At 41.4% G+C, this 69,518-nt stretch overlaps 1 protein-coding gene across 1 annotated transcript; it reads left to right on the forward strand.

The window, feature by feature from the left end:
• Nucleotides 1-16,925: 16,925 nt before the first annotated feature.
• PI15 (peptidase inhibitor 15) lies at nt 16,926-60,594 on the forward strand. The gene is made up of 6 exons (XM_033934373.1): nt 16,926-16,969; nt 17,578-17,904; nt 46,350-46,468; nt 52,861-52,993; nt 53,107-53,222; nt 58,222-60,594. Exons 2-6 carry the CDS (start codon nt 17,632-17,634, stop codon nt 58,355-58,357), a joined length of 777 nt encoding a protein of 258 aa, XP_033790264.1. The 5' UTR covers nt 16,926-16,969; nt 17,578-17,631; the 3' UTR covers nt 58,358-60,594.
• Nucleotides 60,595-69,518: the final 8,924 nt, after the last annotated feature.

Raw genomic sequence — 69,518 nt, forward strand, 5'->3', positions numbered from 1 at the left:
ACCTAGAAGCAGGAACTTTAGATCATTTGTTTTTTTATTGCCCATATATTATGAATTTCTGGAAATCAATTTGGGACCAAATTAATAATTTATTAGATAACCCAGTGGCATTATCCTATGATACTGTGATATTTGGTATAGAAATGAGAGCAAAAAGTCAGATTTCTGTGAACAACAATAAATTATTACTTATAATGACTGGTGTTGCCATTCAATAAATTACATATAATTGGAAGGATTGGAGAAGACTAAATTATAATTTTTGGTGGAACTCTTTATGTTATATCTATAAAATGGAAAGATTTATTGCAATACAGCGGGGTTATTTTAGGAAATTTCAGGATGTGTGGAAACCATTAACAAAATACTGTACGGATTAGTTGACATTGCTTCCCTTAAATTTATCAGTTTAATAGTGAAGGGGGGATATTTTATTATTACATACTAGCTGATGCCCCGGCGTTGCATGGGTATTTAATTATAGCAATAACACTGTAAATGGATTCAAATAAAGATACTTTATAGTGGTGAATTAAATTATTTTTTAACAGCTTTATAAAAAGTACAATATTCAAATTATAATGTGAAATATTTGACAAAATGAATACAATACAACTAACACAAAACTTGATTATAAACAACATTTTTAGTTTCACCTCCAGGAGCAAGAACATATAAATTCTTGGGTGAACCCACCCTTGAGCAAGCAACATAGAGTTGTCCATGGGATCTTAAATCCACTCCACAGTATATAATAGTCTGTCCCTGTGATTTGTTGATTGTGATAGAGAATGCAAGTCTCACTGGAATTTGCAATCTCTTAAACTGAAAAGGAAGATATGTTGGAATAAGTGGCATCCAAAAGTTTCAGTATTGATTTAAACAACTCAATATGTGGAAACTCAGGTTGAAAAGAAACTCCATGCAGTTTTTTTCCCGGTTCAGAATGGAACCTGTGTTCCTAGTTCAGCATATGTGAGTACTCATGTAATGTAATAACATTATGAACTGGGGTGCATGAAGGAAACAGTTACAAACACAGTTAGAACATAAAAAACTCTATATGTATGGTGTCCGTGGTAGAATAGAAACGATGTCCCTAGTGGTTATAGTGTCATAGAAAGTGTTTTATAGTTGGAATTACTGTGAGAATGGCAGCTTTTTACATCCTTTCCATTGACATGAATGGGTGAAATCTCATTTTCTGTTTGTAGTTCCGCCCACGTGTGCAGGTGGGCCGCGAGACCCCCAGAACATATCACCCCAGGTAGTGAGGGATCTGCATACCAAGTTTCGTTAAATTCAGTCAAGCCGTATTTGAAGTACTGTGAGAATGGCAGCTTTTTACAATTTTACCATTGACATGAATGGGTGAAATCTGATGTTCTGTTTGTAGCTCCGCCCACATGTGCAGGTGGGCCGCGAGACCCCCAGAACATATCACCCCAGGTAGTGAGGGATCAGCATACCAAGTTTTGTTCTAATAGGTCAAACCGTTTTTGAATAATTGTGAGAATGGCAGCTTTTTACATTTTTTCCATTGACATGAATGGGTGAAATCTGATGTTCTGTTTGTAGCTCCGCCCACGTGTGCAGGTGGGCCGTGAGACCCCCAGAACATATCACCCCAGGTAGTGGGAATTACTGTGAGAATGGCAGCTTTTTACAATTTTTCCATTGACATGAATGGGTGAAATCTGATTTTATGTTTGTAGCTCCGCCCACAGGTGCAGGTGGGCCGCGAGACCCCCAGAACATATCACCCCAGGTAGTGAGGGATCAGCATACCAAGTTTCGTTCAAATCGGTCAAGCCGTTTCTGAATTACTGTGAGAATGGCAGCTTTTTACATTTTTACCATTGACATGAATGGGTGAAATCTGATTTTATGTTTGTAGCTCCGCCCACATGAGCAGGTGGGCCGCGAGACCCCCAGAACATATCACCCCAGGTAGGTGGAATTACTGTGAGAATGGCAGCTTTTTACATTTTTTCCATTGACATGAATGGGTGAAATCTGATTTTCGGTTTGTAGCTCCGCCCACGTGTGCAGGTGGGCCGCGAGACCCCCAGAACATATCACCCCAGGTAGTGAGGGATCAGCATACCAAGTTTCGTTCTAATAGGTCAAGCCGTTTTTGAATAACTGTGAGAATGGCAGCTTTTTACATTTTTTCCATTGACATGAATGGGTGAAATCTGATGTTCTGTTTGTAGCTCCGCCCATGTGTGCAGGTGGGCCGCGAGACCCCCAGAACATATCACCCCAGGTAGTGGGAATTACTGTGAGAATGGCAGCTTTTTACAATTTTTCCATTGACATGAATGGGTGAAATCTGATTTTCGGTTTGTAGCTCCGCCCACATGTGCAGGTGGGCCGCGAGACCCCCAGAACATATCACCCCAGGTAGTGAGGGATCAGCATACCAAGTTTCGTTCTAATAGGTCAAGCCGTTTTTGAATAACTGTGAGAATGGCAGCTTTTTACATTTTTTCCATTGACATGAATGGGTGAAATCTGATGTTCTGTTTGTAGCTCCGCCCATGTGTGCAGGTGGGCCGCGAGACCCCCAGAACATATCACCCCAGGTAGTGGGAATTACTGTGAGAATGGCAGCTTTTTACAATTTTTCCATTGACATGAATGGGTGAAATCTGATTTTCTGTTTGTAGCTCCGCCCACGTGTGCAGGTAGGCCGCGAGACCCCCAGAACATATCACCCCAGGTAGTGAGGGATCGGCATACCAAGTTTAGTTCAAAGCTGTCAAGCCGGTTTTGAATTACTGTGAGAATGGCAGCTTTTTACATTTTTTCCATTGACATGAATGGGTGAAATCTGATGTTCTGTTTGTAGCTCCGCCCACATGTGCAGGTGGGCCGTGAGACCCCCAGAAAATATCACCCCAGGTAGTGAGGGATCGGCATACCAAGTTTCGTTCAAAGCGGTCAAGCCGGTTTTGAATTACTGTGAGAATGGCAGCTTTTTACATTTTTTCCATTGACATGAATGGGTGAAATCTAATGTTCTGTTTGTAGCTCCGCCCACGTGTGCAGGTGGTCTGTGAGACCCCCAGAACATATCACCCCAGGTAGTGGGAATTACTGTGAGAATGGCAGCTTTTTACAATTTTCCATTGACATGAATGGGTGAAATCTGATTTTCTGTTTGTAGCTCCGCCCACGTGTGCAGGTGGGCCGCGAGACCCCCAGAACATATCACTCCAGGTAGTGAGGAATCGGCATACCAAGTTTCGTTCAAAGCGGTCAAGCCGGTTTTGAATTACTGTGAGAATGGCAGCTTTTTACATTTTTTCCATTGACATGAATGGGTGAAATCTGATGTTCTGTTGTAGCTCCGCCCACGTGTGCAGGTGGGCCGCGAGACCCCCAGAACATATCACCCCAGGTAGTGAGGGATCTGCATACCAAGTTTCGTTCAAATCGGTCAAGCCGTTTTTGCGTGATCGCGGCACATACATACATACACACATACATACCTCCGATTTTATATATATAGATTTTGTAAGATAATGGAATATATGGTAGGAAAGGGGGAGGGATAAGAGTTTATGTAATTTTATGTAATGTACCAGTGATAGTTTTTAAAGTGATGTATTTATTGTTAATGTGATTGAACATATATAACACTTGTAATTTTGAAAATGAATAAAGAATTATAAAATAAAAGAGTTCATTCATAAATAATGAATCTAAATATACTAATACTTTTTTATATATGAGTATGTATGCAATTCAATGTTTTATTGCAAATCATTATTGCTAAAATATCTTCATTTAAATACATTAACCATATCATCAAATAAGAATAAAGTGTATAAAGTCCCAAAGTGAACTCCCCAAAGAAACGGAGAAAGGTAAGTGTAAAAAGTGCAAAGAATTTCATAAAAACCTTGAAGTTAAAATTGTAAATGAATGTCACTTGTTCTTTGGAGCCTCAGAATCGGCTCCGTGAGGAGGCAACTTTGCTGCAGCTCTCATAAATTATTTATTAATTATTATTTCATTATTATTTATTTCATTCCCAAAATATATAAAATGCTACTCTCTCCCCCCCCCCCCCAAGGGTGACCTATTGTTTGTAGTAGAGGATCTTTATTCCAACCATTGTCTCAGCTTCTGAACTCATACTTACAAGGGGAAGTCCAGCAATTTTCATCTTTAGATTCGGTGCTCCTAGTCACGCTCGATGTTGAAAGCAATAGAAGTAAGGACAGAAGGAGATAAACAAGATGATATTAAGGGTGGCAGAGGATAGGCACAGAAGAGGCTTGATCTCTAACACAGATGGCATAATTTAAATTGTTTTTCCATCCCATCTAAAAGTAGCATATGGATCATGGTACACTGATGTATCGTTCTTTTTATTCCTAGTGTCAGAAGAGTAGAGCTAATAATGCTGTTAGTCTTTAGTGATTTTCCATTTAACCACCTATTAATGTCCTAGTTAGAAGGCAGACTTTATGGAATTATTATATATCAGATAGATTCGTGGAACAGTCTCCTGGAAGAGGTAGTGAAGATGGAGACTGTGTCTGAATTCAAGAAAGCGTGTGATAGGCACATGGGATCTCTTAGAGAGAGGAAGAGATAATGGTTACTGCGGATGGGCCATTTGGCCTTTATCTGCCATCATGTTTTTATGTTTCTTTATTAATTTTCAATTTGAGAACAGTGCATTAAATATATACATACAATTAATGTCATAGACAGCACTTACAATCGATCAATGAATACAACAAAATATATTAACCCCCCACCCCCCCCCCCCCCCGGATGTGCAAATCAAATAAGAAATAAAGGCATAATCCAACTAATCAGAGTTTCTATGTTTCTTGATGTGCCATTTGCAAAAACTAATTCAATGTAGTATGTTAAATGTAGCTACCAACTGGTATAGAATGCACAAAATACTCTATTCATGTGAACTTACTTATAATTATTTGCTTATGTCATTCAATTCTAGATTGCAATATATTTTCTGTATCTATTTCTTGGCCTCATTCCACACTGCAGCATCATTTATCCCATATTTGATCTCTTGGAGCTTGAGGCGAAGAAACTCCTTTACAATATCAGTGTTGTCTCTATGGGAAGTCTATCACTTGCTGTGCTTTTCAGTTTATTTCATGAGGCAGTCAAAGCCATTGTTATATTTCCCTTTCTACAAAGCCAATTGTTATAAGAAATCATGGGGCCCTTGTATTAGTTGTATTAGGCACTAATAAGCATCTAATGCAGGATGAGCTAAAGCAGGGGTGTCCAACCTGAGGCCCATGGGACGCATGTGGCCCTGTGAAGTATTTTGTGTGGCCCCGGTCGAGAGCGATGCAGTGTTTTCCTTTGCTGCCCCCTGGGTGTTTACCGTCTTGCCAGCTCCCTCCTCTATCTTGCTGCAGCATTTGCTCGTTTATGCAGCCCCAGAAAAAAAATTTTCGGCCAATGCTGCCTAGGGAAGCCAAAAGGTTGGACACCCCTGAGCTAAAGCATTCTGACCCAGATTTTCAAAATAGTGTCCAAACCGGCCGGAGCCAGAAAAGACGGTGCCTGTTGCACATCACTCAAACTATGGCATCATTTTGAAAATTGCAGTCTGCTTCAAAGATAGGCACCGGAAATGTAGGCCAAGATTTTACAGGCCTATATTTCAAACACCTGTCTTCGATGTAGAATCATGGGTAGCTCTGCAGAATGTCAATCCCACTCATAAGCATGCCTCTTTTGATGTTCGGCGCCAGTAAGCATCTGCATAGATGTAATTTGGGTGCTTTTTTTTTTGTAGATGCCTCATGGCACCTATTTTTTTTTCTTAATTAGTTTTAATTGGCTTTTAACAGTGCCGTCAATTACTGCACTGTTAATGGCCAAATAAAACACTTAACTTAGGCACCATTCGGACACCGGCACCTTCCAAACAGGCCATTTTCAGAATATAAGCCTCTTAGTTTTACCATCTGCACAAGCTAATCGCATGATTTTTTTTCTGTCTTTTTTTTCAGGGGGTGTCAAGTGCAGTGGATGTGCTAATCACCTAGCACTCTTTCATTACTGCCACTCTAACTCTCTAACTGGTTGGTGCATCTATAATGCAAGAGCTCGTAAGGGGGAATTCATCAAGGGATGCTAACCAATTTATGCTGGCTTTTACAAAGGCACAATAGAGGTTTTTATTGTGGGCTGGCTAGGTAAATGATCCGATGTTCTTATTTTGAACCAATCAGGGCCTTAGGCCCCTCCCACTGCATCCCAAGATGCAATGGAAAGAGGAAGGCCTGTCATTCAGAGCACGCAGCCCTATAGTCAGCAGACAGTGGGCATGGAAAACCTTCCATACGCAGACAGGTTGGAAAGGCTGGGGCTTTTCTCCTTTGAAAAGCGGAGACTCAGAGAAGACATGATAGAGACTTTCAAGATCCTGAAAGGCATAGAAAAGGTAGAGAGGGACAGATTCTTCAGCCTATTGGGAACAACAAGAACAAGGGGGCACTTGGAGAAATTGAAAGGGGACAGGTTTAGAACCAATGCTAGGAAGTTCTTTTTTACTCAGAGGATGGTGGGCACCTGGCATGCGCTTCCGGAGGTTGTGATACGGGGTTTAAAGAAGGATTGGATAAATTCCTGAAGGATGCGGGGATTGAGGGATACAGACAGAGGTAGAGATGGGATTATGAAAGGGTATAGATAGAAACATAAAAATAAAGGGTTTTAGACAAGGATCACCTTACAGGTCATGGACCTGATGGGCCGCCACGGGAGTGGACTGCTGGGCGCAATGGACCTCTGGTCTGACCCAGCGGAGGCAACTTCTTATGTTCTTATGTTCCCTCCTGCTGATTTGTCATCTGAAGGTACGGGGGTTGTCGGATGGGGGGAGATGTCAGGGGATGTAGGGAGATGTCAGGGGATATAGGGAGATGTCAGGTAGATGTGGGGAGATATCAGATGATATCCTATTTGAGTGGTGGGAGGGTGTCGTGACCACTGGGGGAGTAAGGAAGGATCATATCTTAAACCCTCCAGTGATCTTCTTATCAGTTTGGGCACCTTTGGAGAACTTAGACCTGTTTTACACTTGTCTAAGTCCTGGCATGTAAGTTCCACCTAGGACATCCTGGGAAAGCTTTGATTATTGCTTCAGGATGTCCAGGCTGAAGCCCACCCGGTGCCTGCCCATAACACTGCCTAACATACCCCTTTGAGTTCTGGATGTGCTGTGGCTTAGAAGTGCTGCTGAAGTCCAAAAATTTGTTTTGATTATCAGCATTTGGATGTCCTTGCTATTAAGATGTCCAAGTGCCAACTTAGGCAGGTTTTTGGATGTTTTAAAGTTTTGTTTATGCCCCTCATAGTGACACTTAAGTCGAGGCATCCTCCGATGCCTAGCGATGCCTATCTGAAAAGTAGGTATGGTTAGGGGCAGAGGATATATGTGGTTGACTGGTGTTGCTAGGTGTTCAAGTTAGGTGCCAGTAAATTAGGCCAAGTAAAACCTAGCCTAATATACCTGTGCCTATCTCCAAGAATTGATTGTTAGTGCCCAATTATTAGCACTAATTGGCCATTAACCAATTAAATTGCAAGCACAACTTGGGCACATGCACAGATTTGCTCATGAATGCCTAAGATCTATTAAGCAATAATATATATTTATAACACAATTGTATATACACAGTGCTCCTAGCCAGTTAAATAATGTTTGGCTGGCTAACTGCTAATATACCATATTTTTCAGACCATAAGACGCACCAGACCATAAGATGCACCCACCTGTAGAGAAGGAAAAACCATGAAAAAAAAATTTGGTTCAGAATGTTTTTCTTCTTGGTTTTTCCTACTCTACACGTAGGTGCGTCTGGTGGTCTGGTGCGTCTGGTGCTGGGAAACCCAAAGCCCAAAGCCACCCAAAGCCTGCAGCTCAAAACCCAAAGCCCAAAGCTGCCCAAAGCCCGAAGCCGCCCAAAGCCCCCCTGGTACCTTTTTTAGTGGCAGTGGTCTAGAGCAGTCTCCTGGACGGCTGCCTTTGTCTTAGAAGAATGACGCACAATGCAGGAGCACAACCTTTGCACTTCCTGCCTGGTCCTACAACACTCTGTGATTTTTTTTTTTTTTAATAGGAGTGTGTAAATTCCCCTATAAAAACCTCCGGAACAGCGTTTCAGTTTTCTACCACTCTCTGGGTGAAGAACTTCCTTACGTTTGTATGGAATCTATCCACTTTTAACTTTAGAGAGTGCCCTCTCGTTCTCCTTACCTTAGAGAGGGTGAACAACCTGTCTTTCTCTACTAAGTCTATTCCCTTCATTATCTTGAATGTTTCGATCATGTCCCCTCTCAGTCTCCTCTTTTCAAGGAAGAAGAGACTCAGTTTCTCTAATCTCTCACTGTACGGCAACTCCTCCAGCCCCTTAATCATTGTAGTCGCTCTTCTCTGGACCCTTTCGAGTAGTACTGTGTCCTTCTTCATGAACAGTAACTAGTGCTGGACACAGTATTCCAGGCGAGGGCGAACCATGGCCTGGTACAGTGGCATGATAACCTTCTCCGATCTGTTTGTGATCCCTTTCTTAATCATTCCTAGTATTCTGTTCACCCTTTTTGTTGCCGCCGCACATTGCATGAACGGCTTAATTGACTGGTCGACCAATACTCCCAAGTATCTTTCTTTTGGGGGGGAGGACATCCAGTATTCGTGTATAAGATTTTTATTACCGACATGCATCACCTTACACTTTTCCACGTTAAACCTCATTTGCCATGTCGTAGCCCATTTCTCGAGCGTGAGAAAATAAGAGGAAGGAAAGTTGGTGGCACAGGGGGAGGGAAGGGATGAAAGTAACTTCAGGAAGGAAAAATGATGGTAAAAGAGAAGGAAAGAGGGAAGGGGACTTTTGCTGCAAGTTTTGCCTTCTACCGGATTTATGTACAAGCTAAAGGATGTGCAATATATTCAGTAATTTTTGTAAGCATTTTCAGGAATCATAACCATTTTGAGGAGTTTTTTATATGAGTATTTGGGACACAAAATTGAAATTTAAGATGGCTAGTTTTGTGATGTGTTTTGCCTAATCCTTATTTATCACATCAAGTTGTAGTCAACTATATTAAATCTATGCAGCAGCTCATATTTCTGTTTAGTACTAAGACTATTTTTCTCTATAGAACCTGCCAACGCAAAGACTAAATGACAAAAAGATAGATTTGAAGCGCATAGGACTGAAATTTATCTATTTTTCTTTGCAAACCTTCTAGCAGCTCTTGGGAAAACTGTCACATTTCTCCAGGGAGAACAGCTCATTATTTATTCTTGGTATCACATAAATAGAGCACGAGTAGTTTCACCATCTGAACTAAAATCAGAGGACCATCGTTCCAACAACTAAAGCTGGGAATGGAAAGAACCAGCAATACATTTTGGGATAAAGTTAAGTACAATTAATGCTATCAGGATTATTATCAACCTAACTAATATCAATCTAATGAAAAAAGAAAAATTAATTCATTTTGGGATTTCAAAAAAAAAATTAATAAATATTTTTGTAATTGTAGGGGGAGACATGAGACCTATGATAGCTCATGAAGTGGTTGTGTTGACAAGACTAGTTCTAAATCAAACAACTGTGGGCACTTGAGGTTATCGTACCCCAAAGCATCAATAATTAAAAATAAAATGTAAAAATAAATAACTTACCATGTTTACCATAGTTGAAGTGTGATGTGTCATTAACAGAATATTTGAAGAATAATATGATCACATGGTTTCATTTAAATCCAAACCATCCCATGTCATTCTTTAAAGAGAGAGGGAAGAATCAGAGTATGAATGGGCACAGCCACTGACCCTCAAGCCTTGCATTGAAGAATACTGGTGTAGAAGGACCGAGGTTGTGATAGACACTATAGAATGACAAGGTATGGTTCCCCGCAGTTATCCACAGGGACAGGGTTAGGGACAAATTCTGGCCCTGTGTCATTCTCTAAATCCAATTTCATAACATCTAAGGAGCCACTAACACAAAGAGGTAACCTATTTTGTAGCTATCTTTATGATTTGATTATATTTATTATTTTATGAGGCGGTGCTGAAAAGTTCTCAGCCCTTCCAATCAACTTCCTAAATTCTGAGCATTATTTTGCCAATGTAGCTGAAAAGAGTATTATCATATTTTGTTAAGTGCCAAACTGCAGAAATGAAATTCTATGATTTTGACATTGTTTCAGATCATTGATTGAGCCATATGCATGTCATTCTCTTCTTGGTTGGGATGAGAACCTTTTAGCATCCCCTGGTAAATTCCTGTTTTACAATATGGTCAATTGTGTTAATTATTATTCCTCTTGCTCCCCAATAAACTTAACTGGATAAGTTTGTCCAGTTAACTCTCCTGTATAGGCAGTCTGAATCCTCACTGGATAAATATCCACTGTAAAGTTATCTGAACAAAGTTGTCTGATTAAGGTAGTGCTAAATACTCCGACACTGCTCCAATGCTCATAAAATTCCTGTGAGCATCAGAGCATTGTCGGAGCATTTAGGGCCAGATTCTATAAAGGACGTCTAACTTTAGGTGTCCCCAAGTGGATGTCCGTCGACTTAGGCATCCAAATAAAGTGGATAATAAGTTCAGTTAATGACTTTAACAAGCATTAATTGGATGCGATTCTACAAATAGATGTCCACAATTTCATGGATGCCCACCGGAAAAAGGTCCCGGCTTTTACTATCTGGGAATGACGCCATCACTAGTGAGCAAAACATTCACCACCGACAACTGAATACTGACTCCATGAGTGTAATAATTTAAAAGATATACTGTATGTTCCTAAATTAAGTACCGTTCTTTTTGCTCTAAAAGACGCACCTGACCATATGACACACCTACGTGTAGAGGAGGAAAAACCAAGAAAAAAAAAATTGATTCAGGTGCGTCTGGTGATCTGGTGCAACTGGTGGTAGGCAGCCCGCAGCCCCTCCCCAAGTACCTATTTTTAATTGCCAGTGGTCCAGCGCCTCCAAGTCCTCTTCTCTTGCGGGCCTCTGTGATCTCCTGTCCTGCGTGTCTGTCATGGGCTCTGTCTCCTGTGGGTTCATGTGCAATGCTGTGCACGCGTGAGTAGTAGCAGCAGTTGAGAGATGAAGTCAGCCTAGGGGAGCCATGGCCACCGAGTCTTCTCAGCCTTGACCAGGGCTGATTATGCTGCTCAGAGCCCCGCCGCTTCCCCAGTGCAAACAGGTGGTGAGTCTGGAAGGAAAACAAAGTGCCGCGGAAAACACATGTTGCGTCACTTCATCTCCGTAGTGCCTGCATGCCTATGAACATGCCCCCTCTGTCTGCCCTCTACTAATTGGAAGGCGGGACACCATTGCGACCCGCCGCTGAGAAGGAAGGGATGGAGACGGCAGAGATGTGCACTGGACTGCCGGCAATTAAAGAAAGGTGCGGGGGGGGTTAAAAAAGGTGCGATGGGGGGGGGGGGGTATTCGCTCCATAAGGAGTACTGGACTGTCAGTACTTCGGGTTTAATACATAGTGCGGAATTACGAGAATGTCATTATCGCACTGTCTTGCGGGCCTATGCTTCCCAAAGTCAGGCTTACTATATGGGGTGTGTTGGTACTCAATTATGCACCCACTGCTCGGGGTAGGTTAACACTTACTTTCATGGTATTTGGAGCTGCGAGGGGACTCAGGCATTTTGGAAGGCGCTGGCCTCCTTTTTGCAGGGCTTGTTGAAAACACCTGTGCCTGTCTCAGTGAATTCTATGTTGTTTGCCCAATTCTCTTTCCTGTCTATGTATACTTCTTCTGACAAATTGTTTCTCAGTAAATGTTTTATTTTGGGGAAGAAATGTATTTTATGTTGCTGGCTTTCTCTTGAGCCCCCCTCCTTTTGGCACTGGAGGAATCGGCTTCACGAACTTATGGGCTGGGAGGCCAGAGACTTTGTTTAAACTTGGACTCCATATTTGAACATTTTGACCCCTGAAAGTCGTAGCCGCGTATTGAATAGGCTCCATTTGTGAATCCGTTCCTCTCGACACCATTGCTGTACCCTACTTGAGAGTTGTATGTTCATTGGGGGGGTGGGGTGGGATGGGGGGAGCTGGGGGGGGTTTCTTCTGTGAGGTGGGGGCGGTGTTCAATCGCGAGGGACATCAGAGTCCAGTCCTCCGCGGCTGTTGTTGGGTGACATTGTATACCATGTTTTACTATCGCAGTTGTGCTTTCTGTTGTTTTGCATAATAATAAAACAGATTTGAACATAAAGAAAGGTGCAGGGGGATTTAAAAAAAGGTGCGGGGGGGGGTATTCACTCCATAAGGAGCACTGGACTGCCGGTAATTAAAGAAAGGTGTGGGGGGGTTAAAAAAAGGTATGGGGGGTGTATGGGGGATATTCGCTCCATAAGACACACCCTTATTTCTACCTATTTTTTTGGAGGGGAAGTGCATCTTATAGAGCGATTACGGTAGTTAGTAACCTAGATCTGGCAAATAGAACATTTCCTAAATTTCCTAAAATGTGAGTGCTATGCTTACTTGGCCTTTCAATTTAGGTTATTCAAGCTAGGGAGATAGAACTCAAGGTCTGAAATTTTAAAAAAGAAAACATGAGCTCTTACATTTAGGGGGTAGTTATTGGCACGTGTTATACATGTTAAATGGCAATAAAATGTGTTATATTAGCACAAAGTATGATTTAAATACAGTGACTTAATATTCACACTGGCCTTATCTTCTATTGAATCTTTTCAGTAACAGAATAGCTGCTGCAAGAGATAATCTATCTGTTATAATGTCAGTGATATGTCTTCTGCATTGCTGCTTCATTAGCTAGACCGGTCTATGAATACATCTGAGGATGGGCCATTAAATCTGAAACAGATGTTTCCCTGGCTTTCTCTCCTCAATCTGTTTATGTTACTCATCACATCATAACTTCAGATTATATAGTGCATTTGCTAGCATTACCTTCATAACTTTCAATAGCCTATGGTTTTCAAGGTACGCACATCCTTTTGTGTAAGTGTACATTATAGGTAAAATACAACTATACATTTTAAAGGTGATATTTTTATGGGCAGCTGATAAGGGTAGTAGATTTGATTTTGAAAACTGCATGTGATCTATGTGCTCTATTTTACTTCCTTGACTTATACTCATCAGAAATGCTTCTTTTTAGTTACTCTGGAGGGGAGTAGGCAACAATTTTAAATCAGGGCAATCTATCTGGGAAAATATCTTTTGAGTATACTGTCAGCAGTGGTGTAGCGAGGTTAGGAGGCGCCTGGGCGGTGGTGCCCCTGCCCTCTTCTCCCCCCACCCCCTACTCCTTCCCCACCCCTACCGTGCAAGCCCCCCTTTCCTTCCCCTTACCTCTTTCACTTTGTTGGCGCGAGCAGCATCTCCAACCTGCTGTCCGCACTGACCTTGGCTTTCCCTCTGATGTCACTTCCTGGGAGGAGCAGTTGTAGTAGAGGAATTATGCTGATGATAATTAGATATTTTTGTTTTATCAGTGGCCAAAGTACCTGCAGGCCATAGCGGATTCATGAGGGATAAAGGGATCGTGAGATACTGAGGGGGGAGCTGGGATGTAACACAAGTATAGAAAGCTAACCAGGTAATGAGTATAGAAACCAACCAGGTCGTGCATGTGCAAGACCGGAGGGCTAGGACTTCGATAGGAAGGCAGGACTTAAATGAGAAACCAAGGTGGCAAGGGAGCCCCTTCTGGTGATTCAGACAGGTCGTGACCTGTTTGGGCCGCCGCGGGAGCGGACTGCTGGGCAGGATGGACCTATGGTCTGACCCGGCAGAGGCACTGCTTATGTTCTTATGTTCTTAAATGAGAGTCTAGCCACAGCATTCTGAATAATCTGCAATCTAGAAAAAATTTTTAATGCCTGCTAGATTGACAATGTTGCGATAGTCCAGGTAACTCAGCACCAGAAATTGAACCAATAATTAGCTGGTTTAAACCAATTAGGCCAGATTCTGTAATTTGCACCTAAAAAAGATAGGTGCTTAACGTTAGTTGTCTATTGCATAGCATTCACCCTTAGGCACCCATTATAGAATCATACTTAGCAGTGCCTAAAAAATTAGAGGGCAAATTCTATAATAAACGCCCAAAAGGTAGGCGCCATAATAAGCACTGTTCATCGCGATTCAAGTAAAATTGAGTGCTGTTTAATGAATCACGCTGAGTCGCACCTATTGTGGAGGCACCCAACTAGATAGACGCCTATCTAAATTAACAAACAGTTAAGCTTTTTAATCAGCACTAAAGTTTGTAGAGATCTGGAATGAACTTCCTGACTCCATTAGGCTTTTAGGCTAGCTGCAATTATTTCGTAAATTCCTGAAAACTTTGTTGTTCTCGCAATTTTTAAATGGTTTAACTACAGTCTCAACAAAATGATAATATTATAGTTATTTTTCTTATGTACTTTAGTTTTTAATTAGTTCTTCCTTCTCCTATATACTCTATTCTTAATTATATGTGAACCGAGTCGAGCTCCACTGGGAGATGACCCAGTATATAAACCAAAGATTAGATTAGATTAAATGAAACATAGGTGCCTATCACGAAAGAGCGATTCTGTAATAAGGCGCCACTAAAAATGTAGGCAGCCTTCAAAAAAATAGGTGCTATGTATGTTAAGCATGGGCGTGGTTTCATGTTAGGCACCTTATTGCAGAAACGCTTCTCTAAAGCGTGCCTAAGCACTCAAATGGGTGCCTAAGCTATAGGTGTGTCACCTCCAAAATAGGGGCCGCTTAGCGTGATTTACTAAACAGCACCCAATTTTACTTGAATCGCGCTGAACGGTGCCTACTGCAGTGCCTAACTTTTGGGTGCTTCTTATAGAATTTTTCCCTAGGTGGCTAACATTAGTGGGTTTAGTAGGCCAGAGTTTTAAAGGCCTACATTAGAGGCACCTAAGTCCTTTAGAGCAGTGTTCTTCAACCACCGGTCCACAGAAATTTCCTGCCGGTCCACAGGACCAGCACGTGCATCAGGCCCAAAACAGTGTTCTTCAACCGCCGGTCCATGGTGCAATCGATGCGGCGTTATCTTCGAGCCAGCTCCCTTTTCCTAACTGATTCAGTACACAAAGCCACGGGCAGTGGCTCCGACGGGCATCCTGCGCCTGAACCGGAAGCCTTCTCTCTGATGTTGCAACGTCAGAAGGAAGGCTTCCAGATGAGGCACGGGACGTGCAAGGTGCAATTAATACTATTATGGGGGCGGGGTCTGGGGTGGAGATTGGGTAGAAATGGGGGGGGTCCACAGAATAATGCTTTTATTTCTGCCGGTCCATAGGTGTAAAAAGGTTGAAAAACACTGCTTTAGAGAATCACGCCTAGCGGCGCCTAAATCTTTCTCCACCCTTAAACATGCCTACTTTGTTGTTAGGTGCAGCTAGGCATCATGCCTATTTTTTGCTAAATCATGCCTAAGAAAATAGGCACCTATCTCCCAATTAAATGTTATTATTTTTTTTAATTATGAGCTTGTTAAAGCTCATTATTGAGGCCTACTTATTAATTAAAGCCCTCTTTTACTAAGCTGCTATACTGTATTGGTTTCTACTGTGGCCTAAGGTGCTAAACAGTCCAACACAGCTCTGCCACTCATAGGAATTTTCTGAGTGACGGAGCAGCATCGGAGCATTTAGTGCTCCAGGCCATGGTAGAAACCTCTACCATAGCTTAGTAAAAGATGTGTGTGTGGTGGGGGAGGGGGGATTTAGGCACAACTTTAGGTGCCTCTTATAGAATTTCTCCGGTAATGATTTTTGGCACATTTATCCAATCAGGTTCCTTTTTTTCTTGCCATTAATAAGACAACTCCAAACAATCCAAAATACAGCTCTGAGACTCATCTACTCATTGAAAAAACATGACCACATCACTGAAGCCTTCATCAACTCACTTTGGCTTCCAATCCAAGAAAGAATCCAATTCAAATTCTACTGCATACTATTTAAAACCCTACACAGAGACAGTCCATCATATTTGAACAATCACCTTATCCAAGCACCCACTACCAGACACAGAAAAACGCACTCCCCATTCATACCCCCCCCCAATCAAGGAAGTAAAAAGAACAAAACTACACGACGGCCTCCTAGCCACTCGAGCCGCAAGGCTGGACAACCAGATCTCCAACCTTCTGATGACCACCCCAGACTATAGGACGTTCAGAAAAGAAATAAAAACTACACTTTTCAAGAAATTCCTGAAGCAGCAATAACACCACGACCTCTTAGCAACTCTAAAACTGACATTTGATCTACCCATTACTACACTAATAATAACAAAAGAATCTCCACTATGACCACCTATTAACTCTCTTACAAACCACCTCACCCTCAACAACCCGCAAAATGTTTATAAGATCTACAATCTACCTCTCTAGCTAATCATTGTAACTCTGTTCTTTTTAAATTAACCTTTTGTAATCCGCCTTGAACCGCAAGGTAATGGCGGAATAGAAATCCCTAATGTAATGTAATGTAATGTAATATTACAGGGCTGAACCTAAATACGAGAGTTAAATGTACAAATAAAGTGTCACTACTCAGGAATCACTAACATAGTATTAAGAAAATAAAATGAAGACATTATTCAGAAAAAGAATGCACTAGGGAAAAAGACTGTGAAAAACGGAGGGCAGCAAGCTGTTTTTACTCTTTTCAAATATATGAGCTAGGTGTAGAGGACTCCCAATCGTTATGTGTAACTCCTCCTCTGTTATTTTGGCTAGGAAAAGATCCCTGGAAAGACTGCCCTTTCTGAACTGTTACAAGCTGTAACATATAAAAGCTGTTAGCACCAACAGTCTGTGTGCTAGAAGGGTTTTATTCTTAGAGAGTTTATGACCAGATACATCTACCACATCACACACAAAAAAAAGACAACTTTCTCTGGTGCTACAACAAGGTAGGTTATAATAACCTTCTAGATGCTTTAGGATTAAGGCACATTTTATTGAAATCAGACTACAGTCTGGTTATATGGGTTTAAACCACCTGTATTCTTTGCCTTTCTTTTTCATGCACATCATTATGCTACACAATAAAGCGTGAACCAAAATCTAGCCATGACATTAATTCCACTTCTGCTCTAGAGACAGAAGATTCAGTAATGCTGTAGCTGTTCTTTGATGCCAGTGAGATTCTGCTGCATAAAATAGAATTATTCTCAGTGCTAAGAAATGTTATACTTGCTTTGCACTTTTGCTGATCTTGGCCGTTTTGCAAGTTTTAAGAGGCTGAAGCAAATGTACATTGCAGATGATGTTGTGCAGGAAAAATAATGTGACATTAAGAAGTGTAGGGAATTAGGAAAGACATATTTGACCTTGGCAGCATCCAAACTGCAAATTCTTCTGTTTAAATATGCAGATAGAGCCCTGATTCAACAAGGTCTGCTCCCATAGAGATAGAAAAAAAAGAAATTTTTTAGAGAAAATGCCAGACTGTAGTTTGTTCCCAAATTACTGTTCTGTTGTGTAGAATCGCTTCACCTGCCGTATTTTTCTTCCACAGATCTACAGTATATTGAAGCAATATAAATATAAGGTCTCTCAAAGCCCTTCAAAAATGGCAAAACTCTCTGCAGTCACGTGTGCCGTCTTATTTTCCCTCTTCTATGAAACAAGCTCAGTGGTGCTAATTAATTCCTCTGATACTTTCCTGCCAACCAGTAATTTCACTGATATTGAACCAACATTAAGAAATCGTCTAGACTCTACAGTTGTCCCAAAAGCAAGGAAAAAAAGATATATTTCCCAAACTGACATGATTACCATCCTTAATTATCACAATCAAGTAAGAGGCAAAGTCTTTCCACCGGCTGCCAACATGGAGTATATGGTGAGGGGAATACAACTTTAAAAACATTGTTCTTTCGTAGGATTTCCAAAATGTCAATCCTTTAGATGCCTTTCCTAATGAAACTCTAATTCAAGTCAATGAATTTTAATGATAGGTTTTCTAATTTGTCAGGATATTTTAGAATAAATGCAAAGATACATTTGATATGAATAAGTTAAATATCAATAATTACATTATAACTGCCATTGATAATGTTTATAATATTAAGGATTTCTTATCACTGAAACAGTTTGGAGTCTTCTATAGGTCAGAGATCTATAGAATCCTGCATTTTAGACACAGATTGTTGAAATGATGCTCTGCGATACTCAACCTCTGTTAATAGATCTGTCTTTGATAGATAATTGAGAGTACTGGATACCTTGTGCTGCAGTTCTCGAGAGCATCGCCAATTTCATTATAGCAATAATTTATAGTTTCAGTCAGTAAACAAAGCAGAAGTAAGACCAAAAGAAGACTGTACTGTATACAGGTGACAATAGGATCTCATTTATATCAGTTGACATTAATCATATTTCCACTTTAATTCTTGTATCATACTCACTTCAGAAAGCATCATGGCTTTGATTGGGTTCATTCATTTGTCAGGGTAATCAGACGATCATATCTCATCTTTTGGTATTATGTTAAAATGGTGAGATGGAGTGTCATCTGCAATGACATAGGGAAACAGCGACATTTTGGGCTCCTTTTACAAAGGTGCGCTAGCATTTTTAGCGCATGTACCGGATTAGGGCGCGCTAGCCGAAAAACTACCACCTGCTCAAGAAGAGGCGGTAGTGGCTAGCGCAAGTGGCATTTTACCGTGTGCTATTCCACGCATTAAGGCCCTAACGCACCTTCGTAAAAGGAGCCACTTGTGTTTGGGGTTTTTTCATTTGCTGATAGTAGCATGCACTCCTAGCACTCTTAACAATGATCCCATAAAGACAAAATGGCAAGAAAACCTGAAAAAATGAAAATTTCCAGAAATGACATAGGCAATGATATGAAACAAAATTTTTACAGCTGTTCATCCCTACTCATTCTTTGCTTAAAGGGAATACTGTATCAATATGACACTGTGGTGCTTATTTTAAATGCTCTATTCTTGTTTTGAATGTCTAAAAACTGGCGTTTAGATATCCTTATTGCATGGGTGTTCAAAGAGATTTTACAAAGCCAGAATATGGACATTTAAAACCATTGTACAGCCATATGGCAAGGGGAAATGATCTGGGCGTGTTTTGGGTGGGACTAGGAATGATGAATGTCCAGCTCCAGTTGCAGAAGGCAAAGGATATCCATGTTCAAAAAGTTGGACGTCCATATTTAAACCTGGTACTTGACTTACCCAGGTTACAGACAGGCGCTCCAGTTGAGGAATTCTTAACTGAATTTAGTAAGGGAAGTCACAATCGATATTTTCATGTCTCTGGAGGGCTCACAGTTTTTAAAAAAATTACAAAAGCTGCAGTGAGACTCAAGCTGGTAACTTCTGGATTTTCATCCTGGTCCATAACAGGATGCTTTAACCCTTAGGCTATTCCTTTACATGGCACACCTTGTGACCATTTTCTAAAATGGCTATTCCTCTGATGCCAATCCAATGAAAGGTAAGGGAGATGTCTAGTCAACCAATAAGAAGATCTTCTCATTGGTTGACTAGACATCTCCCATGCTTTTCATTAGATTCTCTGTATCTCAAGGTGAGGTGTTCTTCTCCTTTGTGCCTGCTTGTGTTCCTCTACTGCAACATAGACATCCATGTCACTTGTTTTGTCCTGTTCATATTTTGGGTATTTCAGTTTGTAAAATGGAGGTTTATGCTGAACGTAGGACAGAACTTGGGCAACAATTATCTTGTATTTTAGAACAGGTTGAATTTCAACAGATGCTGTCCAAAAATGCATGAGATGTGGACATCCATATTCTGAGCTGAACATCCTTTCTAAAAGTCTACTCCAAACATTCCTATGCTAGAAATATTAAGCAGTTGTTTTTGTTATTGTCTTTGGGACTAATTTTCAAAAAAGATAGACGTCCAAAAGGCAGCATAAACTAGCACTTGGACATCTTGTTAGTCAAAACGTCAAAGTGGGCATGTTTGAAACTGACTTTCTAGATGTTTTCTGGTTGTTTTGTCTCCAGTGTGTCTAAATCCTAAGGTGTGTATTAGAGGCATGTTTTGGGTGGGATTAGGGGGGGGCTTAGGACTTGGGCATTTTACAGTGATAATCAAACATGTTTCAAAACATCCAGGGCACAATTTGGGTGTTTTGGGCTAGACCTATTTTTAAAACAAATATGGGCCAAAAGGGTACCCAAACTGACCAGATGACCACTGCAGGGATGAAAATATGGCCCCCCACACACACTCCCCCAGTGATCACTGACCCTCTCCCACTCCCCAAATATCTGCACCTAACAGTACATATCTGTCTACCTATCAGCTGCAGATACAATGGCCAGTCCTAGTAGAAATGCAAGCAGGTATCATGAGTAACTTGATGGGCAGTACAGTGGACTGCAGAGAAGGGAACTCAGGCTCATGTGCCACCCTAACTAGTACACTTGTTATGGAAACTGTTAGCCCGTCAAAAACCCTCTGTACTGCCATATAGGTAACACCTGCAGGCATAAGGGCTATTGGGGTGCAATAGGTTTTGGGGATATGGTGAGATGTGTACCTGGTACCCTTAATGTGAAGTTCATAGCAGTGCCCCCTAGGGTGCCCACAGCTCTGCTGGCATGTCTATGTGGCCAGTCCATTAAAAATACTGGCCCCTCCTATATACAAATGGTTTGTTTTGGAAGTTTTTAATTTGGATTTTTTTAATTTTTTTTTCCGATAATGATAAAATAAATTAAATGTCTAGTTGGACAGAATATCTAGCTGGGCCATTTTCAACCCCCCCCCCCCCCCCCCCCCCCCCCCATCAAAAAAAAAAAAAAATCTTACAGGTTCAGAAATGGACATTTTCACCACTTTTTTCTCGAAATGTCCAATCAAAAATGCCCCTTTATGTGGTTTGTATATCCTTTGTTTTTAAAATACTTTATCAAATAATTTGTCATTTAGGCAACAGTGGAGTGAATTTGGCATATGGTCACTGTGGCAAGCACCCAAAAGCCTAGTTTGGCAGGTACAAAAAGATTTCAAGGAATAGACTTTAAGGAGTTGATTCTATAAACAGCACCTAACGCAGCAGGTGTCTGCCATGTGCCACTCACAGATAAGCGCCATTTACAGATTTGTGGTTAGCATGCACCCTAGGCAACGGAAATGGAGGCCAGAGTTTTACAGACTTACATTTCCAGCACCTATAATCCTTGTAGATTTGCCAAAGTTCAGCACAGCTCCTCTACAGTCACACCTATGGACTTCAGCATCAGTTGGGGCCACTAGGCGCCATGAACTCAGGCACTGGTCTTCTTGGAGGATGCCTAGCAACACTTAATTTTTTTAATGATTTTTAATGGTGCAATCAATTATCACTCCACTTAAAACACTTCAGCCAGGATTCTCAAAAACCTGCATTAAAAAACGACGGTCTGCTAAAGCAGCCATTTTGATAGTGAATAAAAAAAAAAGCGAGGCATTCTTAAAAAATTGCACATGCAAATCATGTCAGTGGACAACAGTGAAGATTCGCTAAATTTGCATGTGCCCATCACTGGTGATAGCGAAGGGCACATGCACAGAAAAAATACCGTCAAGAAAAAAAACACCCCACAACAACAGCGGGAGAGATGCCCACACTCTCCCGCTGCCAAGAAATCCTGGCTGCCGCCCCCCCTCCCCCCTCCACAGCGGGAGAGATGCCCACACTCTACTGCTGCCAAGAAATCCTGGCGGTGCACCCCACCGCAGCGGGTGAGATGCCTACACTCTTCCGCTGCCAAGAAATCCCGGTTGCGCACCCCACCCTACCCCTACTCCAGGAAATTGTCCAAACCTGTTTTTAGCAATAGCTAACAATTTTAACATGATTCTGTCCCATGCTTCACTCTCCGTCAGTATTTTGATGCTTGCTACACCGGAAAGGTCAAGGACAGGAAAAAATAGAAAGGTTAGCTAAAGTCAAATTCAAGGCTTCTTTTCATGACAAAATTTGTTTTCTAAGAGTTACTTCTGATTCTGTATAAATAAACCATGGCATCTGTGAAAGAGATGAGAGCCCAACTTCACATTACCTTTGGCTGATGTTATTTGGAAATTTTCCATATAATTTGCTCCAAGCATAGTCACTCTGAGATTCAGCCAGAAAGCAGCATAAGAGAATTTCTGTATCCTTTATAACTCAGTTTTCTACTCTGCATATTTTGCTGAGTAATGTATAGTATATACATATAGCAAAGAGAATTAGTCACAAGAAGGCTGTATTGAAAACCAAGTTTACTTAGCTCCAAGCAGTTCCAAAAGCACGGAATAACTGAAATTCTTTGTGCGGTTCACTACATATATTTATATGTCTTTTTGACATTAAGGGCTCCTGTTACTAAGGTGCGCTAGCGTTTTTAGTGCACGCACAAGATTAGCGCACGCTATAGAGCACGCGCTAGCTGAAAAATTATTCACTGCTTAAAAGGAGGCAGTAGCAGCTAGCGCGCCTTTGTAAAAGGAGCCCTTAATTGCATGTGAGTTTAGGGGTGTGAATGGTTTTTCTCCCCATTTGGGTTTGGGAGTTTTTTTTACTTCCTGGCCCTCTCTGTTTAGCGGCCAATGATAAGAGAAAGGACTCTTTTTTTGAGCGGCTGTTCAATAGAGTAATATCCTTATGGATTTTGATGCCAATTGGTAAATTGAATTAAAATATTTTATATAATTTACCGGACATAGACATTTTATAGATACATATTTTTGGGTTAGGTGACCAGGTTGCCAATTCTAGAAGGGAGTCTTTTTGGCTAGTCCTGGATTTCTGCCAATCTCATCCCGGTGCATTATGTGACCTGGAGCACTCGTTCTGGGCTCCTTTGGGAGGACGGGATAAATAAATAAATAAATAAATATAATCATGGACTACAAATACTACATTGCTTTAGGATGTAATTTTAAAACCAGGACTGGCCAAAAAGTCTCCCTTCTGGAATGAGTAACCCAGTCACCCTATGTATAGTGACTTTTGGGGCATGTGAGAAAAGGACAAATTGTGACATAAAAGCTCTCATAAATAGTAATTATCCTCTTCATAATATTTATTTTGGGCCAGGAGAAACATTATATCTACACATCACTATACTCATGTGGAGGAAATTAGTATAGAGATTTAGGGTTAGAGCAGGAACTCGTGTTAATGATTACAGAAAGGTGACTCTGCTTTGTTATAGCAACCTCGAGATTCATTATGGCAGCTCTGAGCATGAGAACAGGTTGAGGAGGCAGGGCTAGGGACAAGGCTAGGGTGGAATGGGGCGTGACTTGGGTGAAATGGGGTGGGGTTGGGTGGGCTTGGGTGGGTCTGGGGGTGGAGCCATGGCTCCAGATTTTAGAGTAGTAACATCTGGTAACCCTATATCAGTGGTTCAAAAACCTGTCCTGGGGGACCCCCAGCCAGTCAGGTTTTCAAGATATCCCTAATGAATATGCATGAGAGAGATTTGCATATAATGGAAGTGACAGGTATGCAAATCTCTCTCATGCATATTAATTAGGGATATCTTGAAAACCTGACTGGCTGGGGGTCCCCCAGGACAAGTTTGGGAACCACTGCCCTATATAAACGGTGTCTTAATTGGTAGGCGCCTAGGAAAATGGCACCTACCAAACGTCATTCAAAGTTAGAAGCTGTTTATAGAATGGCACCTAGCGGAGCCTAAATCAAGTTAGTTGCCACTAGGTGTCTGCAACTTAGGCACTAGTATATTAGGCCAGGGTTTTCTTGATCTAAAATACTGGTGCCTAAAGTAGGTGGCTACTGGCGCTTAACAATCCACGCCCATATTCTACCCCTAACCATGCTCACTTTACAGGTAGGCACAAGTAGGCCTCAGTGTCCAGTAGATGCATTGCAAGTCGCGCCAAATGCAGCAGCTAGAGCAGACGTGGGCAACTCCGGTCCTTGAGGGCTGGAATCCAATCGGGTTTTCAGGATTTCCCCAATGAATATGCATGAGACGTATTTGCGTGCACTGCTTTCAATGCATATTCATTGGGGAAATCCTGAAAACCCGACTGGATTCCGGCCCTCGAGGACCAGAGTTGCCCATGTCTGAGCTAGAGTGCTTGGAGGTTTCTCTCATAGAGAACAGTGGCGCCTTTGCCGGCTAAGTTGCATTGGTTGCCAGAAGCTTGGAGAATTCAGTTCAAGATACTGGTGCTAGTGTTTAAAGCAGGGCTGCCCAAGTCCGGTCTTTGAGATCTACTGGCAGGCCAGGATTTCAGAATATCCACAATGAATATGCATAAGAGAGATCTGCATACCAAGAAGCCAGTGCAGGCAAATCTTTCTCATGCATATTCATTGTGGATATACTGAAAACCTGGCCTGCCAGTAGATCTCGAGGACCAGACTTGGGCAGCCCTGGTTTAAAGCCTTGCGGCAGGAATTGCCAAAAGGCTATGGGTACCTTGATTGCCCTGTATGTATCTTCTCACTTGTTCAGGTTTGGATTAGAGAATGACATGGTGGCTGTTATCCGTGGCTAGTCGCGGGTAGCCACGGATAACCCACCGAAACGGTGAGGGGGGGAAAAAGTGCTCACTGTGGGTACAGGAACAAGGCCACTGTGGAGCGGTGAATGGCCTTGTCCCCGCAGTTAAGGGAAGGAACGTGCGTGGTCACCAATTGCGCGTGGCCTCCCCCTCCCTCCTTCCTACCTTCCCAAATCTATCTATCTCCCTCCCTCCCCCTTACCTTCACAGTGCGTTTTGATTAACTTTCACAAAGCCGTTGAAGTCCTCAAGCAGTAGCGTGCGTGTGTGGGCAGAAGCTTCTCCTCTGATGCAACTGAGGCTTGTATGGATGCTGCGGGTATGGGGACGGGGCGGGGGCAGTGTTCGTGGGGACGGGACATGATCAGTGGTGACGGGGACAGTGGTCGTGGGGACAGGGAGGTGATAGTGACGGTGGTTGCAGGGACGGGGCTGTGATGGGGTCAAATTTTTTCCCCGTGTCTTTCTCTAGTCTGGATCTCAGCACTTGTTAGAAGTACCTTCTTTATAATCTTTTACAAAGGTGACAATTCACGCACGAGGTTTTAGTGTTACATGTCCATGATTGTGGAAAATGATAAAAGGGATGGAGCGACTTCCCTATGAGAAAAGGCTAAAGTGACTAGGGCTCTTCAGTCTGGAGAAGAGATGGCTCAGGAGTAAATGATCGAGGTCTATAAAATTCTGAGTGCAGTGGATATGAATCGCTTGTTTACTCTTTCCAAAAATATTAGGACTATGGGACATGTGATGAATATACTAAGTAGTAGATTTAAAACAAACTGGAGAAAATATTTTTTCACACAATATGTAATTAAACTCTGGAATTCATTGCCAGAGAATGTGGTGAAATCAGTTAGTGAGTAGATCAGTCTGAGGACTGTGTTTTGAACGGCCTGTACTATTTTTGATTAAATATACCATATAAAGAATATTTAAGATTTTCAAGAGATAAGTCAAATTCATTACCGATGAAGAGGCTGGCTTTGAATATACTCATAAAATACTGGATATGAGAGTTATGAGTGAGGTCAATTCTATTAGACCTCTGTGCACTAGTTTCTGTGGGGCACTTGAAGATAAATAATCTGTTTTAATAGCCACAAGTTAATGGCAAAATTAGTACATGGCCATTAATACAAAAAAATAGGAAATTCTTCCATTCAACCCCAGCGGTATACAGTACATGGCCTTAGTGCACAGGAAAGACCCACATAACGGTATGCCAAGGCTTCTTTTTACTGCTGTTTAGTAAACTAAACTAAACCTTAAGGGGCTCATAATCGAAAGAGAAAAACGTACAAAAACCGGCCTAAGTCAGCACTTGGACGAACATTTCTCAAAAACGTCCAAGCGCCGATAATAAAATCGGAATTTGGACGTATTTAAAAATGACCTAGGCCTTCATAGTGCCGCTCAACATCCAAAGCTAAATAGGGCATTTTGGGAGGCGTGTTGAAGGCAGGAGTTGGGCGGGACATGGGCTGGCTTAGACTTAGTCGTACAGCATGTAAAACCGAAAGTTTAACAACATAGCTTAGACGGAACTTGGACGTTGTGACTTAGACCATGTAAAACATGGTCTAAGTCACAAAAACCCACCTAAACTCACCAAATAAGCACTTCAAACACATAACACAGACCCTCACACACTACCCCAGTGATCACCAACACCCCCCCCCCCCATAAAACTTTATTCACAACTTTAAATTTCAGCCTCCAGACTATCATCACCTGGCCACCTGGCATAGGAAAGCCTAGTCGTCCAGCCCAGAGGCAGCTAAAGTCATCTTGGGGGTGGGTTAGGGACCCATAGAAAGGAGGACCCATGCCCATAAGCCCCTGTAATCACTGCATTGATACTGAAACATGTGCACTCCCCTATACACCCCCAAAACCCTTTTTTACTGGCATATAAGTGGCTCCTGAAGTCATAAGGGCTATTGGGGTGGTAGATAAGTGGGTCAAGGGATTCTGGAGGTGGTTTGTGGGCTTACCGTGACCTATAAGGGAGCTGTAGTGAGGAGAAGCCATGGCACCCTTTTTGTGAAGTTCACACCAGTGCCCTGTAAGGTACCCCACTATTTAGGTGGCATGTCTGGGTGTTCAATCCATCACTTTGAAGACCCCTCCCACGTCCAACAGGGCTTGTTCTAGGCGTTTTGGACTTGGACGGAAAGTTGGACAGAAATGTGGTATAAAGATGGCGATTTAACAGCTTGGACGATCAGATCGGCAGGATGTATAATTAGACGATTTTCAAAAATAAAAAAAAGTTGGGCGTCTCTTTCAAAAATGTGTCTTAGGCTCTTTTTAACTTTGAACGACTTGCGAGATGGACGTAAGCGGACTTAGACGTCCCTTTCGATTATGCCCCTCCATGTTTATATACCACATTCTCTACATGACTATAGAGCTCGGCACGGTTTACAAGAGCTTAATAAAGGAAAAGAATAACACATTGAGTTTGGTGGATTGAGTATAGGGGGGGGAGGAGAGCGTTACGTTTTTGTGAAAAGCCTAGTTTTCAGGTGCTTACGGAATAGTTGGAAGGAGACCTGATTCCGCAGTGGGGTAGTAAGGTTATTCTAAAGCCCTGTGATTCTGAAGAAGAGAGATTTTCCCAATTTTTCCGCATAGAGGATACCTTTTAGTGAGGGGAAGATTGCAAGGAACATCAATGGGCTTTATACCCTGTCTTCCATGTTGCTTAGACTGCTGCTTTAGTGATTTGGAAGATGTCATAGGAGACATCCAGGAGTTATTTCTCTGTTCATCTCCACATTTCTGTTTTGACTGGTGGAATTAAAGGCAGCCTTTCTGAAACTGCTATGCAAACTCTTCTGTGTTTGCCCAGGAAAATTGTAAATGTTATAATAAGAACAGTATAACTCCCTGGAAAAGAGTTTATAACACTCCTACTCTTGACTAGCACAGACAGAAAGAATATGAGCCAAGTCTCAAATTTAGGTTTCCAACCTGGACCCGCATAGTACTACTAAGTTGTTCTTATTGCCATAGTTACAGTACATAGTAACGTAGCAACATAGTAAATGATGGCAGATAAAAGACCTGCACAGTTCATCCAGTGTTCCCAACAACAGATCCTGATCTGTCTTTGCCTTTTGCTGGACACAGACCATAGAAGTCTGCCTGGTACTGGACTTTATTCACAACTACTGGAGAGCACCTCTCCTGGATATCACAGCATATCAGCAATGCTAATTTTGCCATTAACTTGTGGCTATTAAAACAGATTATTTATCTTCAAGTGTCCCACAGAAATGAGTACATAGAGGTCTAATAGGACTGACCTTAGCGGCTTCACTCATAATTCTAATATCCAGTATTTTATGAGTATATTCAAAGCCAGCCTCATCATCGGTAATGAATTTCATTTATCTCTTGAAAATCTTAAATATTCTTTATATGGCATGTTTAATTAAAAATAGTACTCATCTCAAAAGATCTTCAGGGGCTCTGACATGAATCCATGTTTTGCTTAATTCTGTTTCAAGGAGCTTCCCCTAAAAAGCACCCTGAGATTAAAACATTTTTTCAAACACAAGATTTCATCTAAAAAACTATAACTATATATTAACCAATCTAGGCACCCCAACATCCTTCTGATCATTCTTCAAAGATGGCATTGTCGTCTACAACTTTCTTTATATTCATCAAATTATGTGCCATTTCTCAACAATTGCAGAGTTCATTCATGCATACAGAAACTCAGATCTTGAGATGAGTACTATTTTTTTTATTAAATATGCCATATAAAGAATGTTTAAGATTTTCAAGAGATTATGTTGAATGTTTGAATGAGATCGTTCTTGTGCATTTGTTCACATTAAATTTTAATCACCAAGCATTAGACTATTATTCTAATCTTTGTAGATCATTTCTCATGTTATCCATTCCCTCTGGGGTATCCATGCTGTTGCAAATCTTCATGTTGTCCACAAAAAGGCAAAACGTTTCCTTCTAATCCTTGATATTCTTTTGACCACATAGCCACCTCCTCTCTCCTTGGTCTGCCAACTTCACTATTATTTTTGAGAATACAGATCCAAGAAGGACTTTCTCCATTGGGAGAGCTCATGAGTGAAAGGGGAAGAAGGAACAGGACAGAACAACGTTCCAAAATAAACTTTTGGCTCTGTTTCATGCGATATGAGAGAATCATGACATCATTAGATGTGTCTCCATTCTGAGCAGCTGACCTAGGGAAACTAAGACCATATATTTTGTTTACTTTTTTTAACCTTAATTTTAAAAAATATTTTAATGTATTTTTTTTGTGCTGGCTTTATTAGGCATATACACTTATATTCAGTTCTTTCTCCAGGATTCAGTTTCAATGAGGATGCTGATAAAATAGAAAGAGAGTGAGTAAAGATGAGTTACAAATCAAATGACAGCTATAATCTAGTTGATCTGAAGAAAGCATGTTATCCTGTTTTAGTAGAAGGGAAGGGGCATTTTCAATATGATTCCTAAATCCAATTTTGGATGTTTCGGGGAAAATGTCCAAAACTCCAGTAGAGCAACTGGCCATTTTCAAAACAGAAAAACATCCAACTTTTTACTTCAAAAATGGCCATTTACTAGATGTTTTTGAGCTCAGTGCATCTATCTTTTTGGATTTTTTTTTTTTTTAATTGTCCAAGGGAAAAATACTCAAAAACAAAACATCAATATGTATGAGGGGGCCAGAATTCTTAGTACACTGGCCACACAGACATTCCTGCAGAGCAGAGGGGCACCCTAAGGGGCACTGCAGTAGACTTCACATAAAAGGTTCCAGGTACACATCTCACTATTATTCCCTTACAGTGTATGGGGAGTCATCCAAAATCTACCAAAAACTTACTGTACCCAACTGTTTGCCATAACAATAGCCCTTTTGCTTACTGGTATCACCTATATGTAGGCACAGTAGGTTTTGGGTGGCTTTTGGGAAGCCCATATGTTCCACCACAAGTGTACTAGTTTGAGTGAGATATGGGACTAGGTTTCCATCTCTATAGCCCACTGTACAGACGCCTATTGTAGGTTACTCCAGGGACCTGCTTGCTGCTCAAATAGTATAGGCCATTATATCTGAAACTGTCATACAGGCTGGTATGTACTGTTTCTTTCACATTGATCTCCAACATTGATATAAAAGAAGGTCCAGCATCACAACAACCAGACACAGACAATCAGGCACACTATTTTCAAGAAAAAATAAGAACCTTGAGGACATCATTCAGACACGACCCAAAGGACAATGCAGATCTATATCCAGCCAAATATAATGAGAACGAAGGGATTCCAGCTGACAAATGCTGGTCAAAATTCACCTCAGTCAATACACAAGAGATCTTAAGCTGACTGAATAGAATATCGCCAAAACATTGTAACTTAGATATATGCCCAGCTAGCCTGTTAACTCATGTCCCCCACCACCACACAGACACACACACACACACTAATTTTCTGCTATGCTACGGACATACCTAGTAAATGCATTTTTAAAAAACAGATTATATTCCAAAACAATATCAGCTATAGCATTAACACCCATACTTAAAACCACAAACCGTGGCCTGTCTAAAGTAGAAAATTTCAGTCCGGTAGCAGGGATTCCATGGCCTGCTAAACTAATAGAATTCTGTAAGTATGTAACTAGCTAAATTCATAGACCAAACAGATGGATTCCACAAATCACAACATGGATTCAGGCCAAGGCATATTACTGAATCCCTATTTCTTGAACTAACTAAAGTAAGATATCAACTCAGCAAAAGCATGCAATCTATACTGCTACAATTTGACTTCTCAGCAGCTTTTGATGCAGTGGACCACTCATTCTTTCTTCTCAAATTAAATGAACTTGGAGTACAGGGTGTGGTACTACAGTGGTTTTCACAGTTCTTAAAAAACAGAACTATGAAGTTTAGAAAGAAATTCCAGCATTGGAAGGCCAACTGTGGTGTCCCACAAGGCTCGCCACTGTCACCTGAGTTGCTTAACATCTATCTGAGAGCTCTGGGAAATAATCTTCCCTCGACCCAGGATCACATCCTCTCTTACACAGATGATATCTTCATTCTTTGTATACCTATAGAATCCTTTGATAACACCCTAAATTATTTGAAAAATACTATTGATGACCTACCGTATTTTTTGCTCCATAAGACGCACCTGACCTTAAGATGCACCCTAGATTTAGAGGAGGAAAACAAGAAAAAAAACATTCTGAACCAAATTCTGTACTAATATATACCAGGCTCTGCACCTAGCCCCCCTCACTCCCTGCCAGGCTCTGCTCCCTGTCCCACCTCCCTGCCAGACTCTTTACCCTGTCACCCCTCCCCTCCCTGTCTAACACCAGCTCTGGCAGGAATTTCAAATCTGACATATTGTAATTACAAAACAGAAAATAAAATCATTTTTTCTACCTTTTGTTGTCTGGTAATTATTCAAATTATGTTGTAGTCCCAGGCTCTGGTTGTCTTCTGATAACTCGTTTGCCAGGGTCTCCTTCTTTCTTCTTCCCTTCCTTCCCTCCATCCAGGCAGCTGAAGACAGGCACCTCCCCCAGTGGTCTGAGACAGGAGGCAGGAGAGGGCCAGAGGCCAAGAAGGGCCCAACAGCCGAAAACAACTATCTAGGAAGAAGGCAGGTCATGAAGAAAGCAGGCCCTGATGTCAGCATCAATCCAATCATGACACTCAGGCAGGCCCCGCTGACACCAATCAACTGCACAACCATCTCCAGATGCAGCGCAGCTCCACCAATGTAAAAAGGAACTGCGTCGAAATCGGAGCCCCATATGGCTGTGTCGCAACCATCAACATCCATTCACATTTCCTCCCCCCAGGGCCTGAAGAAATCGACGGAGACTGGATGGAAACCTTTGAAGTTGGCAGAGGCGAACAGGATCACTATACCTTCTCCTCCTGCCTCAACTATGCCACAAAACGCATCTGACTTGAGATCCATTCAAGGAAAAAAACAGCCTCAACAGTCAAGGAAGGTTGTTGCGGACCAAGCTTCAGCCTCGCGATCCTCCCCAACTCTGCCCTGTACCAGACTCTCAGAAGACTTACGTCTGCCTAAACAGCCTTCTCTGCTGCCTCTAAACAGCTCTGCCACCACCGTAGCACATTCCCTCTGCCGTGATCCAGCCCCTCCTCTGACGTATGGGACCGTGGCAGAGGGAACGTGCTATGGTGGTGGCAAAGCTCCGATTTCAACATGGCTCCTTTTAACATTGGCGGAGCTGCGCTGCACCTGATGGAGGGAGGAAAGGAATGGCGGGCCCCTGAGCCTTGATTTAAAGGTACCGGGGGGTGGGATTGGTTGGTTATATTTGCTCCATAAGACGCACCCTTATTTCCACCCACTTTCTTGGGGGGGAAAAGTGTGTCTTATGGAGTGAAAAATACAGTTAAGTGCATGGATGAAAAAAAACTTCCTCGAACTAAACAAATCAAAGACAAGAATATTATGGTTCAGAGATGATAGCTCTCTACATAGCACAGAACTAGAGCTGTCCACAGGCGAGAGATTAAAGATAGAAAATTCCTCCAAAGTACTGGAAATTATACTAGACTCGAACTTAACCTTCCACATACATATCACCTCACTAGTGAAAAAAATTATTCAAGGACAATAAGACCAGTCCTAACCCAGGCTAGTTTCAGGACAGTAGCACAATCTGTCCTAATACCATACTTGGACTATTGTAACTCATTATATTGTGGCATTACAGAAAAAGAATACAAGACACTACAACTATTACAAAACACTGCCACCAGACTAATTTTCAGAATCAATCAGTACAAAAGGGTAAGTAGAAAATAACACAGGGAAAAAAATGTGTCCCTATTTACACCCCGTCCCTGCAAAATTGGTTTCTGTCCCCACCCCATCCTTGTGAGCTTGGTCCCTGTCCCGGTGAGCACAGACCCTGTCTCCCCTCCATCCCCACAAGCTTGGTCCCTGTCCCCGCCCCATCCCCGCAAACCATCTGATCCCATCTGCACAAGCCTTGAATAGTTTTACACTAAACTTATTTTATTAAAGTATAAAAAGAAACAATATTCTGTACAATTGTTATTTTATAAATCAGAGTTCTGGCTGCCGAACTAGAGGAGGAGATGTTCAGCTGGCAGGGCTTTGTTTATCAATACAGCTACAATACTACTTTATCCTAAAGCAAAAAGAAAAGAAATATAAATTTTTTTTCTACCTTTGTTGTCTGGTTTTTGCTTTCCTCATCTTCTCGTCATTCTCTTCCTTCCATCCACCGTCTCCTTCTTTCTGCCTCTTCTATATGGCATCTACTCTATTTCTATGCCAGAAACAGTTTGCCTCTCCCTTCCATCTCTCCCTCCCCCCCCCCCTCCCATTAATCAGGCACCCATCTTCTTCCCTCTGCTTTTCCCATGGTCTGGCATCTCTGTCTTCTTCCCTCCCATCTCTCACTCCCTCCCCAGGTGATTTTTAGCATCTTTCTCCTTTCCTCCCTTCAGATCTGGTATCTGTCTTCTCCTTCCCCAATGCACTATCTCTCTCTCTCCTCTCCTTTTCCCTTCCTTTTCTTTTCTGCTCTTCCTTCTCAATTAGGTTTTTTTTACCTCATGTCTACTTTCTTACTTTCTGGTCCTCAATTTCCCTTTCACTGTATCTACCTACAGCTTGCCACCTCTTTCCCTCATCGCTTCCAGTATCTCACTAACTCTATCCTCTTCTCCCAATCCAGCATGTGCCCTTTTTTCTTTATCCCCTCCTTCCATCCAGTATGTGCTTTCTCTCTCATCTCCACTTCCTTCCAGTCTGCTCCCCTCGCTATACTCTCACATCCAATCTCTGTTGACCTCTCCCCTCCCATCTAGCGTCTGCTCCCCTTTCTCTCCTCCCTACTTCCTTCTAGCTTCTGATCCCTCTTTCCACTTTCAGTGTCTGCTCCCCTCTCTCTCCTCCTCACTTCCCTTCAGCATCTGTTCCCATCTCTCATTCCCCCCTTCCATCCAGCATCTGCTCTCCTCTCTCTCCTCCTCACTTCCCTTTAGCATCTGTTCCCCTTTTTCCTCTTCTCCCCACTTGCATCCAGTGTCTGCTCCCCTCCTCATTTCCCTTCAGCGTCTGTTCCCCTCTCCCCTCCCCCCTCTCTCCACTTCCCTTCAGTACCTCTCAACTTCTTTCCCTCATTAGGCCATCTCCCTCCCCCTCACCTTCGTGGGTGTTTTTCAGAGATTTCTCTTTCTGAGGTGTCTGGACACAGCAACGTTCTCACAAGTCCCGCGTGACTGCCCCCAAACTTCTCTGATGCACCTGAGCAGCTCGTGTCAGAGGAGAGGTTTTGGGGCAGTCATGCTGGAATTGTGTAAAAGGTTACTACGTCCAGGCACCTCAGAAAGAGAAAACTCTGAAAATGCCTGCGAAGGTGAGGAGAAGGGAGGGAGATGGCTTGATGAGGGGAAGAAATGCCCGCTTGTTTGTATTTTTCTTTTGCCGCTATTGATCAGGATGGAGCGAGTGTTGTGATCATGAGGATGGCTACTGACCGGGAGGGTTGGGAAAGAAAGCAATGCGGCAGATACTTTACTGCGGGGACAAAGCCATTCACTGCTCCATGGAGCGACGAATGGCCTTGTCCCCATACCCACAGCAACCAGGTCTTTTTTCCTCCCCCTTCCTGCAGGTTACCTGTGGTTACCCGTGGCTATCCCCGGGTAACAGTCTACAGGATAAGAGCTTACATAATAGAGGTAAGTACATAATATCCTTATACATCCTCTCTTTTGAAAACTTCACCTCAGAATGTTTTCAACCTCTCCATATTTAGCCTATTTAGATCCTTGCTTCAAATTTACTTCAGACAACAGAAATAGCTTGATTCTTTCTCTACTATTCAAAGTAGCTCAACTACTGTGATTAACTTTTTATTGGTTGTGTTAAGGCAGTATTTAAATCCAGACTCAAAGCCTATTTGTACTTTGCTGATTGTCCAGCTCTCTTCTGTGTAAACTGCCTAGAAATCATTTGATTGTGGTGGTATAGAAGAATAAGGTTATGTTATGTTATATGTTATGTTATGTGTCATTCTGTAAGGGCAAGTCCACTATTAGAACAACTGCACTGTCTGCCGATGAAAAAGTGAATACAAGATAGCCTGCATGGTTCATAAAGTGATCTATGGAGAAAATTTGAAAGGACTCACCACTTATATTAAAGTCCCACACTACTTCTTCAATTCACGAGTATTGCAACACTTCAAACTAACCTTTTCGTCAGCTCAACTTGTTTGGTTGAAGAAGATGTTGGGGCTACCTTTGAATACCAAGGACCCCTTATCTGGAACAAACTACCAACATGCCTAAGACAACCCACTACTTACCTTGACTTCCAGAAAAAAAACTTAAGACATATCTCTTTTCCCTGTAGCCATTCCCCTACCCATCACCTTCTCCCCCTAACAAACACAATTGAGCTTAAATATGTAACTTCAAGAACTTGATCTTACCCTTATTGTAAACCACTTAGATTCCTTGTAGAGAATTGCAGTATATTAGACACTGTATTGTATTGAATGTTTGAGGGGTGGGAGGGGGATCAGTGACCACTGGGGGAGTACAAAGGGCTATGCCTTAATCCCTCCAGTGGTCATCTGGACACCTTTTGGCACTTCTTTATTTTGAAATAGATCTAGCCTTAAATGTCCAATTTTTGCTTGGACATTTTTTACAATGTTCCATTATTGCAGAAAAACATCCAAATTATAAGTCTGCCCTAGTCCTATTCAAACATGCCCCAACACACACCCTTGAGATTTAGATGAACTGCATAGAAAACCATCTAAAAATGGGTTTCAAAAATAGTAATTTGGGCGTTTTGTCAGCAAAACATCCATCTGCTGCTTTGTGCCAATTTTGGGATATTTCTTTTTTTTTTTTTTTTTAAATGAGCCCCTTAACCTGTTTACCAGTTACTGAGTAAAGTTTTAAATCTAATTGCCATTTTCAACGAGTGGGCATGGGTTCTGTAATGCTCCATGGTTTACAGATAACTTGTAAGAACATAAGAACTGTTGCTGCTGGGTCAGACCAGTTGTCCATCCTGCCCAGCAGTCCGCTCACGTGGCGGCCCCCAGGTCAAAGTCCAGTGCTCTAAATGAGTCCAGCCTCACCTGCGCACGTTCCAGTTCAGCAGGAACCTGTCCAATTTTGTCTTGAATCCCTGGAGGGTGTTTTCCCCTATAACAGACTCCGGAAGAGAATTCCAGTTGTCTACCATGCTGTGGGTGAAGAAGAACTTCCTTATGTTTGTAGGGAATCTATCCCCTTTCAGCTTTAGAGAGTGCCTTCTTGTTCTCCCTACCTTGAAGAGGGTGAACAATCTGTCTTTATCTACTAAGTCTATTCCCTTCAGTATCTTGAATGTTTCAATCATGTCCCCTCTCAGTCTCCACTTTTCAAGGGAGAAGAGACCCAGTTTCTCCAATCTCTCACTGTATGGCAACTCTTCCAGCCCCTTAATCATTTTAGTCTCTCTTTTCTGGACCTTTTCGAGAAGTACCTTGTCCTTCTTCATGTATGGTGACCAGTGCTGGACGCAGTATTCCAGGTAAAGGCGCACCATAGCCCAGTACAGCGGCATGATAATCTTCTCCAATGTGTTTGTGATCTTTTTATCATTCCTAGCATTCTGTTCACCCTTTTCACCGCCACTGCACATTGTGCGGACAGTTTCATCGACTTGTCGATCAGAACTCCCAAGTCTCTTTCCTGGGAGGTCTCTCCAAGTACCGCCCCAGACATCCTGTATTTGTGCATGAGATTTTGTTACCAACATGCATCACTTTATACTTATCCACGTTGAACCTCATTTGCCATGTCGATGCCCATTTCTCAAGCTTGATTATGTCAAGTTGCAGATCTTCGCAATCCTCCTGTGCCTTCACTACTCTGAATAACTTTGCATCGTCCGCAAATTTAATCACCTCACTTGTCGTACCAATGTCCCCACTGGTGACGCTCTTCCAGTTCTAGTATTGTGATTAGAAAAACAAAAATTATATTAGAACATGCCTGGTGAAAAAATTCTTTATCTTGAGAATAAAATTAATTTTTCTTTAGAGATATTAATCAATTTCAGGTTTTCATATTGTCAATGAAAATACATTATTTTAATCAAAAGATTTTATCAGCACCTGTAAGTATATAAAATTTATTTGCCTTACTGAAGAGACTGACCTCTCTCATAGGCCTGTCATTTCATCTGATAATGGTAGAACTTCCATGCAACAGTTCTGCTTTTTGCAGTTAGATATTGAATAGTATTAACTTTTGATTCAACCCCATTACCCTCTTTACAAGAAAGATGGTATAAAATGGAAGAATTATGCCATTTTCTCATTATAAGGAGTTCAAGATGTGCACTTGAATAAGTCTTCATTTCCTTTAAACCCATGTTTAATAATTGTATTGAAGTCTTTCAAAGTTGAAATCACTGGGCCTTTATCAGTGTTGCTGATTAAGGACTAGATTCACTAAACAGTCTGATTGTGTTCCGACCAGTTTGCGATCGTTCCCCGATCCCAACCCGATTCACTAACCTTCCGCCCAATTCAATCTGCCCATGCAAATTACATTACATTACATTAGTGACTTCTATTCCGCTCGTACCTTGCAGTTCTAGGCAGATTACAAAGAAGCTAACTGGACATTTCCAGGAAAATTACAGTTTAGGAATTAGGATTACAAAGAAGATAACTGGACATTTCCATGAGATTTGCAATTTAAGGGAGCTGTATACGTGGTTGATACTTTGCAGAGAGAAAATTACAAGAGAGGGTGTGACTTTGAGGGGGGATTTACAAGGGAGGGGAAAGGACAAGGGGAAGAGTTAAGATATCTGGATAAATCTTTTGAATAGCAGGGTCGGCATGCAAAGTAGGAATGGCCTCGATTCACTAAAGAGAACATAAGAAAATAAGAATTGCCACTGCTGGGTCAGACCAGTGGTCCCTCGTGCCCAGCAGTCCGCTCACACGGCAGCCCTTAGGTCAAAGACCAGTGCTCTAACTGAGACTAGCCTTGCCTGCGACTGCTGAGGACCAGTCGCTCAAGTCCTTGCCGACTGTCCTGCTCTATGCTGCTTTGGAATCCCAGACCTGCAGCCCTGAAACCATAAAAATAAAACATTTCCCTTGTGCAAAAAAGCTCTCTGCCGCCCTGCTCTCAGCTCTCTGCTGCCTTGCCTCTCTGCGAGCTCAGGTTTTTAACCCGCGGGTTAAAAGCAGGGCTGCACTACGCTTTGTTCCAGTCTGATTTTGTTTTTGTTCCAGTCTGATTTAAGGGCTAGATTCACATTCTCATGGGGCCAGCATGAGCTTTGCAAACACATGCGTGGATTGCATCTCCAGGTATTGAGGATGGTCTGCGTATGCATCTGGATCGCTCTGCAGCGATCCGTGGAATCGCTTGTGGGCATGTGTCCGATCAGATCGCCCATGGATTTCCCCCCAAAAAGAGTTTAGTGAATCTAGCCCTAAGTCATTTTCAGGTGGTTTTGTCTTATATCCCTTAAAAAGAGCTGTTGTTAGGCTTTTACTCAAAGATGTGAAGTTGGACTCACAGCTACCAGGCAAATATTTATTTATGTTAAAAACATATAAGCAAGTTCCAAATGATCATACACAATCTCCTGTTACCATTCCTTACTAAGATCTTTTAAAAATTAGGTGTGTGTCAATTGAAACATTTTATTAAGGTCAATGGAAATATGTGTTAAGCAATTCAGCCTTATCTTTATCCGCTTCTGCATATTTCTCCCCTTCACCTTTGAGTCTCACAATGCCACTTTTGCACTTTTTCCTATCACTAATATATCTAAGAAATGTCCCACCATTCCCCAAGGTTTACCGGGTCAGCTATTTTTTTCTTCCATTTACATCTTTACTTTCCTGATCACTCGACCACCCTTTCAACTTTTCCAGTTATTTTTGCCTGTCTTCCTCTTTCTGTGGTTTTTTGTAGTTTATAAAAGATAACTTCTTTTTCTTTACCTTCTCAGCTACTACTTTTGAGAACCAAAGTGGTCTTATGTTCCTCTTACTTATACTCACCTGGGGGCTTTGATCACCCACCCCCAACAATTCTAGTATAAAGCCGTCTTCAGTGGGTTAGCCGTCTTTGATAGATGCATACCATCCTTGCTCAGCAGTCCTTGGAAAATCATCCCATGCAAGATGTGGAAAACTGCACACACTCATTTAATTAATTTCTCTGAATGTGTCTAAAATAAGTTTAATTTTTTTCATTAGTTGTTACTTCTAGTGACAAGCTTCTTTTCAAATTCACTTTTTCCTTGCTTTATCTTTTTTTTTTTTCTATTTTTCCCATTTGGATCTACTTTCCATTGTTTGAAAAATGTTCTTTTTTGGCTATAATAGACTCTTTCACCTCATGTTTTATCCATTCCAGCAATCATTTGGCCTTCCTTCAGCCTTTTTTAATGCACTGAATATATTGAGCTTGGGCTTCCAAGATGATATTTTTAAAAAGCATTCAGGACTGGTATAAACTCTTAACCTTTTGCAGCTGCTCCTTATTTTTAATTTTTTTATATTCCTTCATTTTATCATAGTCTCACTTATGAAAGTTAAATGTTGTTTTCCTTCCAATTATTAAGTCGAATTTGATCACATTATGACCAGTTTTGCCAAGTGGCCAGACTACTGTTACCTCTCACATCAAATCCTGCATTGCACTAAGGACCAGGTTAAAATAACTTCTCATTAATTCCTGAGTCAGCTGCTTCATGAAACAGTCATTCATTTCATCTGGAAACTTTCCCTTTCTAGCATGCCTTGACATGACATTTTTTGTGGTGTTAGATGATATCTTGCTGAACAATGCAAATTCAAGAACATTTTTATTTTTTAGAATATTGAGAATATAAGGTTTGAGAAAGATTTGTGAGTTTATGACATTGTTACATCATGCCAAATACATTATCCATATGCATATTATATTATCAGAATTGTTAAAATGCTTAGGGCCAAATTCTATAAATGTTGTCCCGATTGTAGGTGGCGGTAGGTGTTGTGCGACTGTCTAACCCTGAAGGACCACCAGGCCAATCGGGTTTTCAGGTTAGCCCTAATGAATATGCATGGCGCAGATTTGCATGCCTCTCACTTCCATTATATGCAAATCTCTCTCATGTATATTCATTAGGGCTAGCCTGAAAACCCGATTGGCCTGGTGGTCCTTTAGGACAGGGTTGGGAATCACTGGTCTAACCAGTCATCGGGATACACATTTTTTTTCTTTTTTAAAAATCCCTGAAGCAGGTTGCCTACATTGTAGGCATTTTCGGGAGCCTAGGGAGATGCGTAGGGCCATGTAAACTCACCCATCTGAAAACTTGGCTATTTTCAAAGTTGTAATTTCCGCTCCTCTCCATACTATTCCAAATCCACATTGTATTTGTTCTCTTTTCTAATTTTGTAAACCGTGCCGAGCTCTACTGTTATAGAGAAGATGCGGTATATAAGCCTAAGGTTTAGTTTAGTTTATTTCAGATGGTTTTACCAGCAGTTACAGTGCAATCAACTCTTCCACTCCAGATCCCATAGTCGTAGAAATGATCATACTGACCTAAGAGGCTGTAATCACTTGTACTGTTTCATTCCTTGCTGGTACTGCTTCTTCTGATGCATCAAAGGCAGATGGAACTTTGCTCTCAGCATCCACAGGGATTTACCCCTCCACCATCGAACCTGAATTACCTTCTATGGCATCTCAATCGACTCTACTTCCATGATGCTGAGGCAATCCAGAAACAAGGCAGGGGAATGCTGGTTCAACACAACATTTTCCTCCATGCTGGGACTCTTCCCCACCTCAACTGCAGAGACCCCCCAGTTCAGGTGCTAGCTTTACAAAGGCAACAATCAACATTTAGAATATTGTGTACAATTCTGGATGCCACACCATCCAAGAAGACATGCACAGGATGGAGTCGGTCCAGAAAGGCTACAAAAAACGATTGTTGTTTTTTGTCATAAGTGTATGAGGATAGACTTAAAGATCTCAAAATGCATGCTTTGGAGGAAAGTTGGGAGAGGAGAAATATGATAGAACGTTTACATGGCATAAATGCGCATGAGGCAAGTCTCTTTCATTTGAATTGAAGCTCCATAATGAAAGGGCATAGAATGAAGTTAAGAGGTGATAGGCTCAGGAGCAATCTAAGAAAATACATTTTTTTTACAGAAAGGGTGGTATATGTGTGGAATACTCTCCTAATAGAGGTGGTGGAGATAAAGACTGTCTGAATTAAAGAAAATGTGAGACAGACACCTGGGATCTTTTAGAGAGAGGAGATAGTGATTGCTATTCATGGGCATTTGGTCTTTATCTACCATCGTGTTTCTATGTTTCTTCAAAGGTTCCAGGAGGCAAGCAGTGCTAGCTCCTGATTTTCCCTTTCTGTTTAGGCATAATGGAAAGGGAAAATACTTGGACAAAAATGTAACCTTACTCAAGAGCTGCTAACCTGAGCATCCTGCCATATCGCCAGCTGGGATTTGTTGGCATATAGATGACACGCCCCCTCATCAAGTCTTTTCTCATACATCTTTTGGTGCAAACTCCATACCATTTTTGTCACCTTCCTCCAAACTGCTTCAAATCTTTTGATGTCCTTAGTGATATAGCCTCCAAAACTGAACCATAGAAACTTGATGGCAGATAAAGGCCAAATAGCCCAGCCACAGCATCCACTATTTCCTCACCAATTGCTTGTACAAAGGCATCAACATTTCTTTTCTTCTGCTGGTTATGTCTCTCTCTGTACATCCTAGCATTGTTCTGGCTATAGCCTCCAGCTTGTCATGTTGTTTCATCACCTTGAGAGCTTCAGCAATTGGACTGGAGGTCAGAATCAGGGCAGAGTACCATTTTGCCTCAGGTTTTCAGAGAGAAAAGGATCCTAAGTTTGTTCCAGTGCATCAGCAAAAAAATTGTTTATGCTGAAGTGGAGATAGTATTAAAAATACAAGAGAGAAATCATCCAAAGAAATATATGTGTTAGATGGAGGCAAAAATGTGTTTTACAGTTTTTGGGGGGTTTCTGTTTGCCTGCTGGTAAGTTTACTTGAATTTAATTAGACATTTATATTCCAACTTTCTGCTTCTTTCAGTGGATTTGAGGTAGATTATAGGCTGTACCAGAATATCATTCCAGTAGTAGTAGAAATACCTAACATACCTCCCTCCTTTACTAACGCATAGCGCGGGTTTTAGCGCCATCAGCAGAAGTAACTGCTCCGACGCTCACAGGAATTCTGAGTGTCGAAGCAGCTACTGCCGCTGCTAAAACCCGCGCTACGCATTGGTAAAGGAGGGGGATAGGGACTCTTTTACCAAGCGACAGTAAGCACTAACATGTGCTTAGTGCCGCTTAAAATGTTGGTCTCAATGTGCACCAACCACGCACGTTTAAGGTTGGAGAGAAGGTAAAGCACAGGATTAGCATGGGATTAGGATTAGGTGGCATTAAGGGTTCACGTGTCAATGGTCATGTGTTAATTTTGAAATTAGTGCATAGCCATTAATGGGAAACACCAAACTGTGACCATTTCAGAGTTAGAACATAAGAACATAAGCAATGCCTCCGCTGGGTCAGACCTAAGGTCCATCGTGCCCAGCAGTCCGCTCACGTGGCGGCCCAACAGGTCCAGGACCTGTGAAGTAATCCTCTATCTATACCCTTCTATCCCCTTTTCCAGCAGGAAATTGTCCAATCCTTTCTTGAATCCCAGTACCGTACTCTGCCCTATTACGCAATCTGGAAGCGCATTCCAGGTGTCCACCACAAGTTGGGTAAAGAAGAACTTCCTAGCATTCGTTTTGAATCTGTCCCCTTTCAACTTTTCCAAATGCCCTCTTGTTCTTTTATTATTTGAAAGTTTGAAGAATCTGTCCCTCTCTCTACTCTCTCTATGCCCTTCATGATCTTGTAAGTCTCTATCATATCCCCCCCTAAGTCTCCTCTTCTCCAGGGAAAAGAGTCCCAGTTTCTCCAATCTCTCAGCGTATGAAAGGTTTTCCATCCCTTTTATCAGACGTGTCGCTCTCCTCTGAACCCTCTCAAGTAATGCCATATCCTTCTTAAGGTACAGCGACCAATATTGGACGCAGTACTCCAGATGTGGACGCACCATCGCCCGATACAACAGCAGGATAACTTCTTTTGTTCTGGTAGTAATACCCTTCTTGATTATACCTAGCATTCTATTTGCTCTCTTAGCGGCTGCTGCACACTGTGCCGTCGGCTTCATTGTCATGTCCACCATTACTCCCAAGCCCCTTTCTTGGGTACTCTCATTTAATAAGATCCCTCCCATCGTGTAGTTGTACCTCAGGTTTCTGCTTTCCACATGTAATACTTTAATAGTTGCGCAAAAAAAGTGGCCTCAGCACACAGGAAACCCACATGCTAAAAATAGCACAGCTTTCTGATAGGGCCCCATAGACAGGGCTTTTTTCTGACGTTCTTGGGGGTACTGAGTACTAGAACCTTTTCCATTACCTGCTCAAAGTGAACCATTGTCCCCAAGTAAAAATGAAAGAGCTCAGGCTCTATATACTTTCTCAACCACCTCTACCAGGAGACTATTCCATGCATCTGTCACCCTTTCTGTAAAAAATTATTTCCTGAGGTTATACCTGAACCTATCTCCTCTTAACCTCATTCTATGCCCTCTCACTCTGGAGTTTCCTTTCAATTGAAAGAGACTCACCTTGTGAGTATTTATTGCCACATAGGTATTTAAAAATCTCTATCATATTTCACCTCTCCAGCCTTTCCTCCAAAGTATACATATTGAGATCTTTAAGTCTTATGCCTTATGCCTTATGACATAGACCAGTGGTTCTTAAACCTGTCCTCAGGGACCCTGTGCCAGTTGGGTTTTCAAGATATTCCTAGTGAATATGCAGAAGGCAGATTTGCATGCCTGTCACCTCTATTATATGCAATTCATTAGAAATATCTTTAAAACTTGAGTGGCTGGGTGTCACACAGGACAGGATAAAGAACCACTGCATAGACCACCGATCATTTTATTAGCCTTCCTCTGGACCGACTCCATCCTGTTTAAATCGTTTTGAAGGTGCAGCCAGTCTTATACAGGGGCATCAATATCTTCTTTTTCCTACTGGCCATATCTCTCCCTATACACCTAAGCATCCTTCCACTGTGACTTTCATCATCTCTTTTTCAACCTGTTGATCATCTTAAGATCATCACATACTATTATACCCAAGCCCCACTCCTCTTTCATGTACAAAAGTTCTTCATTCCCTAAACTGTTCCATTCTCTCGGGCTTTTTGCAGCCCAAATGGATGACATAGCATTTCTTGGCTTTAAATCTTAGCTCAAATACTTAACTCGGGTGTAGATTCTTAACCCGGCCTATTGAAAATTGGACAATTTTTAAATCTTAGCTGCCAAATTTCATACCATTCCTAAAGCTTCACTAGGTCCTTCCTCATGTTATCCACACCATCGGGGCTATCTACTCTGATGCAGACTTTGGTGTCATCCACAAAGAGGCAAATCTTACCAGATAGCCCTTCACAATATCATTTACAAAAATATTAAAAAGAACAGGCCCAAGAACTGAAACTTGAGTCCTAAGAACATAAGAATAGCCTTACTGGGTCAGACCAATGGTCCATCAAGCCCAGTAGCCCGTCCTCACGGTGGCCAATTCATGTCACTAGTACCTGGCCAAAACCCAAGGTATAGCAATATTCCATGCTACCAATACAGGACAAGCAGTAGCTTCCCCTATGTCTTTCTCAATAACAGACTATGGACTTTTCCTCCAGGAACTTGTCCAAACCTTTCTTAAAACCAGCTATGCTATCCGCTCTTACCACAGCCTCTGGCAACACGTTCCTCCTATTGGTTTTAAGAGTATTTCCCTATAACTTCATCGAGTGTCCCCTAGTCTTTGTAATTTTTGATGGAGTGAAAAATTGATCCACTTGTACCTCTTCTACTCCACTCAGGATTTTGTAGACTTGAATCATATCTCCCCTGAGCCATCTCTTTTCCAAGCTGAAGAACCATAACCGTTTTAGTCTTTCCTCATATGAGAGGAGGTCCATCCCCTTTTCTATCCCCTTTACTATCGTGGTCACTCTTCTTTGAATCTTTTCTAGTGCCACTATATCTTTCATGAAATAAGGAGACCAGAATTGAATGCAATACTCCAAATGAGGTTACACCATGGAGTGATACGGGGCATTATGACATTATGACATTGTTAACCATCCTTTTTAAAATAATTCCAAGCATCCAAGCATTTTTTGGCTGCTGCCACACATTGGGCAGAAGGTTTCATCATATTGTGTATGATGATACCCAGATCCTTTTCTTGGGCGCTAACCCCCAAGGTGGACCCTAGCATCCGGTAACTTTTATTCAGATTATTCTTCCCAATGTGCATCACTTTGCATTTGTCACACCACTGGTAACATTCCTTTCCTCAGAGCGATCTCCATTGACCACTACCCTCTGTCACCTTCCATTCAACCTCTGTCACATTGGAGCCCATACCAAGGGCATTCAGTTTATTAATTAGACACTTGTGTGGAGCACTATCAAAGGCTTTGCTATAATCTAAATACACATCTAGCACTCTCCCTTTATCCAGTTCAGTAGCCCTTCTTAGTTTTCCCAAAAATAAATGTTATTATTTTTCCTTAAAATTATTATGGTTCCTGTAATTTCTGTTAATAATCCATGTATTAATTATTCTCACTGCAGTATTTGTAGAATAAGAAAATCATATCAGTGGTATTCTGAACTGATATAGATGGGAATGTTTCTCTTTTATTACTTAGGGTGTAATGCTTTATTTTAAGGGTGGGAGCTTTTGGGGGAAACTGTCCTTTGTTGACGTAGTTTGTTCCAATTTTTGTCTTTAGATTGTTTTTTTGGGAGGGAGGGGAGAGATTTTTTGCTTTTATTATACAGTACACTGCTAGATTAACTTTTTTGGCTTTTAGGCTCCAGATTCAGTTGAATAAACTTGTAAACAGAAAAATGAATCATCACCCAGAATGGTTTCATGTGTATAACAAGGTTCAGATAATGCTCACCACAAAGATGTGAAACTGGCTCAGTTTATTGACAAAGCTGCTGCCTCTGTGTTACAGTTCACTAGTACACCAGAGAGTGTTACAACTATTAAATGTCAAAGGGTATAGTGCTATTCTATTATCTGAATTGTATAACGCAGGAATGCTGTCTTGTGAAATGGGAAGAAAGTGAGTACTATGATTCTGATATCGTATTTTTATAATATTTTGCTTTTATGACATGCATTGTTTTACTGCTATGGTTATAGCAAGACCCATTTGATTGTGTGAAAGACAAGGAGAGAAGGGCCTGACTTCATGATGGTGATATATTACTAGCTTAGTACAGTATAGTGAAAGCTTATTTTGATGTAATGGTCTTAATCTATGATATGTGCTGTCCGTTTGAATACTATGTATGTTTCTATGGAAACCATTTAGATGTAAGTGGTCTACAAATTTTATAAATAAATGAACTTGTTCCTAATGAAATTAACCTTTCAGCTTAATAGTAGAATGACTAACTGGAAGGTAGCTTTCAAATGTTAAAAGAAGGACTTGCCAGTTTGTTCTGAGCTCTGTTACTATGTTCATTGCATTGTTCCTGAAGACCTTTATTTAATTACAGGCCTGGGATGAAACACTTGCCAAGTCAGCAGAGGCTTGGGCTGCTGCATGTATTTGGGATCATGGACCTTCCTACTTACTGAGCTTTTTGGGACAGAACCTCTCAGTACGGACTGGAAGGTATGCATTTGAGGTAAAAACTCATTTGGCACGCTCAAGGTTTATTTGCTAATTTCTGATATTTTAATAGGGTGATGTAATTGTTGCTGTCAACCACAGGGAGGCAGAAGAGAAGTAATTTCTGAAAAAAAGGCAATGGAATTCATATTTATAAACTCATTCCCAGTTTGGACTAGACCTGTTATGAGGCTTCTCATATGACAAAGCTTTTGAGTGACTAAAGCCTTGAGTGAATTCTTTCAAGAAGGTGATAAATAAATCCTTATTAATTAATTTTAGAAAGAGGAATGAGGCTTATCTTTTTTCACTCAGGCTTTTGCAGGAAAGATGTCATAGCTGCTGAGCGATGCGATTGTGAGGCTCATTTTCAAAACTGAAAAACGTCCAAAATGTGGCATAAAGGGGCAGGTGGTCATTTTTCACACCAAACCCTTTCAACTCGCTATTTTCAAAATCCATTTTCAAGATCAGGGTTGTTTAATGTAAATTCTCAAGGGCCGCAATCCAGTTTGGTTTTCAGGACTTCCCCAATGAATTTGCACGAGATCTGTTTGCATGCACTTCTTCCATTGTCTGCAAATAGATCTCATGCATATTCATTTGGGAAGTCTTGAAATCCCTACCTGGCGAGGGTCGACCTGGCAAGGTTGGATTTCTATGGCAGTTGTCTGCAGTGGGTCAAAATCTGAAGGGGGCATGTTGGAGGCATGATTTGGGAGGGACTAGGGCGGGCTTCTGATTTGGACATTTTTCTGCCATAAACAAACATTTTAGAAAAAGAACAGCACAATTTGGACGTTTGGGGCTAGACCTGTTTTAATAATAAATGTGTAACATAAAAGTGCCCAAACTAACCAGATGACCACTGGAGGTATGAAGGCATGACCCCCCCCACACACACATTCCCACAGCGGTCACTGACCTCCTCCCACCCCCAAAGATGTGAATGAAATCATACTTACCTGCCTATATGATAGCTTCAAGTTTTATGTCCAGTTCTAGTAGAACAGTAAGCAAGTTCCTGGAGTACAGTAGTGAGTGATGCAGTGGACTTTAGAGATGGGAACCCAGGCCCATATCCCACTCTAACTATTACACTTATGGTGGATTATGTGAGCCTTCCAAAATAAACTCAAATCCTACTGTATCTACATATAGTTGATACCTGTAGGCATAAGGGCTATTGATGTGGTGTACAGTTGGCTCCAGTAGGTTTTGGATCAGTTTTGGAGGGCTCACCATATATTATAAAGGGGTTATGGTGAGATGTGTTCCTGGGCATTGTTATGTGAATTCACTGTAGTGCCCCCTAAGATGCCCAATTGCTGTGCTGGAATGTCTGTGTGGCCAGTCTACTAAGAATGCTGGTTCCTTTTACATCTGAATGGCTTTTTTTTGTGCATTTTTCTTTTTGACATGTTTCTTACAAAAATGGTTCAAAAGAAGGGATGCACAGGACAAGCGTATCTGAGAAATAGCCGTTTTTGAAACAAAAATATTTGTTTTTCTGTTTTGAAACTGTCATGTTCACTGCTAGATTTTTATGTGTGTTCTCACGAGAATTTGCGGGAGCCAGTCAGGAAGCTGCTCAGCATCAGCAACAGCGCCAAAGCTCATTCCTGCTTGGTGCCGCTCAGCGGCTGAAGAAACCCGATCTTGCAGCAGCCACCACTGACTGGGTTAGCAGCGGGGCAGGAGCATGGAAAGCTCCCTCCTTCCCACTGTACCTCTGGACCACTAGGGATCAGCAGAAGAGGTACAAGGATAGTGCAGGGAGGGGGGACAGGGTGCAGATCCAGGGAGGGAGGGGGGATGGGTGCAAAGTCTGACAAGGGCGGGAAGTAAGAGGGCTGGGTGCAGTGCCTGACAGGGAAAGGAGGGAGGGAGGGAAGAAGGGTGGGTGCAGTGCCTGGCAGGAAAGGGAGGGAGGGCTGTGTACAGAGCATAGCAGGGAGGGAGTTGGGTTCAATGCCTGACAGGGGAGGGAGGGAAAGGGGCTGGGTACTGTGCCTGACAGGGAGGGGAGGGAAGGAAGGAAGGAGGCTGGGTGCAGAGCTTGACAGGGCAGGGAACTTAAATATTAAGCCACCCGACTTATATTCGAGACAACCATTTTTCCTCATTTTGGGAGGGAAATGAGGGTCCTGACTTATATTCGGATCGACATATATTCGAGTATATACGGTACTTTTTCATGCCAAAGAAAGGCTCAGAAGATTGGAGGTATGGAGGGGCATATTCAAAAGATATAGCTAAGTCCATTTTGGGCCTAAGTCGATAGTCGCACAAAGTTGGACATGGAAAAAGTCTATTTTCGAGAAATATGTCCAAAATATTTTTTTTTTCAAAAATTGTCTAACTGTATGTCCAGCCATTTGATCGTCTAGACCGCTAAGTCATCTATCTTTATGCCCCATTTTCGGCCAAAAATTCATCCAAGTCAAAAATGGCTAGAATAAGACCTTTTGGACATGGGAGGGGCTAGCAAAGTGATGGACTGGACACCCAGACATGGCAACAGAGTAGTGGAGCATGTTACAGGGCACTGCTGTGAACTTCACAAAAAGGATGCCACATAAACATCTCACCAGAACTCCCTTATAGGTCATGGTGAGCCCCCCAAACATCTACTATACCCACCTGTCTACAACCCCAATAGTCCTTATGTTTGCAGGTGGCACCTATATGGCAGTACAATAGGGTTTTGGGAGGTGCACATTTCACCATGAATGCAATGGTTAGAGTGGCTTATGGGCCCGGGTCCTCCTTTCTATAGTTCACTAGCCCACCCCGCAGACTATTTAAGCCACTTCTGTTCTGCTCTACTAGGCTTTCCTATGCCAGGTGCTGATGTTCTGGAGGCAGATATTTATGTTTTTATTCCAATTTTTATAGCATTGTGAGGGGGTCAGTGGTCACTGGGGCAGCTTGTGGGGTTCTGTACTTTGTTCCTGCAGTGCTTACCTGGTCACTTTGGATACCTTCTGGGCACTTAAACCTGTTTTTACATGGCCTAAGTCACAACGTCCAAGTTCTGTCTAGGCAATCTCATTAAACTTTTGGTTATTCTTGCAGTACGACTTAGTTTAGATCAGCCCAGGTCACACCCAAATCCCGCCCTCACCACTCCTCCTAAAATGCCCCTTTCAGCTCTGGGCGTACAGCAGCACAGAAAAGGCCTAAGTTGTTTTTAGATACGTCTAAAACCCATTTCGATTATCAGCACTTGAACGACTTGTCTTTTATATCATCCAAGTGTCGATTTAGGCGGGATTTTAGGCATATTTCCATTTCGATTATGAGCCCCTTATTCTGGATCTTCAGCATGTGAATGCAGCTCTCAAGGGTCCAAGCTTTCGAATGGAGGCCGTGCACTGTCATTGCAACAGTGGCCCAGGAGAGTTTCTTGCCTCTCTAGATCTCACGGAGGTGTGTTATTTGTGCAGAGCTGTCTCCGTTGCTTGATATGTGTCACACAGCAACATCACAAGGCTTTTCTGCAATTAAAGCCACGTGTTCTTTCATTAGGAGCTGCATTTTTTTTTTTAAAGATCACCTGTGAATATTTCTGATAGAAAAATATGTTTTCTTCCATTTAAGCCAGTTGGAACAATCCATTTGGAACTTAATCCATTTGGAACTTACTCCTGGATTGTTTTAAAAGGAGACAAAGTAAAATAATTTGTCTCTTTTTTCCAGTTTGGAAGGTATTATGGCAAAATATTTAGCTTCAGGTACTTAATTTAGGAATTATGTTTTATTCCTCATAATGTATGGTTAATATTTTCTTGGATGTGTTCTCTCTCTCCATTGATCTGGACTATGTTTTGCATTTGTGTTAAGTAAATGTTTAGAAAACTTAACCCCCCCTTTTACAAACTGTAACATGGTTTTTAGCACTGGCTGTGGTTTTTAGTGCCGCCTGACTTAGCTATGAGCATCAGAGCTGTTATTGCCTGGCTGGCGCTAAAAAACACACTATGGTTTTGTAAAAGGGAGAGGGGTAAATAAATTTTTTAAAATGCAATAAAATCTCCTAAACCTGCAATGAAATCTCCCAAATCTGCACTTTATTTAAAAACCAGCAGGTGCCAAATGAAATTTTTTAACTAAAAAATTATTTGAATCTCAAACACCATGTGAAAAAAATATCTTGTAAATGGAAATGACAGATGTAGAAGCCTTTAAAAAATATTATATTCTTAAACTGTAGCACACAGCAGCCTCAGTGTTTTTTTGCTAAATTACGTACTTTTTGCATTGGAGTTCCTTTTTACTATTTTTTTCAGGAAATACCAACCCACATTCTGTAAGCCAAAAGATACAGTACTGATATCACATTTCAAGTACAGTGAAACCTTGGTTTACGAGCATAATTCGTTCCGGAAGCATGCTCGTAAACCAAGTTACTCGTATATCAAAGCGAGTTTCCCCATAGGAATGACTGGAAACTCGCTTTGATTCGTTCTACCTCCTCCTTCCCCCCCCCCCCCCCCGAGGCTACCGGTGCTGCTTCATCATCCCCTCCCCCCAGCTCTAACCAGCATCGTACCCCACGAGAACCGCATCACACTCCCGTGCTGGAAGCAGCATCCACCCACCCTCCCTCCCAAAATGCTCCTTACCTCATCTGCTGCTTGTGCAAGTGAAAGAAAGCTCCCGCCTCTTGCCTGGGCTGCCTATGAATGGTGGCAAAGTGCCAGCAAACCTTTAGTAGTCCCCACTGTGTACTGGTTAGTTCTTTCTTAAACAAGCCAGGGAAATAATCCAAAGGTAGCTAAGGATAATAAGCTAATGAGATATATGCGGTGTCAGAGTATCATTTACAAAGTGATAGGAATTAAATGTTCCAGTGGAACCTTTCTGTGTATCATAGAAATAAGTGCCTGTCAAAACAATCTGGTGTCATATTGAACTGACATGCAAATGTGAAAGCTTGGGGCCAATGTACTGCCTGCAAAGTCAACAATGTGCTTGCATAAAGGAAAATAATATTTAGAAAGAAGCCATTTTCAATATATATTGTATGTGTTCACTATATACAGTTTTGATTTTCATAATCTTTAAAAAAGTTTGGAAAAAGTACTGCAGAGAGCTGTCAAGAGCCCCCAGTTACAGCACAGCACACTGTTACAGACGAGACCTAGGCTCAATTTCCAGACTTAGCTCATGTTGCTCAGGTCAGCAAGAACTAGGGATCCTCCAGCAATAATGTTTATAGTACTCAGTCTCATACATTGTTAATTGATGGCTTCTTCTGTCTGGTTCTTTTCTTATGGAATGCAAGGGGGAAATCAGAACTACAAGTCCCTGCATGCCCTGGGGGTAAACCCAGGACTGGATCAACCTTGTCGTGTGAATCTGGATCCAGCTGGCAGTCTTACAAGTTACCGCTTCTTAGGTGCCCAAGTGCATTACTTGCTGTTCTATAAGGGAGACCATAAGTGCTATGGTGTGTAAATGCAAGAGAAGAATACACGTGGTGTAGTAAGAGTGAGTAGTGCCCGGAGAGGTGGCACCCCTCCCCTGCCCTCTTCCCCCTACCACCACGCACACGCCCCCTTCCCTGTACCTTTTAAACTTATCTGGCATGAGCAGCATGCTGCCCACGTCGGTGTCGGCTCCCTCTTTGATGTCACTTCTTAAGTGCAGGTCCCAGAAGTGACGTCAGAGAGAACGCTAAAAAGGTACGGGGGAAGGCAAGGAGCGCTTGCGGCAAGGAGAGGAGCAGGCGAGTGAGCGAATGAGCAGGCAGGGGAGCAATTGGGGGGCGGAGAAGAGGAGGGGTACTGCCGCACCCTTAGGAAGACCACACCAGGGGCAGACCGCACCCCCTTACTATGCCACTGGGTGCCAACTTACAATTGTTCAGAATTGTATAGCCAAGACAGCAATAAACAAGCTTACACATTACAATCATCATATCTCCAGTAGACCACATTTAATTCCAAATAAACAATTGTAAATCTACATCTTCAAAAAGGGGTTTAGAAAAAATCTTGTACTTATCGGATATTCCTTTGCAGTTACTGGAGACAATGTACTAATACCATTCTCCAAATTATAGTCCTCTGTTGGCTGGCAATCCTTGGGAACATGTGACCAGTATTTAAAAAATTACTTTAAATACTGATGGGTCCTAGAAATCCAAAATATTCAATACTCAATATTGTAAGACTCATAGACCTTATAAGTGCATCATTGTCGACTTGCATTAGTATTTTATAAAGAAATCCTGACCCCAAGATGCCACTATAGAATAAGTACTTAGCCCACGGCATCGGGATGCCTGACTTGAGGTGCCAGTGTTGATCCCTTCTAACCAAAATACTTTGAATTAAACAGTTATAATACACCTTCTAAAGACTAATTTTCTTATTTTATGACTATAGATATCGGTCTATTCTCCAGTTGGTAAAGCCGTGGTATGATGAAGTTAAAGATTATGCTTTTCCTTACCCTCAAGACTGCAATCCCAGGTGCCCCCTAAGATGCTATGGACCCATGTGCACACATTATACACAGGTTGTATGAATTGCATTCTTCTTGCATGGCCAGTTTACAGTTCAAGATTTGCTGTTGCACATAACTAGATGCTATATTTATCTATGAGTGTTATATATTTCTTATTTATTTAGATGGTATGGGCCACGTCCAACCGAATAGGCTGTGCAATTAACACATGTTACAACATGAATGTGTGGGGATCTATATGGCGACGAGCTGTTTACCTGGTATGCAATTATTCCCCTAAGTAAGTGCATTATGTTTCTTCTTTCACATATTTGTATTTACTCCTGCATTCCTTTACGCAGATCTGTCTGGAGTTTGACCATTTCTGCACATATTGTTCCTAGTTGATTTATAGATGTAGGCATTGGCTCACCCAAATTAGAGACATTGAGGGAAATTCTATAAGGGCTGCAGACACCTAACTTCATTGTTTTAATCAGCTTTAAGTGGTGAGATAATTAATCGCGCCATTAAAAGCCAACCAAAAAGCAATTTTAAAAAGCTTAGATGCCTTCCAGGACTGGTAGATAATACCTGGGTGCCTTGTGGTGCTTAATGATGCCGCTTGCTTAAGTAGGCTTGTTTAGGGGTGGAGTTGGCCTTAGGCGTCACTAAGCACCACTAGGCGTGATTCTATGATGAACCTAGGTATCAGAAATGTAGGCCTTTAAAACCCTGGCCTACATTACCTGCTACTAATTTTGTCACTAGGCGTCGTTAGCTGTGATTCTTTAAGTGGCACCTGAGCATGACTGACACACAGCAGGAGCTATTTTTCTAGGCACCTGCCATTTCAGGCGCAACTTATAGAATCAGCCCCTTAGGGCCTGTTTTAACTACCTGTGTTGAACTGTAGATATAGACCCCTGGATTCAACATAGGCTTCACCAAGTTGGATGCCCAAATTTGGGTGTGGATCCCAGAAGCCTATATAAAGTAATTAGTCAACCAACTATCAAGGTTAATTAGTATTTAATTAGCAGAAATTGGGATTTACACACATTCTGTTCTATAGCACTGCATGCCCAAAGTGTCTTGTGAACAACCTAAAAAGGGGCTTAGCCTGGGAGAGTTAAGGGTGGGTCAGGGCATTCCAGATATTTGGCTGCCTTTTATAAAATAGCACTTAGTGCAATTTTTTTCCTGAATTTGAATTTAATTTTGAACAAGAATGGGGGAAAAATCATAGGACACTGTATTTAAAGGGGTTTAATCTGACAGGACAAGCTTCTACCCAGTTAAAAGTCAATGAGTTGGTTGGCATCACTTAAGCACCATTTAACCGAGTATTGCCACTGAAAATCAGATCTTGCCAGCCATTCCCTAACCAGCTAGGTTAGAGGTAGTTCTGGGGTAGAGTTTATGCAGAGGAAAAAAGGAAAGAAAGAACCAAACCTTGAACTACAATCGAACAAACAACAAAAAGAGGCAATGGAGATGTCAAAATCAACTGATGGTCACGTATCCTTTAATGAAATTAAAACATCTAAAAAGTATCAGATAAAGTCCCGACTAGGATCCAAGTTTCGGCGACAAACGTCACCTTTCTCAGGGGACAATAATGAACTTTCTCCTTGGATCAAACATCCAGAAAGCAGGGTACAGTGCACCAATCCATCAGATGCACCAATCCATCAGGTGCAGAGACCAGGCAATGTCCACTTATAGTCTGATCGAAAAACATCCAGAATCCACCAGTCAGACGAACTGTGAGCCCAGGCCAACAGGAAAACCGAAAGTTTGCCCATATCCACAGAGGAGCACTCCTTGGCCTAATGCCAAATTGCTACTGTGCACGGAACAGGAGGTAGATGGCTGGGTTCGCCTATAACCAGAACACTACTGCAGGGAACTCTGGAAAATCTCTGAGAATTCTTAGCCACAAACGGGCAAAAAAGCCTAGAGCCACAAAAAACAAGGCTCCCAGAACCTCTAGAGTATCTGGGTCTGTCAGCAGGCTGCAACTGAGGGTGACGGGTCTTCACAAAATCAGAAGGTTGCCCAGGCCCTTGCCAAACAATAACAGCACCTTAAAGGAAAGGCCAACCAAAGGAGCCTTGTAAAAGAAATCACCAACCCAAAGTGTGCGACAGAGCATCCTGTGAGCTGAAATGAAGCTTACTGGCAGCCGAGGCAGTACTCACATTAAAACAGAGAAGCACCACCAGCCGAAAGAGGCTCAACAGCCTCAGACTTCAGAGTGCGCAGCTGAGACAAACAGAAGGAAGTGGTAAAGGACACTGCCAGAGCAGCCTGAAAACCTCAAGCAGTTGCATAAAAAGCCTCTAGAGAACAATATCCACCTGGCAGTCCTGTATAACCTGAAGCACCATGCACTGGCAAAGAACATAAGAATAGCCTTACTGGGTCAGCCAATGGTCCAGCAAGCCCAGTAGCCCGTTCTTACGGTGGTCAATTGAGGTCACTAGTACCTGGTCAAAACCCATAAGAACATAAGAGATGCCACTGTTGGGTCAGACCAGTGGTCCATCGCGCCCAGCAGTCCGCTCACGCGGCGGCCTTTTTGGTCAAAGACCAGTGCCCTAACTGAGACTAGCCTTACTAGCGTACGACCTTGTTCAGTAGGAACTTGTTTAACTTGGTTTTGAATCCCTGGAGATTGTTTTCCCCTACGATAGCCTCCGGGAGAGCATTCCAGTTTTCCACCACTCTCTGGGTGAAGAAGAACTTCTTTACGTTTGTATAGAATCTATCCCCTTTCAACTTTAAAGAGTGCCCTCTTGTTCTCCCTACCTCGGAGAGGGTGAACAACCTGTCCTTATCTACTAAGTCTATCCCCTTCAGTATCTTGAATGTTTCGATCATGTCCCTCTCAATCTCCTCTGTTCTAGGGAGAAGAGGCCCAGTTTCTCTAATCTGTCACTGTACGGCAGCTCCTCCAACCCCTTAACCATCTTAGTTGCTTTTCTCTGGACCCAAAGATTAGCAACATTCCATGCTAATGATCCAGGCAAGCAGAAGCTTCCCCCATGTCTTAATAACAGACTATGGACTTTTCCTCCAGGAATTTGTCCAAACCTCTCGAGATGTGTGTAGTTACTTGCGCGACCAAATAATTTAGCTTAGGCTGACCCAGCAGCTGCAGACACTCCTGTGCCAGCAGACATAAGCGAGACATAGTCCATGCTAACTGAAGAGTTGCATGCAGAGACAAACTGCTTTGAGAGAAAAATGCTCATATCAGGGTGCCAGGAAAGGTAGAAGACTGGGAGCGCACTCCAAAAGCCAGGAGGAAAAAGTGGACATAGCCAGCTGAGAGACAAAATTCAACTCCTGTTGAAATAAGAAATAAGAACTGGCAAAGCCACTCCTGAGGACTCTGAAGAGCCAGAATACAGCCCCCGATCTCCCTTGCCTGGAAGCTCTGCCCTAAGAGTACAGGGCCAACGAGTCAGGCCATATTCAACTGATCACTCAGATCAGGAGTAGCAGACTGAGAGGAATACTTGCCCATTAAGGCAACGCCGCATAGAGACAGAATAGAGGCAGAGAGGGACTGCTCAGGCAGTAATGGCTGCAGCGAAACTCATTCCACAGAAACCCCATAAAGTCTGTGAAGGCCTCCAGCTCCTGGGGCATAAGTCACCCAAAGACAACTGAAAAATGTGATTCTGAGGCTGTGGAGTGTCTGCAGTCTTGCGCACAGAACCATGAGCTGAATAAGTTCTGGCTCCCACCCCTAACTGCTCTGGCCAAGGTGGCCACAGGCATTATTCAGCAGCACTGCCTACCTAAATATTTCCAGATGGCCGGCTCACTGGGGTTTAATTGGGCAAGAGTTTTTCTTGTCTGTTAAACCCATTTCGATATTGGGCCCATTGTGTGAATTTTTTTGAATTTGCAATCCTACTAACAGTGAATTAGAGTTTCTTCTAAGTTTAACTGTTCTAATGCCAAAAATTGTTTCTAATGATTGGCGTGTCCTACAATTTTCGATTGTAAACTGCTTTGATTGTCTGGACTGGCAGTAGAAAAAGTACAAAATAAAATGTAAACATGAAAAAAGAAGACATAAATGAATAAGGTTATATAGTGGAAAATATATAGACTGATAGACTTAGCATTATGTTTGAGAAAGATGAATGAAAAAGAAGCCTTATTCAGATAACATGAATGTGACTGCTATTATGGCTGTGACTTTTCTGATGGTCTCATTCAATAATTGTGTTACTATCCATGTAATACAGTATTTGATTGCACTCAGAGAATAGTTGAGCTCTGGAATGCGCTGCCAGAGGATGTCTTAAAAAAGCTGGTCTTAAAAAAAGTTTAGACAAGTTCCTGGAGGAAAAGTCCATACAATGCTGTTGAAACAAACATGGGAGAAGCCACTGCTTGCCCTGGATCGATGGCATGGAATACTGCTACTATTTGAGGTTTTTGCCAGGTACTTGTGATTTGGATTGGCCTCCGTGGAGACGGGATACTGAGCAAGATGGACCACTGGTCTAATCTAATAAGGCTATTCTTGTGCTCTTTATTTGTTGTTTTATAAAGGAAGCATACATCTGTTTGTGCCTTTGTAGAACAGGCTCCAAGAACTCCTGTATCCCAAGTAGTGCATAATGTTATTTGACCTCTGCTTCATGGTAGGTCCCATGATGTGCACACGGTCTGTACGAATATGTTTATCTTTTAAAAAGTAACACCCATCCTTCAGAGTTCTACCCCAGCTCCACCCAAATGTCACCCCCAGGAATGCCAATGTACAACACACGTACTTGTTTGTACATATTCATCTACACAATTTTGTAATAGCTATATTCAGCTTGTATACAATATGTTTTATAAGAAGATGCTTTGTAAAATTACTCTCATGTGAAATTTGAAATGGATGTAAAATTATCAGGTGTTGCGTGGGGCAGGCTGATTCTAAAGTGCTTTAGATCAGGGGTCTCAAAGTCCCTCCTTGAGGGCCGTAATCCAGTCGGGTTTTCAGGATTTCCCCAATGAATATGCATGAGATCTATGTGCCTGCACTGCTTTCAATGCATAGTCACTGGGGAAATCCTGAAAACCCGACTGGATTGCAGCCCTCAAGGAGGGACTTTTAGATCCCTGCTTTAGATGGATGTTTTGAAAATCAAGAAATATTCAAATTGGAGACATAACCAACTTAATTTAAATTTATTTCAGGGTATGTTATATTTGTCTGGTATGATCATACAATGGGAATTGTATATTAATAATCATGAACGTTGCTGAATTTTAATTTCTAGGGGAAACTGGATTGGGGATGCTCCATACAAAGTTGGAGTACCATGTTCATCGTGCCCACCAAGTTATGGAGGCTCTTGCATGGACAATTTATGCTTTCCGGGAGTGACATCAAACTACTTGTACTGGTTTAAATGAAATAGTCTTACAGAATTTGTTTTCTAGCTAGTGACCTAGCTTGTATATTGGGTTTACATATATGTTCTGTAATAACAGCCCTTATGTTTAATATTTGTACTCATTTGTACTGTATAACTGTTTGTGAAAGCTATTATTCACTTAACTCTTGGAAATTTGTGACAAGAATGCTTCCCTACAAATAATTTAGAATAATCAGATGCATAAAAAATGCTCCATCATCTTGAGTAAAAAAAACTTTCTAAGAGTTAATTCCCCCAGTGAATTAGAACACTTACATGGACCTTTTCCAAATTCATTACGAAGCCAATTAGTCTTCTGTCAACATTTGTTGAAGTTTAGATGGAGCATGGTTTTAACACAAGACAGAAACAGGGAAAATTACACAGATTATAAGCTATGGGATAATTCTAGAAGCAAGCTCCTCCTTTAGATGTTCCAGTGCTGCCCAGTGCCCAGATACTGTTATAGAATGCTAGTGTAGCCCGGTATTGGTGCCTTACATTTACATACCCACGGTTTCACTAGCCATAACTGGCACAACTGAGGTCACATAATGCAGCAGGGACATGTATGACTTACAGTATGCTGTAAATTATGCATGGAAGTGGGATACATGGCCTTGTCCTTCCCATGCTCTACTCATGTGTTCACCTGCACTGCAACGGAACAGCACAATAGGCACCCTATTGGTACTTTTGCAGCTATGTGGGAACTTGGGTGCGTAGAGGGGCATTTTCGATAGTGCGTTTAAGTCTGACTTTGGACATTTCCTGCAGAACGTCCAAATATCAGGGGTGCGGAAACATCCATTTTCAAAACCGCTTGACATCCAAATGTTTTGGGGAAAATTATCTATTTGGACATCTAGGCTTTTAGGATGTCTAACTTTTTGGCCATTTTTTAATGCAAAAATGTCCATGTTCAAAACATCGTAATCCAGACCATTTGGACATGGTAGGGGCCAGCTTAGTAATGGATTGGCCAAAAGATCATCCCAAAAGATCAGTAGGGCACCTTAGAAGGCACTGCTGTGAACTTCACATTAAAAATGTCAGATATATATCTCCTACTACAACAGAATAGGGAGATAACTAATTTAAATCTGTGATGTGGTGTCATCACTAAATTAATGGTCTGAGCACTTTACATTCACATTTATAATTATTGATAATTTCTATAAGAGATATATATCTCACCATGACCCCCTTATAATTTATGGTGAGCCCCCAAAACCTACTATACCCCCCTGTGTGCCACCCCAATAACCTTTATGGCTGCAGGTGGCACCTATATGGCACTATAGTAGGTTTTGGGTAGGTTTTGATGGGCTCATGCTTAATACCCTCCACCGATGGCAACCACAGGTCCCCGAATCCCCCAACAATGACGGCCGCCCCCGTGACAGCGATGAACCAAGAGAGACAGGAGGTATACACACTCCTTCCTGCTTCAGCAACCTGGTTGTGCATCTGGGCCACCTGGACCCCCCTCCCCCCGACACTCCTCCATGACTCTCTCCCCGGCACACCCCTACGTTCCCCCAACACCCCCACCTACACAAAGATCACCCTCCCACCACCTCATCAACAAGACCCCAAAAAACAGACTTGGTGAACTGGGGGGGTCATCTCAGAACCTCCCAGCCCCTCCCTGTACCTCATTGTAGAAACCAGCAAGAGGGATGCCCACTCCCTCTTGCCAGCAGACCCACCCCTTTGAAATGGTGGGCCTTCCACTTCCCAGTGCATCCTGGGGTGTACCTTGGAGGGGCTTAAGATCCTGATGTGCCTGGATACCCTAAGCCCCTCCTATGGGAGGTGCCTTAGGTACCCAGGCTAATCAGAGTCTTAGGCCCCTCTCCAGTGCATTCCAGGATGCACCGGGAAGGTGGCCTAATGCCCTGATTGACCCAGAAACTTAAGGCCCCTCCCATAGAAGGGGCTTAAACTATACAGTAACTTCAAGTAAAATAAGTAAATAATGCCAACAAAATATTACTCAACAAGGGAGAGAGAGTTATTAATCCACAACCTAAAACAAAAACAAAATTTATGCATAGGTTAGAAGTAAGAGTCTTAAACAATATGACCAAAATAAAGATAATTTCAATCCCATTTCTGCAGATACAAGTATGCTTTGCACATTCAACCTCAAAGATTCGTAACATAGAGAGGATACTACATTGGAAAAATCTCAAATCATATATAAAATTTAGGGCTCCTTTTACTAAGCTATGGAAGAACTTCTTACTGCAGGCCAGCGAGGTAAATGCTCTGTCTCTCATTCAATTCCTATGAGTGTCGGAGCATTTACCTTGCTGGCCTGCAGTAAGAAGCACTTCCACAGTTTAGTAAAAACCCAGTATTAGAGACCTAAATTAAAGAATATAAACGTAGTAAATTTTCAGAGAGGCCACTTTGTGATCTTAAAGTTAAAAGTTTAAACCCTTTTAAAATCAGCCTCTGGATTTTATGGGAGCAGCAGCTAACAAAGATGCTATTAACAGCCCCTCCTACAGTAACTCATACCACATCAACAGTCATCCATATATCTAAATAAATATTCATCTTTATTTGCCTTTGAGTGCTTCAGATTTAGAATATCTGTTCATGCTTGAGATTCATATGTAATTCTGACAGGACCGTGACTATATAACTGCTTTAAGAATGAAGTTTATTCCTATCATGGTCCAAACAAAGCAAAACCACCCCCCACCCCACACACACACACACACACACACACACACACACACAGATCCCATCATAATATGTGGGCAGAATTTTTTTTTTTTTTAAACAGTTCTAAATTTATATTCCCATTTTTCACAAATAGAAGCAGAAAAGGTTTCATTTCAGTGTTTTCTGACTTAGGTAAAACATAATTCTCTTGATTTTTAAAGGGTAATTGTATAACAGAACACAAGGAAAGGCACCCACTGAACTGCCTATGTAGGCATTTTTTTAAAATATATATATATATATATAAAGACAAATGATCTAATCTAATCTTCAATTTATATACCAGATCATTTCCCTAAGGAGCGCGATTCGGTTTACAGTTCATTAAAAAGGAGATAACATACTAATAGGCCATATAGAAAGGATACCATTAATTGAGATTAGATAGATGTTAAAGAGTTAAAAGTAGAATATGCTTAATTACTGTTCGGCAGCTAATAATCTTGGATAACTATTGTGTGAACAACCAAGTTTTAAAATTTTTTCGAAATTGATATAATTGACCTAACAGTCTTAAGAAATCTGGAAGTCTATTCCAAATTTCCACCAATTTAAATGCCATATAGGCACTGACTTATTTTAGCACATGCGGCAAAAAAAAAAAAAAAAAATGCCCCTTGAATATAGGTATGGCTGAGTACACCTGCTCAAGTGCTGGTGTAAATGAAGTCACACACTTTATGCACATATGCACATAGATTATGGTATTTCATAAACTATGTATGCACATGCTCACTCTCTCCAACAGGAAAGTGCACATCATCATTCCATGGTCCTCACGTACCAGTTAGTACTCAGCATTTATGCATGTATGCGGCTAAAATGCAAGGAAATAACTTTTTAAGATTACTTCCATAGGACCTGATTCTGTATGGTGTGACCAAGGTTGAATGCACAAACCTGTGTGCATTGCCAAGTTGTGCTTGCAACTTAATTGTTTCACAAGCCTTTCAGTGCCGATGGCAATTAACAAATAATAATTGGTACTAATTAGAATTTATGCGCACAACTTTCTGGGCCTGTTCTTTAAAGTGATATGTGTGATCTCAAAAAGGGGTGTGGCCAGGGGAGAAGCATAGGCGGGTAACGGGCATTCCTAAAAGTTATAGAAAATGCCCGATTCACATACAACTTAGGTACAGGTATTTAGGCCTGGTTTTCACTGGCATAAATGATTGTGCCTAAATTGTAATCACCTGGATGAGCGCTGCACATGATTCTATATACTGCACCTAACTTCAAAGGCGTTTTATAGAATCACACTAGGCACCAATGTTTTAGGTGTCATATAAAGAATATGACCCATAATGTTTATAATGTCACCTATGGGCATTGCATGATCTGCTCTTCTCCAACCTATGTCAAAGCACAGAGTATTCCATTCATCTAGAGCACTCATGTCAAACACAAGGCCTGCGGGCCGAATCCAGCCCGCCTGGCTGTTTTATATGGCCCGTGGTGACTGTGCCACATTCAGGCTCCTGACTGTGCAGCCCCACTCCCAACAGAGCTCCAAGCACCTCACCGTGGTGTCTCAGTACCCATTTGCAGGCAGAAGGACCCAGTCCCGGTATAAAAGTAGGACGCTCCATACAAGTGCCTGACTGTGCTTGTTGTTATTGTCAGAACATGATTAATTCATGAGGATGGCGTGTGATATGGTGTCACAGGTTGAGGAAGGACCTAGATTGGCCACCTTGAGAACGGGCTACTGGACTTGATGGACCATTGGTTTGACCCAGTAAGGCTATTCTTATAGTCTTATGTACTAAGACTAAGTATCTTAATAAAAAATTCAGCCCATGACTTAGCCTGTGTTTTAGATTTTGGCCCCTTATGTAATTGAGTTTGACACCCCTGAACTATAGAATGCATCTCTAACAAACAATCAAGAATGTTTAAGATTATAAAATAAGCTTAAACTGGCAAGAACAAAGTCCTTCATTTCTACACGATTGCTGAACTATAAACATTCCTTCATCCTGCATAACCTTTAGGCATCTTTTAAAGCCCAGAAAAGAGCTTGATAACATGAAGAAATAGCAGAAAAGTGGTAACAAAGCTCTCCAAATTGTAATGCCTTTTGTAAAAAAAAACCAAAAATAATGCAATGCCCACATTTCCATAACTACATACCAGTAGGTCTTTTCCTGGAATGTCAACATGGCTATTGAAAGAACAAAAGCAAGATATATAATCTTGTAATACATATATTCAAATTTTGGAGTTATCGGATTAATTAAAGCTGGGTTTTACTAAACGGCGGTAGGGGTTTCTACTGTGGGCCGGCGAGGTAAATGCTTTGACGCTCACTATGAGCGTTGGAGCATTTAGCTTGCCGGCCTGCGGTAGCTTACCTCTACTGCTGTTGCATCTACCTCACTGGTCTGCAGTAGAAAAGTCTACTGCTGTTTAGCAAAAGGAGCCCTAAGATATCTTGTTTCACTTCTTCTTGCTTAAATTTTAAGTGTACCACAGTTCTCTCGCAGGGAACCAGAACTGTGTGACATTGGCAGTGTCCCTGTTCAGATAGATGATGGCCTAAAGCAAGAGGAAATGTATACAAGTCTTGAGGTTTCTAGATGCAATTAAAAAGGTGCATATGTATTTGAGTGAACAATTTAGTGGACGTGTTTATAGATGATTTTAGTAAAACAACTATGGCGACCCATACTCCTGCACTCCTAACCTTTTTTTTTTTTTTTTTGTCAGATGATGATAAATATTTTGTCTTTTTGCCACATATATTGTGAGCTTTTCCTTTTACATCCATTGCTAATGGGCAAAAACTATAAATCCCTTGCTGATTGCTGATGACTGATAAAAAATAAAAATTCAACCAATGAAAAATAAAGCATTCCTCCCTTATAGAGCAATGCACCCCTAACAAAATATCCTTTAACCAATATTAAATTCTGGTGCTGAAGATAAATTACATTTGCTTTGCGGAGGATATAAAGAAAATTCAAAGCTGTGCTGACTAACAAGGTGCCAGGTTTTCCTTTATCTAAATAGGTGTTCCTAAAAGTGTGGTGTAATGGGTAAAGCTACAGCCTCAGCGTCCTGCGGTTGTGGGTTCAAACCCACACTGCTCCTTGTGACCCTGGGCAAGTCACTTAATCCCCCCATTGCCCCAGGTACATTAGATAGATTGTGAACCCACCAGGACAGATAGGGGAAAATGCTTGAACACTTGAATAAATTCATGTAAACCATTCTGAACTTCCTTGGGAGAACAGTATAGAAAATTGAATCAATAAATGATGTATAACTGGTGCTAAGAGTGATTTTCTAAGTTGTGCATAACTTTTATATAATCGCACTTAGTGCCACACTTGTCAGTGCAGATTTTTTTAGGAGTAATATAAAGAACTGGATAATGCTGATTTACATGCCTCCCCCTCCCCCCACCTTTAGCACCAGCCATGGTGGTATTAGCTCCGATGCTCGTAGAATTACCTCTGCAGCCGATGCTAAATTACCTCTGCAGCCGACACCAACACTAAAAGCTATGCCACAGTTTTATAAAGGGGGGAGGGGGTTAATGTGGGAGCACTTAGCACCTCTTAAACAGGAGGCAGTAAGAGTTCCTGCATTAATCTTTTTTCCAGGTTTCCTATGCTAATGGCAAAATTTGCATGGACCTGCAAAAAAAGAAAAAAAGCCCTATTTTAGGGACACACTAGAAATGGTCTCACCACAAGGGAAAATCCCACATCAAAATGCATTAAGCCATTTCTTAGTAAAAGGGCACCACTATTTGCAAATAAGCTACACCATTGGTTCTTAAACCTCTCCTGGGGAACCCGCAGCTAATCGGGTTTTCAAGATATCCCTAATGAATATGCATGAGTGAAATTTGCCTATAATGTAGGTAGTAGGCATACAAATTTCACTCGTTCATATTCATTAGGGATATCTTGAAAACCTGATTGGCTGGGGGTCCTCCAGTACAGGTTTAAGAACCACTGGGCTGCACTCTTTCATGATAGTGTGTGCATGCTCATAGTATACAGTACATGTATATGCATTGGTTCACACATGCATGCAGTATCAGGACAGAGTGCGCACAATTCAGATAGGAGTTAATTCTACATATAGTGCCAAAAGGATCCATGCTGAGTCCCTATTCTATACAGGATGCTTATAAAAGAGGGGCTCAACCTTCTACTGGTGAACTTTACAAATTGTTACCGCACCATTTTCTTGGCCTGCTCAGAAGAAAATTATTCTAATAAGTCCCGGGTTCCTTTCACTGTACTGTAAAGGTAAAACACAATCAAAAGTGTAGCAGGGTTAATATAGAGTTTAAAAAAAGTTTGTTTTCTGGTTTGTGGACTGAAGGTTTAATTGTTACAACTAGAGTTATACAAAAGCTTACAATTGCAGTGGATCAATGGATACTAAAGCTGCTCTGCTCATTTAATTCCGGGTATTAATTCTGGGCATATTTTTTGTGCCTACTTTCAAGTCAGAAATTGTAACATAAATTTCAAACCACTGATGTTGTAAGCTGCCAGTCAACAGCAGACAGTTTTCCTTTATCTTCATTGATGAGTGATATATAAAATATTACATATGGTGCTAAAAAGATGTAATTTTGCAGGTTGGTTTTGCAGGTTTTGCAGGTTGGTTTTATCTTTTTGGTGCTACTCTCAGATTGAGGAGATGCTTATACCTCAACATTTCTTGATGATATTTTAAGTATATCAAGTTATCACTAGACCTAACAATAGCACATGAGCTATGAAAAAAAAACCCTGGGAAAGCCCTCAAAACGTGCAAGGGGCCACTGTAAAGTTCTCAGCCCAACCAACAAAGTTGGGGCAGTCTCCATCGAGGGCTATACACTTAGGCCCTCTGCTATCAAACTGTAATAGCAGTTTTTTAGTGCAGGGAGTCGCGCTGAATGGCCCGCGCTGCTCCCGACGCTCATAGAAACTCAATGAGCGTCGGGAGCAGCGCAGGCCATTCAGCGCAGCTCCCTGTGCTCAAAACTGCTATCGCAGTTTGATAGAAGAGGGCCTTAGTCCAGTGATTTCCCCACTTTTTCATTCTGTCAGAAGAATATGAAATTAAAAATGTAGAAAATCACTGCACTGAGGGTCTGATTCTATATAGGATGCCTGTTCTCAGCAGCCACCTACGCGACTTTTGAGAATCACACACGGGCATCCTATATAAAATTGCATCTATCGCAGTCCTAGGGAGATACCTAGGGCCCCTTAAGCTCGTCTAAGGCCACTTCTGGGCAAAATCATGCCCACGCCCAGCCTTGGGCAAGCTTTAGCATCCCTAGGCACCTCCTTGCACCCTCAACAGATGCCTATAGTGTAAGCAGCCTGCCTCGGTTTGTCTTTTTCAGAAAACGTACATCCCAAATGGCTGTTTAGACAGAGGTAGGATGCCTACTGTTGTCTACAGTCAGGACGCCATTTATAGAATTTGGCCCTAAGTGTATAGCCCTTGATAGAGACTGCCCCAACTTTGTTGGTTGGGCTGAGAACTTTTCAGCGGCCCCCCTCATACTATGTAAGATGTGCAGTTATGCAGTACAATTCCACGTTAAAATGCAGGAACTGCAAATTTTGCATGGGTTTTCTGTCACATAAACCATAAAATTATATTGCATTGCCACCCTCTGATCACCCATTCGTTCCTGTTTCTTGCAGCCCACCCTATCCTACCTTTCCCTATGAAACTGTCATTGGAATGCTTTTATGTTTCACTTATCCTGTATATTCAGTTATTTGCCATCATTTGCTGATTTCTGATCTGAAGAAGATGTTAATGAAAATATATATTAAATATGTATTAAATTAGTCCAATTAAAAAAAGTGTCAACTTATTTTCTTTTCTTTGGTGTTATTTCTATTTATTTCTTTTAAAAGTGAACAAACCGGCTACCACACTATTTTATTCAAGTAAAGAAAGTAAAATGCACACTGGCTCACCTCAGCTAATAGAAGAACCTACAGTACTAGCTTACCATACATAAAACTGAACAGTGTTCTTGAATAAATAGTGAGAGGTTTCCAACAATGTATTTTAATTGACCTGAATTTTTTTTTTGGTTCACCATTTATAATGTAACATAACTGATTCTCAACTACAGTCCTCTGGAACTCGTCTGGTTTTCAAGGTACTCGCAATGAAAAACTAAATGATATATTTACTTCTGTTGGCTCTAATAGCCAGGCTGATGTGCAATTTTGCTTGACTCTAATCGGTATATGAGGGTCCACTGAAAAATTTCCCAGCCCAACCAACAAAGTTTAGGCAGTCTCCATCGAGGGCTATACATGTAGTCCAATGATTTTACACTTTTTTCGTTCTGTTGGAAAAATATGGAACAAAAAGTAGAAAATTGTTGGACTAAGTGGTATAGCCCATGATGGAGACTGCCCCTACTTTGCAGTTTGGCCTGAGAACTTTTCAACAGCCCAAAATTGTGGAAAGATCCCACTGTTTGATGCATAAGGTGAGAATAGGATCTCAGAAACCCGCTTGGTGGTTAGGAATAAACCTCAGCCAAGTCTGACAAACCTACCTCTCCTTTATGCTAAATCTTTTTAATTTTTTATTATTCTTAAAAATTATTAATTGAGTTCTTTTTAAAACATATCCCAGTTTTATTTGCATTCACTTAACTTAAATGATGCAGGCAGCAAAAGCCTGATGGGACCCATTTCGCCAGATATTCCGGATTTTTCAAGGGTTCATAACAGCTTCTGCATAATTCTGCAATATATACACACATTTATTACTGCAGCTCTTACCAACCATTCACTCACTGCTCTCTTTTTACATACTTCTTCCACTCATCCATAAATTTATCATATCATATCTTACTATCCAAACTATTTCTTATTTCTCATGTTAAACATTTATATTTCACATATTCAATTTTTAAATTTTAGGTTAATTTATTTATTTTTCACTATATACACTTCCCAAATTATCACTTTCATTGATAAACTCGTTAATATTTAAGGCCAAACACACTTTAAGCAATATTCTATCCTTCAACCCTTTTTCATTCATCATTTTAAAAGACTGCTTATTTTTATTATCATTTTATATTTCAATTGTAATGATATATTTAAATTTAATAAAATATTTTGGGGAAAAAAAGACTGCTTATTTTCTTTTTTTTTTTTTTTTAATCTTTATTCCTTTTTATTTCTTTCAACAAGTGTACAGTATTATTACAATTAATTTACATAACACACTTGGCATTCTTAAACAATATTATTATACATGTTTTTATTCCCCCCCACCTCCCACCCTTTTCCATATCAATAAAATATTCCTTCCAAATTTATATATAATTATACATCCCTTTTTGATAATACAATTAATCTGACATGAAATCTGTCCCTCCCCCCATCCTTCTTCCTCAAACACTTTAAACATTTTATTATACCCAGTAATGCACAACAATAAATATCCCATCCTATTACATATATCTCCTTATTTTTCATAACAACATCTTTCCAATATTTTTCCCTCCCTATCCCTCCCATCCCATCCCATTTCTATATATTATCCCCTAAGGAAAAAGAATAAACTTTACTCGTTATAATATTCAATTAATGGCCTCCACACCTCTTGAAATCTTTTAAAATACCCCCTCTGTATCGCAAAAAATCTTTCCATCTTATACATATGACAAACTGAGTTCCACCAAAAATTACAATTCAATCTAGAACAGTCTTTCCAATTAGTTGTTATCTGTTGAATTCCCACTCCCGTAAGAATCAACAATAATTTATTGTTTGCTGCAGATATTTGGCATTTGGCCCTCATACACATTCCAAAAATCACTGTGTCATAGGATAAAGCCACATGACTCTCCATCAACATATTAACTTGATCCCATATTGATATCCAAAATGCCTGAATACATGGACAATAAAATAAAAGATGGTCTAGAGTTCCAACTTCAATTTTACAATGCCAGCATCTATTAGACTTAGAGCAATCTAATTTTTGTAATCTAGTAGGGGTCCAGAATGCTCTATGCAACAAAAAGAACCATGTTTGCCTAATAGATGCTGACATCGTACCTTTAATTCTCTGATGCTTAATTTCAATGCTCCAAATATCTCTTAATCCATTTTTAGGCTTCTTATTCAAATAATTAGATATAATTTTATACCACTTTGCGGCCTGGTGACCCAGAAAATCTGCCTGGAAACATAAGAATTCTAAGCTGTAATGATCATTTAAAGATTTCCATTCAGGGAACCCCACCTGAATAGCCTGCTTCAATTGCAACCACTTATAACTTTGTTTTTTATTCAGACCATATTTATGTTGCAATTGTGAAAATTCAAGCATCTTATCATTATCAATTACTTCCGTTAATGATCTTATACCTGCTTTAATCCAATCTTTCCAGACAACCTTAAACCCGC

The sequence above is a fragment of the Geotrypetes seraphini genome, chromosome 2 (assembly GCF_902459505.1).
Source record: "Geotrypetes seraphini chromosome 2, aGeoSer1.1, whole genome shotgun sequence".
NCBI lineage: Eukaryota > Metazoa > Chordata > Amphibia > Gymnophiona > Dermophiidae > Geotrypetes > Geotrypetes seraphini.

Coding starts and splice junctions, on each gene's coding strand:
- PI15 (XM_033934373.1), top strand. CDS start 17,632: ATGGCAAAACTCTCTGCAGTCACGTGTGCCGTCTTATTTTCCCTCTTC. Junction 17,905..46,349: donor CTGCCAACATGGAGTATATG/GTGAGGGGAATA, acceptor ATTTAATTACAG/GCCTGGGATGAAACACTTGC. Junction 53,223..58,221: donor GTATGCAATTATTCCCCTAA/GTAAGTGCATTA, acceptor TTTAATTTCTAG/GGGAAACTGGATTGGGGATG.